The 72,089-nt window shown below is 38.2% G+C and overlaps 1 pseudogene across 1 annotated transcript; it reads right to left on the bottom strand.

Moving 5' to 3' along the window:
• Positions 1–32,449: 32,449 nt before the first annotated feature.
• On the bottom strand, positions 32,450–32,809 carry LOC308337112 (small ribosomal subunit protein uS10-like; annotated as a pseudogene). Its single transcript has one exon. The product of its transcript is annotated as a small ribosomal subunit protein uS10-like (transcript).
• Between the last annotated feature and the right edge of the window lie 39,280 nt (positions 32,810–72,089).

The following is a 72,089-nucleotide window of genomic DNA, read 5'->3' on the forward strand; positions in this document are numbered from 1 at the left end:
TGTAAATTAGTTTAGTGTTTCTAAACCTCCTAGAAGCATTCGTGTTTTAAAGTTGGTCAGTCATGTTTTATTGACATATAAATTTTCTCTCTTAATCCACAAATCTATAAATTAATTAACTTTTTAAGACAAAACTAACCTGGTAATCATGCAAAAAAAAATAAAAAAAAACCAGCTTGTACAGAATCCTCTTTAGAAGTGTTTGAGTCTGGTGCCTTCTACGCAAAAAAGATTTTTAATTAATAATTTGGTGTTTTCAATGATTTTGGATCTATTTGAGTTTTCTGCTTCTTCTTGAATCAGTTTTCATACAGGAAATTGTTTAGTTTATTTCAATATTTAAATGTATTGACATAAAGTTTTCCTTAGAATTATCTTGGGAGATTAAAGAATTCATCAGTGTATATATTTTTCCTAATAGTGTTTATTCCTTCTCTTGTATTTAATTTTGACAGAAGTTTGTCAATCTTATTAGTCTTTTTATAGAACCTTTTACTTTATTGATCCTTCCTACTGTATTTTTATTTTTTATTTCATTTTTTTGTGTGCTTATCCTTATTTTTTGTCCCCCTCAACTTTATTTGGGTTTAATCTATTTTTGTTTTTCTGATTTCTTAAATTGGATACTTTGTTCACAAATAGTCAACATTTCTTTATCTAAACTGAGCCAAGTTTATATCTAAATACCTGTTTACCTCTGTATCTCACAAGTTTGGATATGTAATACAGTATTTTAATTTTTATTCCTTTATAGTTATTTTCTAATTTCCATTTTAAGGGGTTTTTGAAATCTAAATTATTTAGAAATATATTTTAAATTTTCAAATGGAGAGAATTTTTAAAATTTATTTTTATATTGATTTCTAGATTAATTGCATATAACAAAAGACATGATCTGTTTAGCATAAATTCTGAGTCAGTTGAGTCATACCTTTGGGCCAAGTACATTGTCAATTTTGTAGTGTTCAACGTGTGCTTGCAAAAAAATGGGCACTCAACAAATGGAGAATGCACATTTTATATAAGCACACATTGAACATTTATGAAATATATGTGTGTGTATGTATACTCTGTACCTCAAAAAATAGACGATGGACATTTTTACAAGCACACATTGAATATTTATGAAAAATGATGTGTACTTGGAAATATACAGTCTAGATAGACAGATATAGATACAGGAAGATAAAATCTCAATACATTAGATCAAAATTGAAAATGAGCTCTTTAAATCTGTTTCATTAATTTTTGGTCTCCTTAATCTTCTGCATACAAAGAGAGATACAGTAAAATCTCCCACTGTAATGATGGATTTTTTCTTTATGATTTTGTTTATTCTGTTTTGCATATTTTTAGGCTATGTCATTAGATGTATGCAAGTTTAGAATTGGGATTTTTTTCCTGGTACAATGTATCTTTTCTATCCCCCCCAACTCCAACTATCCCCCCCACCAGGTTCAATGTATCTTTAATCACTTGACTCTCTTCATTCATAATAGTTTTTTTCTTTTTGCTTAAAGTAACTTATCTACTATATCTGCTTTTTGAAGTTAATTTCATAATGTAACTTTTTCTGTCCTTTTACTTTTAACTTTTTTGCATTCATATTTTATTTATGTCTCTTGTCAACAGCATATAGCTAGATTGTATATTGCCATCCAATCTTACAAACTCTTTTTTTTTAAGATTTTATTTATTTGAGATAGAGTGAGTGAGAGAGAGAGAGCACAAGTGGGGGTGGGGGAGGGGCAGAGGGAGAGGGAGAAGCAGACTCCCCACTGAGCAGGGAGCCAGCCAGACCTGGGGCTTGATCCTAGGCCCCTGGGATCATGACCTGAGCCAAAGGCAGACACAACCAACTGAGCCACCCAGGTGCCCCTAATCTTACAAACTCTTAACTGGAAAGTTTGGCCAATTTACATTTATTATGATTCTTATTGTATTTGTATATATTTCTACTACCATTTTGTGCTATTTTACCTGATTTTTCTATGTTTTTTTTTCTTTCCTCTTTTCTGCTTATTTGGGGGGGGGGGATTTACTGAGGTCATTGTTTTTGTTCTCCATAATTCTTTTTCTAATTTTGAAACTACATATTCTATTTCTAATCTGTATGTGGTTACTTTTAAAAAGTCTTAACTTACACTCTTAACTTCACAAATTCTAAGTTAATCAGCATCTTTAGCATCTTCCTGAAAATTGAGGACTTCAGACTTCTTTAAATTTGATCACCTGTCCCTTCTTCCATTTTATTTTTGCCCAGAATTTTACTTTAGTCATTTTATCTTAGCTTCCATCCCAAATTAATCATTATTATTTTAACTATTTAATCACTATTTCTTATGTATCCACATACTTACCACTTTCTTTGTTTTCCATTCTCTTACATCTTGGTGTTTGTCTCTAGGTTTAGTTTCCTTCTTTCTGTAATACATCTTTGCAAACTTCCATCAGTTGGAGACAGTCGGTGACAAACTCTCTCCATTTCGATTTTCTGAAAATGTGCCTTTTTGCTTTACCCTTGAATGATAATTTCTATATGGATAGTTATTTTTCCCCATACCTATAGAGTTATTGTCCAGCTGTCATCTGCCTTCTGCTAGTACAACTGGGAATTCTCCTTTTGTTCCATTGAAGATAATCTACTTTTTCTCTTTATATACTTTAAAAATCTCTGTTTTTGGTGTTATACAGTTTTGCCAGAATGTGTTTATGTGTAGATGTCTTACATTTCTCTTGCTTGGAAATCTTTATCTTCCTGAATCCAAAGATCCATGTCTTTTATCCACTCTGGAAAATTCTCAGCCATCATCTCTCTACAGTCCCCTCCCCCCCAACACTTGTATTTCTTTACTTTTCTGCTGCACTTCGGTTATATGCACATTGGACCTCACAGTCTATCCTCCATGTGTCTGGACCTCTGTGTTTCTTTCTTTGTGTTTCTCTGCTGCCCTCTCTGCTTCTTTCTTCAGCTGATAGCAGTGTGCTATTTAGTCACTGCATTGCGTTTTATTTTTAATGATTATATTCTGAATTGCTCAAAGTTCTAATTGTTTCATATTCAAATTTCTTGGTCTTTTTTGAGTTTCCTATTATTGCTGGTATTTTTTTTATTTTATCTTTTGTTCTTTAAACTTTAAGACACTTATTTTACATTCTGTATTTTATCATTTCTGTGTCTGAAGTGCTTGAAAACCTAACTGTGCTTCTGTTGGTTGCTTTCATTTCTTGTTATTCTCATGATATCTTCCTTCTTTCATGTGTTTAAATTTTTACGTTATTGCTTGTTGTGTCTTTATAACAGGCATACTCTGTGCGGTGGGTGAAGGATATGTCCCGTGTTAAGGATCTGTGTTTACTTTTACCCATCAGTCTCTAGCGCTACAAACTTAAGACCACTTGGTGTCAATTTCCTGGCTTGTGGTTCCTTAGCCCTGAAATTCTCAATGCTATGAACTCTCAGGGGAGAGTTTTTTCCTTGTTTACTTTTTCTAAATCAGAGCCCAAGCTAAGATGGACACATTTTTTTGTGGTGTCCCTTTGCCAACAGGTGGATTGTTTTCTAAACTTTTCTTTTACTACAGAAATAGCTCTTAAAGGACCCAGCTTACTGCTGGGGTTTCGTTTTGCATTTCTATTTTACTGGGGCCAAAGCCTTGTCTCCTATTCTTTCACAGAAATTAAAACTTAAGCATTTTAGTTACAAAGGTCTCCGATAATCCTAGGGCACCCGTAGAGCCATTGTCAGCTTACCATTATAGTTTTCAGATCTCTCTCTTTCTTTTTTACCTTGGGCATATTTTATACTTGTGAAATCAGCCACACATTTCAAAAGAATGTTTGTTACATTTTACCAAGCCATATATATATATATATATATATATATACATATGTGTGTATACATATATGTGTGTGTGTATATATATATTTATTGACTAGTTACATTATATTTATTTATTTTAATTTTAACTGGGTATGTTTGCAATGTTTGTCATTTATAAGTGACTTGTTTTTGTCCAGGGGTCTAGAAATTTTGTACCTCCTACTCTACCATAACCCACTCCTCATTTTTGCTATAAATTCAGATTCAGTTAGCAATTTATTGAGTATTTACTACATGTCTGACTCATTTACATATGTGTTCACAGCTAAAGCTTTTTAAGACCCTGTGAAAAATACACTGCTAAACTCAGGGTGGATTCCCTCTAGTTCCAAGAATAGATTGAGCAGAAAATGGAGGCTCAGAGAAGTTACAGCTTCTCCCAAAGTCACAAAATGTGCCTAGGGTCACACCTACAACACATGGAATTATTAAATGTATCCTTTTGCTCTATGCATTTCCCCTCAGAAATAAAAGAATGATAATGGCAGTGTTTCCATTAAATTGACACTGACTAATGTCACTTTTCTTTGTTTGGTGGGTGTGAGGATCTTAATTAATGACTTAACCTACTATGAATAGAAATGTTGAATCTCTGAAAAGAAAGACACCTGACAGATAGCCAAAAAATAACAAACAAAGCCTCACATTCTCCATAAGGCTCACACACTGACATGCAGCCGAGTACATTTAAACTCCTTTATAGAGATTTTTATGCTTCACAGATGCTGAAAGGATATATTAAATCTAAGCTTCCAAGACACATTTTCTCCCCAAACCATAAAAAAAAAAAGATTTTAAAGCTTTTTATTGTAATTATTTCAGTTAGAATGAAGGTTTATCTGGTTGGTTTTTCAGTGTTGTTAATTTTATTCTTAGTTTACTAAGACTCCTATTTTATCTAACTTAGGACATTTGTAACTACCAGGTTATTTTGTTGTTGTTGTTTATTTTTGTTTTTTGGGGTTTTTTTGGAAGGGGTCCTCTGTATCTCCTGAAAACTTGGAAGTGATTAATGACAGATGTACTAATTTAATAAAAGAGGCAATATTAACAATCTTCTTGAAAAAAATAGAACTACACTGCTGTTATTTATTTAATATAATCAACTGTGAATGTATTTCCAATTATTTGAACAATTGTATTTTCGAGGACCGTGGGATGGTGATGCAGAAATCAAGATGTGATTTAGAGCTATAATCTTTCAGTATTCTGTTTTCACAATTTGATGGAATGCAAGCATTATATAGATATCTGGGATCCCTTTTTAACATTTACATAAATTGAAGTCTACACTTTTAGTATCTTATTTTTTTAATTGCAACTCTTTGAGAAAAGATGGTTGTACATATGGTTTTACAAAATGCCTGCAGTAACTTCACGCCTCCTGAGGAATCTGGTGTTCATGGTCTGGGCCCCTGGCCATACTAGAATTCATATATGTTTCATGCGATGCATCTGAGCTCGCTCCTCGGTATTGCCAACAGAAGACTGTTCAGCCATTTGGTAGCGAGTCTGGGTCATGAATTGTTAAGCGGAAGGAAAAATAATAATAGGTAACATTTATTCGGTGTTTATTGTGTGCTGGGTATTTTACCTGTATTCACCCACTTAATCCTCATGACAACACTCAGGGAGAAGTACTCTTTCTCATCCCCATTATTTTTTTTTCAGATATGGGAACTGAGGCACAAAGAAATTAAGGAACTGTCACCTAGCTAGTAAGTGCGAAAAGTTGAGATTAGAACTCCGGCAATCTGGCTCATCTCTTCATCGCTATCCAATACTGCCTCTCAGAAGCATGGGTGGTCAGATGCCAGAGGCCAGGGAAAAGACAGAGTTCCATTTAAGCCCCTTCAAATCCATTTTTGAAGTGGGGCAATAGATAAGAGTCCAGGAACCCCAGGGAGTGTCAGAGACATCGGCAAAGCGGTACTAGGAACTAAAGTTGAAGAAAGAATGCAGGACAGCATGTAGTCAAACGTGACTGTAGCCATCCAAAACGATGGCGAACAATTGTTCATCGTTGTTCTAATGTTTGGGGGAGTGATTCTGATGTCTTCAAAACTCAAGTGCTCACAATATGCTTTACTCTTCACATTCTTTTCTTAATCCTCACAACTGCCCTAGGAGGTTGGTGATTTTTTTTAAGTTTTTTTTTTTTAAGATTTTATTTCTTTGACAGAGAGAGAGCACAAGCAGGAGGAGCGGCAGGCAGAGGGAGAGGGGGAAGCAGACTCCCCGCTGAGCAGGGAGCCCAATGCGGGGCTTGATCCCAGGGCCCCGGGATCATGACCTGAGCTGAAGGCAGATGTTTAATGGACTGAGCCACCCAGGTGTCCCAGGCCAGTGATATTTACCTATCTTACAGATGACAAAACTGAGACCATAAGGAATAACTAACTTGTTCGAGATTATGAACCTAAGGAAGTCACATAACTGGGTTTTCAGCCTAGATTTTTTAGACTTCAGAACCTATGCAATGCCATCTCATGCTGCCTTTTAGGCAGAAATGTTTCAGATCTACCTCCTTAGTGCTTGTGTATTTGAAGGACCCTTACTAGGTTTTGACCAGGTTTGCTCTCTTTCAGGGGTCTCTTACTGCCGTACATTCTCAAAAAGATTGCAGGGATCCAAAGCCAATGTTAATTCTCTAGCGATGTGGATAACAAGACCCCAAGCCTAACCGTTGTTATTCTGTGGGAATAAGAACCTGGGTACTTATATGTTTAACATCTGGTCTTTTATTGTGCTGGAATAGATCATGCCCCCCCCAAATCATCTTGATTTTCTTTAATATCTCACTAACCCAAAACACATTCTGATTCTATGCACTCATCTACTTTCAGCCTATACCACCTTTATAAGCTGTTACTTCCAAATGTTTCCTCCCTATTGTGTGATAACGATAATAACTCATTGATTTGGCAATACTGGGGGCAAAGTCTGTCCTTGATCTGCTGAAAACAAGCCCTTTCCTATCTGCATTCATTTTAGTGAGGTCGGGTTTGTTTTTGCTTTTCGAACTCCAAATTTCATAAAACTCTAATATCTGATTTCAAAAAAGTCAAGTAAAGGTCCAGTAGTATTTTAAAATTCAGAGAACCTTTGTATAAGGCCATTATTCTTCATCCTGGTCTGACTATAATCAGGCTCTTAATCAAAAGGCTTGGCGTTTTTAAATGTCTACGCTCCATCTGCTGATAATATGAGCAGTAAAATAGACTTTTGATGCTTGTTACTGTAGGTTGCCTCGTGCTCCAGTAAATATGAGCTTAATGAAATATATAACCAAATTTCTGAATCCAATCCAAACTGCTAATAATTTGCCAAACTAGCATTATGCCCATTAAGGAAATTAGAAGATTCAATCTGTACTTTAACTTGGAAGTAAACATTGCAAAGCCACTCTCCAATTTCCTGGTACTTTCTTTTAACCAGTCTACAGGTGACATACGGGGTCAGATGTCCTTCCTGGTGAGATGAGAGACTAGGTTAAATAATCGACCTTTGGTAGAAAATCTCTTATTCCCTTCCCTTCTTTGAAGTTTAGGGATCTTACTTTTTGGGTTTGTGCATCCTTTCATAAGTCGACCATGATCAGGCCTTTCTATAACCTGCTGAAACTTTCCAAGGCAGAGGCAGTAAAAGTGAATGCAGTGATAGAGTGAAGGCAGGGACCTAAGCAGAAAAGGGGATGGTTCAGTTCTTTGTATCCCCTCGTTGGGCACTGCTTCGAAGACCGAACCAGACAGACATCCATCACTGGTAGGCAAAACAGCCTACTTGCAAAGAACCTGGGCTGTGGCATTGAATGCTGAAATCGCAGCTCTCTCGTTTCCCAGGTTTGCTATCTGTAGTGCACAACGGAATCCCTTTCAAAGCCATAGTTTCATAATTTGTAAAATGGAAAAATAATAGTACATAGGGTTGTTTTGAGGATTGAATAAAATAACCCATGTAACCGACTTACCCACAATGTCTTGACATATAGTATGTGACCAATAAATTCTAATTACTATTATAAATATTAAACGTATTTTCAATGAAGGAGGAAGACAACTGGAAAGGGGTATTAAACCAAATGTACCATCTTCCCGCCCTTTCATTTCATATTTTCCCCCTACGGAGAGGAGGGGCAGAGTTTGCTGTCTCAGAGCAGCATAGCAAAAACGGTGGTGAATGGCAAAAGTGGGCATTCTTGACAATGTATGACCGTGTACCAAGGTCGTCCAAAATTGTGTCTAAAATAACAGTATGTAGGCACTGGTACACACACACACACACACACACACACACACACATACTCACACACACTCATATTCACAAGCTGTGTGTAGTAAGAGTTCTCTCTATAAAGAGCAAACCTGACCCCTATTTAAAACCATTACTCTAGGGGCGCCTGGGTGGCTCAGTGGGTTAAAGCGTCTGCGTTCAGCTCAGGTCATGATCTCAGGGTCCTGGGATCGAGCCCCGCATCGGGCTCCCTGCTCGGCGGAAAGCCTGCTTCCCCCCTCTCTCTGCCTGCCTCTCTGCCTACTTGTGATCTCTGTCTGTCAAATAAATAAATAAAATCTTAAAAAAAATATTACTTCCCGTTATCCTTAGGATCGCGGTGAAACCCATTCATGAGACTCATAAGGTCATCTGTCTTCTGTTTACCTCTTCCACCTCATATCATTCTGGTCATTCTTTGCCCAGCTGCTTTTTACTTCTTTTAATTTATTTCACTGAATGTGCCATATTTTGTAACCTCTGTACAAGCTGTGGCCGCTTTAACTACTCCGCCCCTGCTCTTGGCCAAGCTATGACCCATGCCTTAAGCTCCACTTCCTTGACTTCTTCAGGGAAAGCTTTCCTGATCCCGTAGACTAAGAGATCACATTCATAGATATGCCGTGATAGTCTAATGTACACCTCTGTCTTTTGTAACATGTATCAAAACTTGTTACGTACTGAATTGTGTCCTCCCAGAACTCCTCTGTTGGAGCTCTGACCTGCAATGTAACTGTGTTTGGAGATAAGGCCTTGAAGAAGGTCATTAAGGTTAAATAAGGTCATAAAGGGGAGGCCATATTCTGATATTCTCTCTGTGTCTCTCTTTCTCTCTCCACCTGCACATTTAAAAAGGCCATGTGAGGACACAGCAAGAAGGCAGCTGAATTAGAAGCCAAGGAGTGAGCTCTCTCCAAAAACCAATGCTGCCAGAATCTTGATCATGGCCTTCTAGTCTGTGGAATGGTGAGAAAAGAAATTTCTGAGGTTGAAGCCACCTAATCGGTGGTGTTTTCTTATGACAGCCCAGGCTGACTAAGACAACACTATAGTATTCTAATGGCTTAATTATTTAATGTCTTTTTTCCCTGATGGCTTTTAAGTACCTTATGAGCCAGGGATAATGTCCACTTTGTTTATTTTTTCTTATATGTCCAGGGCCCTATCAGAGTTCTTGACACATAGTGGGTTTTTCAATAGTCATTCAGTGAATGAGATGCTAGTCCCTTTTTTTTTTTTTTTCCTTTAAAAATGATGGGGTCATTGGAGAACATGTCTTTCTTGTTCACTGCTCTATGTCAAGTATACCTAACAAAGGAAAATCCATTCATTTCCACATTTGTCAAATACCTATTAAGTGGAAAGTGCAAACCTGTGATAACCAGAGAAGAAAGCCAGAGATTCGGGTCTGGCTCAAAACCTTTGGCTATGCTTCTTTTCTGACAAAACCCAAACAACAGTGCCAAAGAAAAAGACATTTTTGTTATTCCTTCACCTGACGATCACGTAGATTCCCAGAAGGTAAATACTGTGGAAATATTATAGGCCCAAATTGCCAGTGTTCATTTTAATCTTGAAAAGCTTTTAATATGGGTGAATGATATTTCCTTATAGATGTATTTAATAGGCCAGGATTTAGATTTAAATTTCGATAGTTTGGCTGGAGAATCAGTTGCTTATTATTTGATGTTTTCCCATGGATTATTACACAAATAATATAATGGCTTTCTTCAAAACAACGAATGGGTACTTGATAATGATGCTCTTCCCCACCCCCCTCCTTCTCATGCTAGCTCTTGTCACCACCAGGAAGAAAATAAATAACCTGATTAAGAGTAATGTTATCCTCAACAGCTTCCCAGTTCTGGTTAGTAATGAGAAGATGCTTTGTCTATCAGAGAATAAAACGCAACCTGTGCATTTGTGACTACCCACTGCATTTTACATGATTTAGTGATGCGTTTAATGAGTATTTTCCTTATGGTGTCTTCCAGACCTCCCTGTGTATATTTTTCAGATTTAAAAACAAATTGACTTTTGGGTCATTTCAGCATGTTCAAATTTTTCCATACTATTTATCAGGAAAGATGGGATGTTTATGCCATCATTTTTTCTAGACGACTTGGTACCCTTTTTGTCTCTTTCATGTAATACATATTTGGAAGATAAGGAGCATCCAAAGGCCAAGTGTTGACTCAAAATAGCTAGACCTCTATTCATCCAATGATAGATTTTGTTGTTAGAAATTTTGCTAGCAGAGGTAACAATATTTAAGAGACCCCGGTCAGAGAATTTTAGCTCCATATTGGCATAATGGTGCTGTTTTCCATCTCTTGGAGCTCACTGATCTACCCCGGGACTCCTGTCTCTGTTGGAATAATATGCCAACCCCTGTTGATACACAATCACTCTTCTTCTCACTCTGGCCTCAGGAATATAGTCTTCTGTTCTGCTGGGTTCCAGTCATGCCCTTCAGAGAGAGTTTACTCCTTCCTTACTATCACCTCTCTTTACTGGAGAGACTGGAATTCATCCTGGTTCTTCTGCTCTTAGGCATATATATATATATATATATATATATATATATATATATTTTTTTTTTTTTTTACAGTGAAATTTGACCTCTGATGATTCATGGCTAGATCTATAAATTTGGAAAACACTATCAGACATTGTCTTTCCTTAAAGGATGTTCCATTAGAAACATTCTGTTTCATTATTTGCACAGTTTCGTATAGGAAGCTGCAGAATCAAAATGGCAGATCACAGAGGATTTCCTATCGTGACAGTTTTAATCTATAAAGACAGAGAAACAAATGTCAAAAAGTTCCTAGGTGTCTAACACAAAAAGAGCACGTCCTATCAGTCATTTTGAAAATCAAGCCAATCTGTCTTGGTTGCTAATCCCATAATGTTACCACTGATGGTTTGTGTGTGGTGATAGTCATGCAAACGGAGCCATGATCTATGACCCTTGCATAATAGGGAATTTCTTAATTGAAGAAATAATTGCTGAGTGTGTCTTCACCTAGTAGTAAACCACAGCCAACATGAAAACTATAGGGTGACAATGTAGGGGAAGAAATAGGGGCATGAATATGGGTTCTGGAGTCAGACAGAACTGAGACTGAACTGTAACTCTTCCTCTTACTAGTTGTGCGATCTTTGACAAAATACTTAATTTCTCCAAACCTCAGTTTCCTGAGGGATTATTTGCTTTCCCCCCACTTCCAAAGGCTCTTTATCCTGGGATAAACGTCCTCTACCATCCTTGGCTTCATGCCCCACACCTATTATTTTTCATGGAAATGCAGTGAATTTCCTAATTGGTTTGTGTGGAAGAAGAGCAAGGTATTTATAGCCCAATTTATTCTCTTGCCCTTTATCTGGGGAAATAGGTTGGCTACGGGTACCATGCTAACAAGCGGCAGGAAAAGCCTGTGGCGAACCAGTGACGCCTAAGACTGGTTGCTCTTTTCATACGCCCCATTTGGGTGTTGAGCCTGTTCAGTGCTGTTGTTCAGTATTATGAATCCCATTTGGCCACAGTTATAAGCCACATTTTCTTTTTTTTAAGACTTTTTATTTATTTATTTTTGTGAGAGAGAGTGAGCATAAGTGGGGGGTGGGGAGCTAGGGCAGAGGGAGAAGCAGATCCCCACTGAGCAGAGAGCCTGATGTGGACTTGATCCCCGGACCCTAAGAGCAAGACCTGAGGCAAACAAAGGCAGACACTTAAATGACTGAGCCACCCAGGTGCCCTATAAGCCACATTTTCTAATTTATTCCTAATTGTTTCATCAGTAAGGGTAAAAGTTTGTTCTCTGTATGTTGATCTCTATGGTCTTAGTTCTCAATTAGATCACAAATAAGGCAGGGGAAAGAGATGTTATTTCCAGGCTGCCTTTATGTGTCCAAACAGGTACATGAGAATTAAATTATGTAAATAAAATGCTGGTAAAGTGCCCCCCCATATAGTAAGTAACCAATAAATGGTATTTCTGAATCATTCAAGTAATTATGAGTAGGCAGTATTCTTTCATTGAACTTAATGTAAATGTTGCCACATTCCCTTGGATCAAGCATCATGGAAAATAGAATGTGTTATTCTATTAATCTTGGCTCTTTTTGAGTCTATAAAGGCTTTGAGAAAACATTGGAAAAGGATTTGAGGGGAAACTAGGATATGTTAGGAAGACTTGATCTTTATATCTTAATGCCTTGAAATCATAATTTGATTTCATCCAGAGAAAGCTTATTAGACCAGAGAATCATCTGGTCTAATACCTCATTTTATGGAAGCAGAAACTGAGGCCAACATAATTTAAGAGATTTCCTTAAAGTCCTATAGATACTAGCAGAAGGGAATTATAATTCAGATTCTTTCCATTGTACTATGCAGGTAAGAAAGTGACCATAAATGACTTTTTGTTTAAAGTTAGGTTACTGGGGGGCACCTGGGTGGCTCAGTGGGTTAAAACCTCTGCCTTCGGCTCAGGTCATGATCTCCGGGTCCTGGGATCGAGCCCTGTGTTGGGCTCTCTGCTCAGCAGGGAGCCTACTTCCCTTCCTCTCTCTCTTGCCCGCCTCTCTGCCTGCTTGTGATCTCTGCCTGTCAAATAAATAAATAAAATCTTTTAAAATAAATAAATAAAGTTAGGTTACTAGAAAATGTTTTAAACATTCCAGCACTAGTGGCCTTAGAACAAGTTTGAGAATACTGATATAAATGACCACTTATTTCTGAGATGAGGTCTACCATCCTTCTGGATCAGGATATCTATAGAAGTAAATATCATTTGGACACAGCCTGATAATGGTGATCATCCATATTTATAGTGTTAGCATCTGAATAGCCTAAGTGTTGACCCATCATCTCCTTTAACACACAGAAACATTTGTAGTTACTAAAAAGTCACACTGGTGAGAATTGTGTCTTCCAGTTTTCCACCGGGATCCTGGCCCAGGCTTTCTTCCTGGCTTAACTGACTCCAGCCCCATGATCTGCAATCATGTGTATAAAAACCTTAGAAAACACCCATTCTGCTCAACTAAGCTAATTATCAGCTAAAAACAAAAGCCAAAAGAACAAAACAACTCTCTACTTCCTGTGACTATCAGTGTTACTGGACAAAAATATTTGACAGCCAGGGAGATGATGTTAAAGATTACCACTGCGAACTCAAATCTCAGATCACTCAAGAGACAAAGCAAAATGAGAATGAAAGGTGGTAAACCTGACATTTCAAAACTCTCTGATATTTTTGAAAACTGCTCTCTTGCCATTTACTTCTCAGCAGACAGAAGCACAGAGCCATCATTGTGTCCTTAAACACATATTTGAGGGAACATAGCTCCTGCTTATATTTAGTTTGTTTTTTCTGCAAATTGGAGACCGGAGATGTTTTTCTTTCCAAATTGATTATTTGTGGTACAAATGGATCTAAATCTGTAAGCATTAATACCCACCATTCATTACGAATCACACCATCTCACTGAGCAGGAGAAGACAATGTTAACACTGTATTCTTTGTCCATCATGGCTGACTACCAGAAATGGTGGACTGCTGAGCTATGGAACTTGGCAAAATTTGCTGTATGTCAGAAACAAAATGCCTAAATATTTAAACATTTCCAGACTGACAAGACTTTAGACATGAAGAAAAATTCATTCCTTCTGAAGCCAAGTCAAGCCACAAGTAGCGTAGCCTTATTCCTGGAGGAGAGCAGTAAGAAAAATTAAAATATTAAATGTCATGCTTATTACTTGTGTGTAATTGTTACATCCTGTCTTTAGCAGAAAGCAAAGGGATGGGATCCTATTTCAATGACCCTCATGCTAACATCCAGTTCTATACTGTAAGGCTATTTCTCCATTCAGGCGGCTAGCCCGGAGCGATACTGCTTTGCTGAATTAGAAACAAAGAATTCTATTTGAACAAGAAATTCTCTATAAAAGATACATTCACAAGCCTCTTCTTTTAGTAAGACATCTATGCTTACAGACTCATAAAACCCTAAAACTGAAAAGGATCTGAGAAAACATCCAGTCCACCCTGCTCGTATTTCTAGGTTAGGAAGCCAAAGCCCAAATAGGAGAAGGAGTTGCCCATGGTTACATGGCTACCCAGGGGCAGGACTGGGATTAAAATCAAGGTCTTTTGATTCTTAGTCCCAGAGTCTTTTCACTAAATGTGTGTTGTCTCTTTTCCCTTACAAAGGAAATACCCCATGGTTGTGAGGAATATTGGCTTGAGAGTTCAAATACATGAATTGGATGCCTAATTTTGTCCCCTTGTGGATGTGTCATTTAGGACAAATTACTTAAACTTTGATTTTCATTTTTCTCATTGTAAAATGTGGATAATAATAATAGTGCTTATATATAGGATTATTCTTAGGATTAAGTGCCTCAAATAATGTAAAGCACTTCTATTGTTAGGATTAAGTGCCTCAAATAATGTAAAGCACTTAAGAAAGTGCCTGGCCCATAGTAAGCTGTCAAAAATGTTTGATAGTGTTTTCTTATTATGCTATTAAGGTAATTGGTTTAATCAAGACAAACTTTTTTGATAAGATATTTGAGAATACTACATGATATTTGGGGACAGCTGGGAAGGAAATAATCAATGGAAACATCAACAGAAGAGATTAAAAAAGAAAAAAAAGCCCAGTGTATTGGCCAAACTCCACTATGTAAAGTCCAAAATCTTCATGGCTATATCTAGTCTCTCAAGACATACCTGATGTCAGAAAAGGAGCACTACTGCTTCTACACAGTTCTTAAACTAATTATGCTTGGTTTCTATTTCTCATACATTATAAGTTAATGCATGCGTATTGCCACAGATTATATATATATCCATATATATGGATATATATGATCTACATAAAGGAATGCATACACACACATATACACACACGGATATATGTACACACATTATATATATATATATATATATATATATATATATATATATATATATACACATTTGCAACAAGGCTTTCTTGATGTTGGAAGGGGTGCATTGAATCACATTCTGACATAACACTCCAACCCTCCAGACAGACCAGGGGTGCATTGAATCACATTCTGACATAACACTCCAACCCTCCAGACAGACCAGTAAAGAGTTCATAGAACAGCGCTTACCTGTTGACGAGCACTGACCCTCAGATCACATTTTAATTAGCACTGACCTAGACCATGACTTTAGGATGCTCTAGCAACACGCTCCTTCTTTAATTTTATTGGCTCTATCTTAAAGGACATGGCACCCACCTAGCCATCCTTCTATTTACTTGGAAGTAAATAATATATTCTAATACAGAAAAGTTGGTGACTTGTCTGATAGGTCCATACCTATCAGATGTCCTATGAGGACATCACCCATATAATTCAATCTTCCTGGAAAATTCCACTGGCTTGCTTTCTCTAATAATGGCCAAATAGCTCTTATAACAGAAAAGAATCTATAACATTTTTATTTATAACTGTATTAAAGTGGTATTAATCACTACCATTTGTATTTCAGTATCTGCCCAATATTTTTTTATTGTGTAGTTGACACACAATATTGCATTACTGTCAGGTATACAACATAGTGATTTGACAACACTGTACATTATATTATGCTCACCACAAGTGTAGCTACCCTCTATCACCATACAGTGCTGTTACAATACCATTGACTATATTCCTTATGCTGTACCTTTCTTCCCCATGACTTATTCATTCCTAAACTGGAAGCCTGTACCTCCCATTCCCCTTCATCCATTTTGCCCATTTCCCTATTTCCCTCCCCTCTGGCAACCTCCAGTTTGTTTTCTGTATTGATGAATCTGTTTCTACTTATTGTTTGTTCATTTGCTTTGGTTTTTAGATTTCACATATAAGTGAAATCACATGGTATTTATCTTTCTCTGTCTGACTTATTTCACTTAGCATAATACCCTCTAGGTCCATCCATGTTGCCACAAATGACAAGATCCCATTCTTTTTTATGGCTGAATAATGTTTAGATAGCTAGCTAGCTAGATAGAGATATAGATAGAAATATATGGATAGATACCACAATTTCTTTATCCATTCACCTACTGTTGGATACATGGGTTCTTCCATATCTTGACTATTGTAAATGATGTTGCAATAAATACGGGAGTGCGTATACCTTTGGGTAAATACCCAGTAGTGGAATTAATGGATCATGTGGTATTTCTATTTTTCATCTTTTCAGGAATCCTCATGCTATTTCCCACGGTAGCTGAACCAATCTACATTCCCATCAACAGTGCACAAGGGGTTCTTTTTCTCCACATCCTCACCAACCCTTGTTATTTCTTGTCTTTTTGATACCAGCCATTCTGACAGGTGTGAGATGATACCTCATTGTGGTTTTAACTTGCATTTCCCTGATGATGAGTGATGATGATGATGATGAGTGATGATGAGCATCTTTTCAAGTCCCTGTTGGCCACCTGTGTGTTATGATCTGCTCAAAATTAAAGTAAAGCAGCAGCGAATGCAAGTGAAATGGAGAGCATGTGACAAGGAGAAAAACAGTGGCTTTGCTTCTAATGCTGCATAGGTATGTACATCACCTAGTTTTAGCTTCTGCCTTTTCCCTAAGGAACTGTGGCTGATGCTTCCCTTAATACTGAATTTCTGAATCATTACTTCATAGAGATGTTTCAAACACCTAGAAGAGCACTTATAGTTTTACCAGCACCAAATTAATGAGGGTTATCTGCCCTTCTTCCTTATTTCCTGCTTTCTCCGTGAGGAGCATACATCTAGGCTTAAAACTCTGGTTTCACAGTCTTCCTTAGGAAGAGTCAAGATCCAAAACAGCCTACAAATGGATGAGTAGTTTGGTTAAAACTGCCTCTTCCTTTTGCCTCAGAGGATCTCCTCACCATTGTTTCAAACCTTTGCCTCCCAGTTCCTTAATATTGGGTAAAACTGACCTGTCGCATTAATCTAATAGACTCTACTCCTGGGTTTCACCCCTCACACTACAGTTTTGTGGACAGAAATCCGTTCTAGCTCAGAACATTTCCAAGTCCAGTGGCAGAGAGTAGTACCAACCTTCAACACCACCTACCCCTGTCCTTCCCAACTTCTAATAGCAGTTCCCCAAGCCATTTATTTATCATTGTTTCATAAATACTTTTCATTTTGTTAGTGATATTTATTGCTAAGGTTGAACCCAGTGAAAATATAAGGACCAAGCAGCATTAACCCTTGAGGAGCTAAGACTCTAGAACCTGAAAAAAAAAATCCCATGTGGTAATCATTAATGATGTTTGTGAAATAGAGCAATTCTCTTCTTTTTCTGAAAGAAGGCTCCGTCAGGACCCTTTCGGCTAGGCAGGGCTGTGTGACCAGCTCTGGCTAATAAATTGCAAGTAGTAGAGACATGTGTCATTTCTGGCTAAGCACGTAATGAATGTATCAATTAGAACTCTCTTTCTCTCTCCCGTGACAATAAGCAATGCTCCAGAGTGCCTGTTCCCTCATCCTGGGTCCTAAGAAAAGATAACACGGAACAGACCCTCAGACTGACCCTTGAGGAACATGTAGCATGAGGAAGAATGAAACCTTAATTGTTTCAAGCCACTGAAATTTGGGTTTTTTTTTTATTATTGCTCCATAACTTAAACCATCCCGATTGATACAAATTCTATCATGCAGCCCTTCTAGAAGCAACCCTACGACCTACCTTTGCTTGCAAATTTAAGTGGAACTAAACATCTATTTTCTATAAACAATATAGCATGGGCAAAAGGTATTTTTTGAAAATTGGGGATCTGATTTTTTGAAAGTTGGATGTGATGCAAAAACTTCATTATGCTCTGTAGCTTGTTAAATGACATTCTACCTACACAGCTTTCACTGAGAAATACATCTAGTAAGTCAAGGTTGTATATTGCAAGCTTAGGAGCAACTGACACATACACAAAAAATGAAAATGATGGTAGACTTAAAACCAACCACATCAATAATTAATTTAAATATAAATTTAACTAAGCATTCCACATAAAAGGCTGAGATTTGTCCAATTGGATTAAAGAAATAAGCCCCAACTAGATGCTATCTACAAGAGCTGTGCTTTAAGTTTAAAGACACAGATAAGCTGAAAGTGGAAGGATGGAAAAAGATATAACATACAAAAAATAAGCTTTACAAATGTGTTTGGGGAGGAACCAGAAATTTACCCTGGCAAATATTCTAATTTGTTTAATGAGAGGGAGAGAGAGAGAAAAAAATTTGTTCAAGCAAAGCATAGGCTTTATGCCTTTTCAAACAGTAAACATTGTCTTATATATTCGTTATTTAAATGCAGGTGTTTTGCATCTTAAAAGAAGAAAATATCTGGAGCCTTAGAGAAAAAACGATCATACAGAAGAACCTCATAAAACAATAATATTTAGAGCTCAAAGAGGACTTGAAAATCATCTAGTCCAAGGTTTCCAAATGAAATAGACCTACCACCTCTGATACAGGAATGCCTTTGGATGGTACTTGACGTTTTAATAATTACTAATGTAGGGGCGCCTGGGTGGCTCAGTGGGTTAAGCCTCTGCCTTCGGCTCAGGTCATGATCCCAGGGTTCTGGGATCGAGCCCGCATCGAGCTCCCTGCTCAGAAGGGAGCCTGCTTCCCACTCTCCATCTGCCTGTCTCTCTGCCTACTTGTGATCTCTGTCTGTCAAATAAATAAATTTTAAAAATCTAAAAAAAAATAATAATAATAATTACTAATGTAATAATTTCCATTAAGAAATGCTGTAACTAGTACATCGTACTCATGACTTCACCAATGTTATTTCCTGCCAAAAACAAAGTTTACACAAGAGTCATGTTTTAAAGAAAGTTGTCACGTGGGACGCCTGGGTGGCTCGGTTGGTTAAGCGGCTGCCTTCAGCTCAGGTCATGATCCCAGCGTCCTGGGATCGAGTCCCACATCGGGCTCCTTGCTGGGCAGGGAGCCTGCTTCTCCCTCTGCCTCTGCCTGCCACTCTGTCTGCCTGTGCTCGATCTCTCTCTCTCTCTGACAAATAAATAAATTCTTTAAAAAAAAAAACATTTAAAGAAAGTTGTCACGTAAATGAGAACAGAGATGGTATACAAATATGGCAGAAATCTTGGAGCTGATATGAAAATGACTGAAGTTGTGAAAACACTGATTGAACCCAATTCTCTTATGGAAGGAACTGAAGCCTGGGAAGGGGGGGCATAATTTATATAAGGTCACATAGTAAGTGAATGGAAAACCTGAGTCTAGGACCTACTTCTTCCAATGTTCATTGCAATGCTCCCCCCCCCCCCACTTTGCTATTTAACAAATAGCATCCATCACCTGGAGAGTTTAGAACATCTCGCATTCAACGACACATAGTTAAGCCAACACATTAGCGTATTAACTCTGAAGCTCTGAAGTCCTGAATCATCAAAGAGCAATTCTTTGGGTTTTCACCAGCAAACATTTTTGTATCTTATTTTCTTCTACTTCCGTTAGGATATAAGCTAACTGCAGCAGGGACTGGGTCCATTTTGTCCACTGCTGTATACTCAGCACACAAAATGTTGCCTTGCCTACAGTGATGGCCAATGAAATATTTGTTGACTGAATGAACTTGAAAGATCAAGAGGCGGGGTGCCTGGGTGGCTCAGTCAGTTAAGTGTCTGCCTTTGGCTCATGTTATGATCTCAGGGTCCTGGGATCGGGCCCCACATCCGGCTCCCAGGTCAGCAGGGTGTCTGCTTCTGCCTCTCCCTCTGCCTGTTCCTTCCCCTGCTTGTGCTCTCTCTGTTTCTCCCTCTGTTTCTTTCAAATGAATAAATTTTAAAAATCCTTAGTAAAGAAAGGAAGAAAGAAAGAAAGAAAGAATCAAGAGGCTACTGCAACCCCAGAAATAAAAGTTATCTATCTTGGCATATACTTATATGTCATTAATTCAACAGAACTAATCACTCATTCATTCATTCATTCATTCAATCACTTAAAACCATTTGTGCAGAATCTACCATATGGCAGACACCACCTTGGCATGAAAGATACAGTGAATGAAACAAATACGGTATCTCCCCTCACAGAACTCCTATTCTATGGGGAACAAATACAGACTGGCAAATATGATCAAATGTGTTAAGTGCTGCATTAGGTATAAGTATTAAGATGCTATGGGAGGCATATAGAGAGAACACTTTACCCAGACTTGAACCCGAAGGACTGGAACCTGAAAGATGAATGGCAGTTAATTAGTGGAAAACAGCTTAGGCTTTTTAAAAATGTATTTATTTTATTTATTTATTTGACAAAGAGAAAAAAGAGAACAAAAGCAAGGGGAGTGGCAGGCAGAGGGAGAGGGAGAAGCAGGCTTCCGGCTGAGCAGAGAGCCCCATATGGGGCTCCATTCTGGACCCTGGGACAGTGACCTGAGCAGAAGGCAGATACTTCATGGACTGAGCCAGGCTTCCCAAAACAGCTTATGCATAATCACTACTGTAATAAAGTCCCAGAATCAGTCCTAGATAAAATGATGATATAAATAAATTGCCTTCCCTATACCCACCTTTTTCCTAGAGTCTCTGGCAGGTTTCAATCTTGCATTCTATTTCCAAAGGACCTTGCTCTCGACTCAGCCCCACTATGATTGTAGTCGATAAAAGCTCAGGGCATTTCTTTTTTCGAAGGTATTGTAAACAAGCCTACAATTGCCCAGTCTTTGTATCCTTCTCTCAACCATAAGGAGGAACTTAACATGTTTTAATAATAACATGCTGACCTTGTTATTTAGAGAAGAAGCTGGCAAACTACAACCTGCTGACCAGCCTCATATTGTTATGAATAAGTTTCTATTGGCAAACAGCCAGGTTCATTCATTTCTATGTTGTTTATGGCTGCTTTGGCTCTACAAGGACAGAGATAAGTAGTTGCGAGAGAAATCATATGACTCTTAAACCTAAATTATTTTTTATCTGGCCTTCACTGGAAAAGTTCACCAATGCCTCATTTAGAACTGTGGTTTTACCCTTAAAAATAATTATTCCTTGTGGGTGCCTCGGTGGCTCAGTAGGTTAAGCCTCTGCCTTCGGCTCAGGTCATGATCTCAGGGTCCTGGGATCGAGTCCCACATCAGGCTCTCTGCTCAGTGGGGAGCCTGCTTCCCCCACGGTCTCTGCCTGCCTCTCTGTCTACTTGTGATCTCTATCCATCAAATAAATAAATAAAATTTTTAAAAACGTATTCCTTGGGCACCTGGGTGGCTCAGTTGTTGAAGCATCTGCCTTCGGTTCAGATCATGATCCCAGGGTCCTAGGATCGAGCCCCACATCGAGCTTCCTGCTCAGCAGGGAACCTACTTCTCCCTCTCCCTCTGCCTGCCACTCCCCCTGCTTGTGCTCTCTCTCTCTCTGCCAAATAAATAAATAAAATATTTTTTTTAAATAATAATTATTATTCCTTTTGATGCTGGAAAATTAAATTTGCTGATGCATTTAATTAATTTCTATACTTACCACTGTTTTCAGAAATAACTCCTTACCTCTATGTTTACTTTCCTTCTTTCCAAAACATATATTTCAATAATTCCTTTCTTAGTCATTACATATCTGAAAATGCCTTTGTTTTGTCCTTGTTTATACATGATAAATTAATTGAGTATAAAATTTCAGGATTGCAGTATCCTCCCACTCTCTGTACTTTGAAGGTATATATTTCATTGTCTGTGGACTCTTTTTTTCTTTTTCTTTTTCTTTTTTTTTTTTTTTTTACCCAAGAAATCAGCTCAGTGTTTTGGTATATCATTGGTCGTTTATTTGTGGTATCTTTTAAAATTCTCTCTTTAACCTTGATGTTCTGAAGTCTTACAAGCTGTGCCTAGATATAAATTTATGTTTATTTAGCCTATTTGGTACTCGGAGTGTGCTTTCAATTTGAGGAAATATGTCTTCAGTTCTGGAACATTTTCAGCCATTTTATCCTCAAATAGTTTTGTCTGCCATTCCTTCCATTCCCCTTTCCTAGACTTTGATGAGACAAATATTAGAAACTCTTGTTTTATCTGTATCCCTTGAATTTATCCTTCATATATTTTGAAATCTCTGTCCCTTAGTGCCATGTCCTGGGTTGATTTTCTCAGAAATATTTTCAAATTCCTTAATTCTTTATTCAACTCCTTCAAGCTGAGAGCAGCTTTTATTTCAGCAAATAATAAAAGGGACGAGATCCCCCGAAGCCCCTAGGCTCAAGTCTGGATGTGGCTGCACGTCTTTCAAGAAGTACTTTTAGTTTCTTTTCCTTATAGCAGCTGGACTTCCAGCTCTCTCTGCCTGGAAGTGGCTTCAGGCGCACACATTATTCCGTGCTTTAATCTATTTCTGGTCCTCAGTGATAGCCATATTATTTTTTATTCCTGCTATGTCTTTTTGGTTTTTCTCTTTTTCTATTTTATAAATCATAACTTGGTGTTTGGAGCAGAGAGGTAATTAAAACATGACCTGACTATACCATCCCAACCAGAGGTCTCTTTCCAGAAGTTTTTGTACTTAATAGAGATTATTTAAGGATAAAATGCCTTCCAGAATATAAAGGAATAAGTTCATAACAGTGGCTCTTCAAGCAGTATGGCTCGTGGTTAGGGATTTAGGGGAAAGGTCTCTATGGGATTCCTTATACCATATCACATAAACAACCACCTCCTTCAAAGGTGGACACTGACATATGTAGCCCCCTATTGACTAGATTCTTCTAGCCAAGTTCAGGTGAATATTGAACCCCATCCCAGGCCGTATGGAACTTCAAATACCTTCTAAAGATTTCTATGAATTTTATGTACTATGTAGTCTCATGGTTACCTTTACTTCAGGACTCTTATTCCTATGTGTGCTGTCTATCTTCTATACTGTTCTGACTCAGACCAGGAAAAAAATATATTTTGCTTTATTTACTCCAACAGAAAACAAAAAACTATTAACATAAAAAACCTGTGGAGACTTGGTAAGAAGGTTTACATTGAATTGATGAAACTATTTTCTAAATGAATATCAGATACCCTGTTTTTAAAAGTCTTTCACATGCACACAGATGAATACAAGTAAAACTGGGGAATCTGATTAAGATCAATGTCAATATCTTGGTTGTGATACTGTACTATAGCTTTGCAGACTTTATCATTAGGGAAAATTGGGCAAAGTACACAAGGGATCTCTCTGTATTACTTTTCACAATTGCCCATGAGCTTATAATTATCTGAATTTTTTTGAAAAGTCAGGGAAAAAATGGGGTGCCTGGGTGGCTCAGTCAGCTGAGCATCCGACCTTTGATTTTGGCTCAGGTCATGATTTCAGGGTCATGAGATCAAGCCCTGTGTCTGGCTCTGTGCATAGCAGGGAGTCTGCTTGAGATTCTCTCTCTCTCTCTCTCTCTCTCTCTCTCTCTCACGCTCTCTCTCTCTGGCCCTCCACCCTCTCAAAAATAAATAAATCTTTTTTTTTAAATAAAAAAAAAAAGTCAGACAACTTTGCCACTTAGAATGGATGTTCTTTTTTTTAAATTATGTTATGTAAGTCACCATACAGTACATCATTAGTTTCTGATGTAGTGTTCCATGATTCATTGTTTGCATATAAGACCCAGTGCTCCATGCAATGTGTGCCCTCCTTAACACCCATCAACACCCCCATAGAACCCAGTATTCCAACATTTTGATGACACCTCACTTTTTCCTTCTTTTCCCTTCTCTTTCTTTCCTTTTCAGAATAAAAAAGTAAGAAACCACAACAAAAACCACTTATTTCTTTGTAACGTAGAGAAAAATACTGGTCATTATCTTTCATTGTCTTGGCTCTGTAACTTACCTTCCATTCTTTTTTTTTTAAGATGTTTTATTTAGTTAGTTGACAGAGAGAGAGAGAGAAATCACAAGCAGGCAGAGCAGCAGGCAGAGGGAGAGAGAGAAGTGTACTCCTTGATGAGCAGAGAGCCCGACCTAGGGCTTAATCCCAGGACCCTAGGATCATGACCTGAGCCAAAGGCAGACACTTAACCAACTGAGCCACCCAGGTGACCCCTTGCCTTCCATTCTTAAGACCTTGAAAGTTATTTTTACTAAGTTTTATTCCCAAGAATTCTGATGGCAGATGGTGATATAATAAAGGTTTTACCTCCCAGAATGAAAACATTTACTGCTTCCCTAAAAGGTCTTGATGAAGAACTTGAATTCTAAGCAGGAAATTAACTGGGTTGCAGTCAATTGATTCTGTGCTTCTGATCTCCTGCTGAGCGGTAATATTAGCGTTTCTATCTTCATGGTGATTACATGATTGGGAAAAAGTGTGGCGTCATGTAGGAATGTTCAAATGATTCCTTGGCACTTTATCTGATTATGGGTATACTTAGAGACACATGGAGTTGGATAGAAAGAATGAAGCAAGGATTGGGACATAAAGGGAGAAGGGTGTTCTTTGGAACCAGAGGCAAGAGTGATATACAGTTTATATGAAGATGCTAACTGCAGATTCATTTGCCTGTAGCAGATAGTTCAAGCAGTCCTAGAATGGAGAGGAAGAAATGTTTCTTTGGGAGACATGGGCTCTGGATAATAATGACTAACATCTCCATGATGTTTACTGTGTGCCAGACAATCTACAACTTATACATATCTCAACTAATTTAATCTTAATAACAATCCCATGAGGGATTACTACCATTATCCCAATATTCATATTAGGAAAGAGAAGCACACAGAAGTTAGTTAGGCAACTTAACTAAGGTTACGCAGCCAGTAAATCTTAGGTAATTGGCCTCTAGATCATATATCCTTAATACTATCTTCTTCTTCTGGATTTTGGTCCTGGATCTGCTACTTAATAGTTATGAGTCTTAAAAAAATTAGTTATGAGTATTTAGACAGGCTGCTTAACTTCTTTGAATCAGAGTTTCTTCAATAGTAAGGTATATTGTTACAAGGATTAAATAAGATGCTACAGGCAAAGTACTTAAAGTCAGACACAAAGCTAGCACTCTGTATGCTAGCCACTATTGTTATTACTAGTGGAGGTGTTTATGTTGACATTATCATTTTTGTCTTTCCCATTCCTGTCCTTCCCATCCCTGATAGATGAAAATAGATTATTAGATGTGATCCATAACTTACCTCCAAGAGAGTAGCCAGAAGTCCTTTAAAATGAAGGCTGTCTGCATGGAGCACTGGGTGTGGTGCATGAACAATGAATTCTGGAACACTGAAAAGAAATAAAATAAAATATAATGAAAAAAAAAAAAGAAGCCTGTCTGAAAATTGGGAGGAAGGACTTCAACCCCAAACTAGGGACGTACCAAGGTGAGTCACAGAAATGCTCTTATCAGTCTACTCAGTGGCTCCATATTAAATTAAGCTTAGAATAAATTGATGAAAGCTAAGAATCCTGTGTTATATTTAGTTTTATTTGAAACTTGCCTTTGCTGATGCTTTAAAAATCTTTCAAAATATATATTTTTCGGGGCACCTGGGTGGCTCAGTGGGTTAAGCCTCTGCCTTCGGCTCAGGTCATGATCTCAGGGTCCTGGGATCAGGCCCCACGTCAGGCTCTCTGGGGAGCCTGCTTTCCTCTCTCTCTGCCTGCCTCTCTGCCTACTTGTGATCTCTGTCTGTCAAATGAATAAATAAAATATTTAAAAAAAAAATTATAAAAAAATATATATATATATTTTTCAAGAACAGTAGGAATATAAAATGGGTCCATTTTACTCATTAGTTAACAAATGCAAAATAAAGCAATAACCAGCTACCATTTTTCCCTATCAGATTGAAGCTGATGGAAACAGTGGCAATTTCCAGTTATGAGCACACTCATATGCTCTGCAACCTCTTTGATGAACAATTTAACAGTATCTATCAATGTTTTTAATGCACGTCCCCTTTAACCCAGCTCTTCCATGCCTAGAAATATATCTTACAGCAATGCTCACCCAATTGACCGAAGATGCACGTGCAAGGCTGTTTGCAGCATAGTCTGTATTTGTTTAAAAAAAAATAGAAATAGCTTAAATGTCCATCAAGCCCTCAATACTGCTATGAATATGTGCAGTGCTCTCCTAACAGGCATCCCTACAGCTAAATTTCTCTGCTTTAGTAACTAAAAAAAAAATGCTTTCTATCCAATGGACTTGTGTATTGCTTTTCGAATAAATCGCTGAGTAATTTCAGTGGTTCTATTATTGTTTTCATAAACCCGAGAAGAGTTACCAGAGGTGTTATGATACCATATAAATGTCAAGAGGTGATTGAAAGGAACCAGTTTTAGTGTTTAATCATTGTTCACTCTCATTTCGAGGCTATTTTTCCTACCCTAAGGGTTTAGCAGAATCATGTCTTATTTTCCAAATAGATTTTTCTCTCTAAAGTTCCTCGTGGTTTCTCTAAACTCTGACTGTCCTTCATCTCCTACCTGAAGGGCTTAGTCATTGTCAAATTCCTCCAGTATTAAAAAAAGAAGAAGCAAAAAAAAAAAAAAAAAAAAAAAAACCAAAAAAAAAAAAAAAAACCACAACCCTGGGTGGCTTTGGAGAAATGGTGTCTCACATCTCTGTGAAAATAGTGACACCTCACCCAACACTACCCAGGCAAAACCATATAAGAAGAAGAGATGATCAAAGAAAGAGTGGATGATGTTTTGAATCAAAAAATCCAGCATGGTCCTCTAGGGAAGAAATAAAAAGAAGCGTTTTATATAGCCCTCTAAATGCTCAATTAAGTTTATTTAGCAACTTTTCCTAATGATGGCACAACCGTTCAGAGTAGACATAACATTGCTTTATCCCGGATATTTACAATTGTATCTCAGAGCCCATTTGTCCTTGAGAGACTAGCAATCAGCAAAGCAGATGATGAAGCTATAAATCTATGGAATCGCTTTGCCGAATATCAGTGTCTCAACGTTATGGTGGTGAAATGAGTTCTTTTACAGAACACTATTGAATACGTCTCACGTCGCCATTTTTCAGTGGCTTAATCTACACTGTGAGTTGACTTGAAATTTTTTTCCCCCGAAGCGTTGGCTATAAATAACACATCACAAAAGGACAAAGCTGAAGAATGAAAAAGGTTGGAACAGATTTTATTTTAAATCTTTCAATTTGTGTATTTCTAAAGTGAGCTTACGTATTTGCAATCTTCTCTAGCCACTATTTGTGCCTCTGTGCTCGAGAGACAGAAAAAAGATTGTGGCCATATTTAACTCAGAAAAGCAATACAAATCAGCTCTTTGTTCTACCGTCAACTCTTTCTTTCGGGCATTAGAACATAAATATGTCTTGTATTCTACCACTCTGAAGAATAGGATCCCAACAATTTACTTAAGAATTTCAATGGAGGGGCGCCTGGGTGGCTCAGTCATTAAGCATTTGCCTTTGGCTCAGGTCATGATCCCAGGGTCCTAGGTTCGAGCCCCACATCGGGCTCCCTGCTCAACGGGAAGCCTGCCTCTACCTCTCGCACTCTCCCTGCTTGTATTCCCTCTCTCACTGTGTGTCTCTCTGTCAAGTAAATAAATAAAATTTTTTTTTTTAAAAAGTACTTCAATGGAGATAGTAACTTATTATACCCAAGAACGTGTTGGATAAGATGGGATACAAATTGTAAATGCCTTTAAAACTAGGCGCTTTCCTTCTATTTAATCAGAATGATGCAATCCTCTCCCCCATCACCAAATACACACATCTGTTAAAAGATAAAGTGAGGCATATTCACATTTTTTAAAGAGTTTATTTGAGCAAAAATCCATTCAAAGTGGACTGTGTCAAACCAGCAGTGGTTAGGAGGGTAACTGAACCAAAGAGTTTGTCCACTAGGGGCACCTGGGTGGCTCAGTGGGTTAAGCCTCTGCCTTCAGCTCAGGTCATGATCTCAGGGTTCTGGGATCAAGCCCCACGTTGGGCTCTCTGCTCAGCGGGGAGCCTGCTTCCCCCTCTTCTGCCTGCCTCTCTGCCTACTTGTGATCTCTCTCCCTCTGTCAAATAAATAAATAAAATCTTGAAAAAAAAAAGAGAGAGAGTTCGTCCACTGGATTCACAGAAAGCCAATAAAAACAGCCACTGAGCTTTTGCAGTGAAGAAAGAAAGGCTATTTCTTGGTGTGTGTGGCACCCCCCAGGAGAATGGGGAGCTAATGATCAAAAGTCCCAAACTCCCCAGTGGCTTGCAAGTGAGGGCTTTTAAGGGCAGAATTTGGGGCAGTTGTCTCTTGAGGAGATGGATATTGTTGATTAGAGGCCCATGAGGTCCCGCCAGCAGGAATTTCCCGAGAAGATGGACACCGTTGATTGGAGACCCATGAGGTCACATTAGCAGGTTCTCTGGTGCCACCTTCTCCGGTCCCCAGAAGGTCTCTGCCATCTCAGGAGACATGGATTCTGAAAAATATCTTTACTTATAAGCCAGTGGAGTTGCATATCTACAGGGTTCTCTGGCTAGTCCAGCTGTTCCTGGGGACAATATGACCTCTAGTGTTCCTTCTTTCATTTGAACTGACACTCACCAACAGGAGCCAGGGGAAAGACTTATATAGGGAAAGTGATGAAGCAAAACTGGAAATCGCTTGATTGGCTAAGCTTAAAGCCTAGTTAGCTCTTTGTGATTGGTTGTCCTTAGCATGTTGACTTTTTAGCACTGAGGCATTAGATTTTGGTTTGCTTAAGTAGGCTGCCCTGGCATTAAAACCACCTCAGTCTAACGGACTCCTTGTTTAATTAATTTAGCACACCTTTGATTTAAGCTTTACCATTCCAGACCTTTTCCATTAAATAAAACCCATGCTACTGTAGCCAAACATTCTTTTTCTTTTTTTTTAAAGATTTTATTTATTCACTTGACAGACAAAGATCACAAGTAGGCAGAGAGGCAGGCAGAGAGAGAAGGGAAGCAGGCTCCCTGCCGAGCAGAGAGACCGATGCTGGGCTCAATCCCAGGACCCTGGGATCATGACCTGAGCCGAAGGCAGAGGCTTTAACCCACTGAGCCACCAGGTGCCCCGTAGCCAAACATTCTTAATTGCTTGAAACTATGACAACATTCACCCTTTTATCCAGATAACCAACTCTCCTGCATGTTGCTGAAAGTCACAAAAGTTTGAGGTAGCAAGTTTCGAATTGGTAGAAATTTGGAATTTATAGAGTCATTAGACATCACATCTCATTTCCTTACTAAATAGACATGGAAGAAGCAAATTTTGTCTGTTTATCAGATGTGCGTTTTATTATTGGCCTTACCCAGCACAGGAACATCCAGAGCAGAAAACGGGCACTTAATCACATTTAATAAGAAGAGATTGAAGTTCTGGAAATTCCTGTTTGTATACTTATCTGGATACCATGTAAATCCTATAAAATGATTCATTTTGAGCTTGGAAAATAAAATTTCATTTTCATATTCTAATGCCATGAACACTTCTTAATTCCATTAACAATAATAATGCTGGAATTAAATTGCTTTTTTGTCTATCATGGCTCATTATAAGTTACACTCTTAATTTGAAAAAAAATGGATCCATACTTGCAGACGTTGATCCACAACACCAAAGCACTTTTTTTTTTTTTTTTTAACGCAAAAACTGAATAAGCAATTGAAGGAACTATAAGGTCAGGATAAGGCTAAGTAAATGTAATTTGACTTGGATACTATATTCACTTTTGGAAAATACTATTTTGTCTTAATCAGGGACACATAAGGAAAGATTGCCAAAGCATTTTTTCCCCTTATCATCTTAGTGCCCACGCAAATCAGTAGCTTTCAGTACCTGGGGGACAGGAAAGTTCAGCTTCAAAGAGTTATTTTCAAAGACCTAAAAATCACAGAGAAAAATGAATTTATTACTTTGGTAATCCACCTGAAAACTTCAATGCATAGTAATACTACTTTTGAAAACGTTCTTTTGCAAATAGGAATTGATGACAGTTTAGCTGTGTTTTACGTTAACAGTCTTTGTGCACATATACATGTATACATGGAGGGGGAGTGACTTCAGGGACAGATGGTTTGCAAATACTTCACCATTAACACAGTAATATCAGATCAGTATTCAACTGACAGAACTAGGGCCTGAAGGGGAGCAGAATTTGCTACCAAAAATATGCTTCTTTGACATAGGATTATTTTAGGTTATTTTTTTTTTAAGATTTTATTTATTTATTTGACAGAGAGAGAGATCACAAGTAGGCAGGGAGGCAGGCAGAGAGAGAGGAGGAAGCAGGCTCTTCTCGGAGCAGAGAGCCCGATGTGGGGCTCGATCCCAGGACCCTGGGATCATGACCTGAGCCGAAGGCAGCGGCCTTAACCCACTGAGCCACCCAGGTGCCCCTATTTTAGGTTATTTTTAAGAAACAACAGACGTAGGAGAAGCTGTGAAAACCTGGTAGGAGTTACCCTTTTATAAGAGAAATTTATGTATTTTTTTTTATTTTTATATTTTACAATTTCAGGGTTTTTTTCAATTTTATCATCTTAACCAATTTTTTTACTAATTTTTTTTTATCATGGTAAATATGCTTTTTAATCCCCATTCCCCTATTTCCCCCACCCCCTGACCCACCTCCCCTCTGGTAACCATCAGTTTGTTCTCTATAGCTAAGAGTCTGCCAGCCTTTTTTTTTTTTTTTAAGTTTTTTTTGTTTGATATTTTATTTATTCATTTGAGAGAGAGAGAGACAGAGACAGAGCACAGCAGGGGGAGAGGCAGAGGAAGAGGGAGAAGCAGACTCTCCACTGAGCTGGGATCCCTACATGGGACTCGATCCCAGGACCTTGAGATCATGACCTGAGCCGAAGGTGTCAGCTAAGATTCTGTTTCTTGATTTCTCTCTCTCTCTCTCTCTCTTTTTCTATTTGCTCATTTTTTGTTGTTTTTTTCTTAAATTCCACATAAGAGTAAAATTATATGGTTTTTGTCATTCTCTGACTGACTTATTTCACTTAGCATTATACTTTCTAGCCCTATCCACGTTGCTGCAAATAGCAAGATTTAATTCTTTTTTATGTCTTAATAATATTTATATTTATATTTATATATATATATATATATATATATATATATCTACCACATCTTCTTAATCCATTCGTCTATTGATGGACTCTTGGGCTGCTTCCATACTTTTGTTATTATAAAAAATGTGGCAATAAACACAGGGATGCATGTATCCCTTTCAGTTAGTGTGTTTGTATTTTGGTGGTAAACACCCAGTAGTGCCATCACTGGATCATAGGGTAGTTCTATTTTTAAATTTTAAGGAACCTCCATACTGTTTTCCACAGTAGCTGCAGCAACACTCTGCATGAGGGTTCCTTTTTCTCCACATCTTTGACAACACTTATTGATTCCTGTGTTTTTTATTTTAACCATTCTGACAGTGGTGAGGTGGTATCTCATTGTAGTTTTGATTTGCAAATATTTTCTCCCACTCAGTAGGTTGCCTTTTAGTTTTGTTGAATGTTTCCTTAATCGTTGAGAAACTTTTCATTTTGATGTAGTCCCAATAGTTTATTTTTGTTTTTATTTTCCTTGCCTCAGTTTATCTAGAAAAATGTTGCCATGGCCAATGTCACAGAGATTATTGCCTGTGCTCTCTTCTAGGATTTTTATAGTTTCAGGACTCACATTTAGGTCTTTAATCCATTTTAAGTTTATTTTTGTGTATGGTGAAACAAAGCGGTCCAGTTTTATTCTTTTGCCTGTGGTTGTCTTGTTTTCCTAATACCATTTGTCAAAGAGACTGCTTTTGCCCATTCTTACTTTGTCTAAGATCTACTGACTGTATAAATTGGATTTATTTCTAGGTTTTCTGTTCTATTCCATTGATCTATGTGTCTGTTTTTATGCCAGTACCATACTGTTTTAATTATTACCACTTTGCAATAGAACTTGAAATCTGGAACTCTGGTGCCTTCAGTTTGGTTTTTCTTTTTCAAGATTGCTTTGGCTATTTGAGGTCTTTCGTGATTCCATACAAATTTTAGGATTGTTTGTTCTAGTTCTGTGAAAAATACTGTTAGTATTTTGATAGGGGTTACATTAAATATGCAGATCTCTTTGGGTAGTACAGACCTTTTAATAATATTTTTTCTTCCAATCCATGAGCATGGTGTGTTTTTCCATTTCTTCATGATTTCTTGAATTTCTTTCATTGGTGTTTTATAGTTTTTAGGGTACAGGTCTTTCACCTCTTTGGTCAAGTTTATTCTTGAATATTTTATTGTGTTTTTTAACAACTGATAATCAATTTATTAAAAAGGATAATTTAAGCATCTGCAATGGTGACTTCAATCTCATCTCCTGGCTCAATAAGGATGGATGTAATCTGCTTAACAATCTCAGAAGGAATGTGCAAGTCAAGGAGTCACCTGTAGATCCTCATCTGAAAACAATCCCAAATCTTAGAACCTTCACCACAAAGAGCTTTTTTTGTAGCAATTCTCAGATTCTTGGTAGGCATCCAAACTGGTCCTCTCACTTTGAGATTCTTTTACTTTGCACCTCTACTCAAGTCAGCACATACCTCCTCCAAAGCTTTTCTGTTGTAGCTGGTTAAAGTAATTCTAATTCTGTGAATCACCATCTCTGGTTCCTTGGGTGTCTTCCCAGTGTCTTTAAAAGCCATGGCTGTGGCATAGCTTCCAGCCAACTTGTTCCTCGGTGAGCACAGACAGCAGTAAGTTAAGAGCAAGAGTGGGGTGCCCAGAGCTCTGCTATAGCCGGGACCATGTCTTCCTCAAAGAGCTGAATATTTTATTGTTTTTGGTGCAGTTGTAAATGAAATTGTTTTCTTAATTCCAATTTCTGCTGCTTCGTTATTAGTGTGTAGGAATGCAACAGATTTCTGTACATCGATTTTGCATCCTGTGACTCTACTGAATTCATTTATCAGTTCTAATAGTTTTTTGGTGGAATCTTTGGGGTTTTCTATATGTAGTATCACATCATCTGCAAATAGTGAGAGTTTTACTTCTTCTTTACCAATTTGGATGCCTTTTCTTTCTTTATGTTGTCTAATGGCTGTAGCTAGGACTTCCAGTGCTGTTTTGAATGAAACTGGGGAGAGTGGTAAGAGAGTTTTTGACTTCTTTGATTTCTTGGTTGGACTGAGAAATTTATGTTTATAAAGGAAATCTGCATTTGTCAGGGTGTCTCCCTCTCTGTACCAGGAAAAGAATGACTACATGTCTAGAAAAGTTTATCAATGGAGAAGGCAACAAACTAAATCTGCGTACCAACCATAGCCTCCTTTGCTGTGCTTTTCCTGGTAACTTCCCATAACTGGCTCCTCACCCTTATCATATTCCTTGGTCTTTAGCTGGAGGTGGTTCTAAGGTGGTGGCTTGGACCATCTTAGGAAGTTACTCGATTTTCCTGGTATCTCCCATGTATACAAGAGGCATACATGTTGTTAATCTTCTGTTTGCTTTTCTCCTATTAATCTGTCTCTTATTTGGGGGAGGAGAGGTCCTCAGCCCAGAACCTAAAAGAGTAGAAGGAAAATTATTCTTCCTCCCTCATAGCCATGAACCCAAATCATGAAATAAGGAGGTGATTCAGGAGTAATGAAATTCAGGACTACTGTAGTCAAAATAACAAATTCCTTTATTGATGCTCTAGTAAGAAGGGATTATATATTCTAGTTAAAACCTGTAAGGAAATTTTTAAAATCCTGCCGGCAATAGACCCCTCTGTATGAAGAGAGAAAGGAGAAATTTAACACAATATCACATAAGCATGATCACATTCAATGTGTATAAGGTAACACAATAGTTACCTTTAACACAATAGTCTGGACAGACTTACAAAGTCTGGACAGAATTTCACATAAATGTATACCTTAAAATAGAACAAAGAACAATGAAAACTCTTTTCTCCTTGAGAGACATGTAGATGTACTGTGGTGTAGCTTGTATATCTCCTGAGAGACTTAATTTCAAAAATGTCTGCTTATATTTCCAAGGGGCAAAAGATATGTGAATTGAATTACAAAATCAAAAGGGTTAGACTCCTCTTCAGCCATTTCAACTTTCAAGAGATATCCTAAGGAGAGAAGGATCCTCAAAGAGAATTTCATCATTTTATCCTTCTGATCTACATTTGTAATTTATGATTCTTTTTATTGTTTAAGTATATTCATATGTGTTTACTATTTATAAAATTTATCTGCTAAAGTATATGTGGTTCTGCTGAGGGTTTAGTTCTTCTCAACTAATATTTGTTCACATTACTAGGGAGATCTAATTCCTGTGTTCTCTTTTCAGGCATTCACTCACAAGTGTAGGCATTTGGTTCAGAATGAGTTGCCCCAAGATGTGTCACTTTGGCCCTCAGATTATTTCAAACTGAAAACAATTAAGGCCCAAATAACTCAGGAGAAACTTTGATCTCCCCCCACCAACTGCCTAAAAGAATTTAGAGGTAAGACTTGCTCCAGAAAGACAGCAATCACCATAGAAAACTACATTATAATATAAACTAGGGATGGCAGACAGGTATTTAGCAAAGTCTGTTTGTTAAAAATCCTCTCTGTGTTTCATTGTTTTCATGTGGCCTAGCAATCATTTGTCTACCAAGCATTTATTATTTTTCATCTTCCTGTAAATTGCTTTTCTTTCCTTTGAAGTCCCAGACTCCTAACCCTTCTTCTTAGTTCAGGATGACACACCTCATTTTTCCTATTTTTGGAACCATTCATATTTATGTGGATTTCCCGTAGTTAAGTAATTAAATTTGATTTTTTTTTCTGTTGCTCTATCTCATGTCAATTTCATTCTTAGACTAGCCAAAAGAACCTTGAACAATAGAGATATTTTTCTTCCCAACACAAGCATATAACAAGGGGGTAAGAATGGAGGCAGGAAGGGCACCTGGCTGGTTCAGTCGGAAGAGCCTGTGACTCTTGATCTCAGGGTTGTGAATTTGAGCCCCATGTTGGACATAGAGTTTACTTTTAAAAAATGGAGGCAGGAAAGTTTATGGAAATGTTTGGTTGAAAGAAAACATTTTCTTAAAACATCAACACAGTCTACTATGTCATAAACTTCTAGCTCAATAAGAAAATATAAGAAAAGATAAAGGCAGCCCATTTTGCTAGAATCACTCAAGACAAATACCAGAAACTAGCAAAACCTAGACAAATGTATGGTATTGGTTGTAAAAGTCACATACTCACTGTTAGACTGAATCAGCCCTGGAGAGAAAACAGGCTAACCTAGTAGGTTTTTCTGAGTGACAGATATTCTAGGTAGTTTATGAATTGGCCCTTATCAGTAATATTAGTTTGGCCCACATAATTCTAAATCCCAGTTCCTTTTTCTTGAAAGAGAAAGAAAAAGGAGGAGAGAGACCTGTCTAGTGCTCTTTTCTTCCCATTTAGAGTTATAAAAGATACTGAGTCTCTTTAAAATAATAGTTATTGGGGTATCTGGGTGGTTTGGTCAGTTAAGCATCTGCCTTTGGCAGGATGGGGGGGTGGGATTTTAGATCACATTAATAGAAGTCTATCAAGTGGGAGGATTAATAGTCTACTGTGGCATTTGTGCTGGTCGAAATACATGTAGAGCAACACATTCAGCTCTGTATATGCATGTTGCTGTGTTTTACACAGATTCAAAACTTCATTCTTACATTATCTCTTTTTAAAGTAAATAGACCTATCTCTAAATACTTGAAGAACTGTCATATTAAAGTGGAATTATATGTATGTATATCTGTAACAAGGAAAAACTTTATATTGCCTCTATTTCCCTTGCTGCTGTGACCTATAGATTAGAAACTTCTGCTTAGCCCTGCAGGTAGGGATATTAATCATTGAAGGAATTTTGCTTATAGCTAAGATTTATAAAAACTGTTCTTTACCCAAAATCTACCTTACCTGAGGAGATAAGGAAGTAGCCAGCACAGTCATCATCCCAGTTCCTCAAGATTGAAGAAAGATCGTAACTCAGGGGAGAATTGAAACTGTGTCCCATAGAGTTAATGAGGCAGAAACTAGCAGAAAATTTAAAGCTTGATTTTCACAGAACTATTTCTTCCAATAAGCTATTATGTCTTTTTCTTTTTCAAAGATTTAATTATTTGAGAGAGAGAGAGAGAGGGAGAGAGCAGGGGAAGGAGCAGAGGGAGAGAGAGAATCCTCAAGCAGCCTCCCTGCTGAGTGTGGAGCCTAACATGGGGCTCTATCCCAGGACCCTGAGATCATGACCTGAACCAAAATCAAGAGTTGGCTGCTTACCAACTAAGCCACCCAGGTGCCCCAGCTATTTCGTCTTTTCAGACCTCACTAACAAACTCACTAGCTATCTCTGTAGAAGCCTGGACTCAAGGTCAACTGATAGGGTTCCAGCCTATGAACAAGCAAGGTCTTGCATTCCTTACTCGAGATAACAAACCATCCAGTTTATAACGGCTCTCAGAATATGCCCATAGCCCTTTCCCCTTGTCTTAAAATAACCTCCTAAAGTCAGGGGATGAATTTTTCCTCATTCTGATGTTAAGTCTTCACCCCAAACTGGACATGGGATATATGTTACATATATGTTTGCTCAAGGTGCATGCTCCATTTTTCCTCATGAATAATCATACATTTTCCCACCCTTTTCATCAATGGGTATGTAATCTCAACCCCTATGATTATAACAAGCTTGTTCTCTCCCCCTTCAGGGAAGCGTATTTGAGGCTTGTCCTCCTATCCTCTCCTTTGGCTGCCTCTCAAATAAACCCTTTTCTTGCTGCATACTTGATGTCTCAGTGATTGGCTTTGCTGCACATTGGGCAGATGGACTTGGGTTCAATTACATCTCTTTTATAGTTTCTGTGGGTGGAAGTAAAGTCAATACATAGGAGTTATGGAAGGCAAATTTCTGCTCAACGAAAGGAAGACTATTACATTTTCCTTCTCCAAAGCACTTTCAGTTACTCAAAGTATTCAAGCAGTACATGAATGCTCACCCAGCCCAGATGTTGTAGAAGGGGTTCTTCCTTGGATGAGAAGTCTGGTCAAATTTCTTAGCTCCCTTTCCAATTCTGTGATCCTGGGACTCTCCTAATTGACAATCTAATTATGATTCATCTTTCTTTGAGAGATTTTGTCTCTTCAACTTTTAGAAGGAGTTCTCCTCAGAAATACTAAGTGCTTACGACAGGACAGTATTAGCTTTGGGAAGGTGCATGTCACCCTAGGTAATAAATGATCAAAGGACAGGGATGTTAGAGACTGTCTTCTAGTCTCCAGAGCCTGCCTCTCTACATTTTAGGTCCTCTGGTCCTCCGGGGCTTATAAAAACTGTGCTGTTCCTTTGTCACCCTTGATTTCTTTCTTCTCAGCCTGATTGAAACATCTGTGTTTATTTCCGTAGTCAATAGCCCCTATTGTTGATCATTAGCATACACACATTCACACACAGGCTAAAACTGGGCTATAAACACTTTTTTTCTGATTAAAATATTTTATCTTCTATGCAAGGTGGAGGGTGCTTACCTGGGCTTCACATAATCAAAGGTAATAATCTTTGCGTAGGTGGCATTTTCTTCTAAGAATCTTAGAGAAACACAGAGACAATTAGTACCTGGTAACACTTCTGTGTATGTTGTGAGGGAGGAAAAAAATAATTTTTCTGGTACTTTTCTAAATTCTTAAATGGGGATCCTATAACACAAGGCAGAACAACTAGAGAAAAAAGTTTATTAACACATGTATCTCATATAAACATGGGAGACAGCCAGGAAAAAGAGATGGCTTAAAATTTGGTCTTAAATATCATCTTCACTGGAAAACATAAAAAGAATTTCAACAAAGCAATACAGGTATGAACAACTGAAAAGAAAAGTGAGCAAAGAATGCAAACAAACAAGTCACAGAAAATAAATGAGGAAAAAAAGAGTAAAAAGGGGGGAAAATTTAAAAAAGAAAATAAATAGAAATAGCCAATAAACAAATTAAGATACGTACAGGTTCATTAACAAGTTAAGAACCCAACAGGCCTCAGTAGTTGAAGGAAAATGACATAGTCAAGAGCACAGGTGGACTAGCTGGTTCTGCATTTGACTTTATATCAAAAAAATTCAGCGGGGTGTCTGGGTGGCTCAGTCGATTGAGCATCTGCCTTTGGCTCAGGTCATGATCCCAGGGTCCTCAGATCAAGCCCCACATCAGACTGCCTGCTTAGTGGGGAGCCTGCTTCTCTCTCTCGCTCTGCCTGCCTCTCCCCCTGCTTGTATGCTCTCTCTCCACCAAATAAATAAATAAAATCTTTTAAAAAGTCAGCTACCCCCTTGGAGGAATTATTATCCTCAGTTCCACTGCCTTCATGAAGCAATACTGTTAGCTCAATGGGGTTCTTGATTCACAAATGTTCTTCTAAATTTCTAGGTTTGATTTCTTGAGGGCTCAATTAATTAAAGCATTATGGCATCCATCAAGCCACTACTGATGGTCAGTCTTAGTTCCAGCTACTTATAAACAAAAGTGGATGTGGTTACTCTACTCAGTGGACAGGACTCAAAGTAATCTTAATAGCTTTGGCAAATATGTCCCTTTATGAATCTTTTTTACATTTTGGGGTGCTGCCAATGTCCCAGGTATTTGGTCTACCGCTTAGAAGACTACAGACTGGTAGATGAAAATAAACCCCTCTTTGGAGCCATGAACTATGGAAACAAATTTCAACTGACAATCAGACAGAGTCACTAATGTAAATGTCTAAAGTAAGGGCCTATTCTTAATGAGACCAAAAGGAATCAAACTGCTGATCAAGCCTACTCAGATGGCCATCATCACTAGCTAAATTTGTCATTGTACTGAATATGGAAATATATCCACTTTTGTAGACTGGGCATAAATTAAAGCACTGTGTGTTTCTAGAGCAGAAGTTAGCACTTCATGCCAAACTTGGGACTTGCCTAAAGCTGACCCATTTGACTCATAACAGGAGGACATGTTGCAAGAGTCATTGTTCCTTCCTTCTGGCAAATCAACTAAATGGAATCTTGATTCCTTTTTTAAGGCTATCTGTGGTACTTCATTACTGTCAACACTTTTTCTGGTCATGGTTTTGCTGTTTGAGTCCAATCAGATAATTTTGGCCCCCCATTTATGACCCTTAAAACAAAACTGTACCATGTTCCACTTTCCAAAACATCTATAGTCTGACAATAGTTTGCTTTTTGTCATAAAAGTCACCCCCAAATGGGCTGGTGATCATGGTATTTGATGGACATTCATATCCCTAGCATCCTTGGGCTGTTGGCATCACTGCAAAGTAGAATGTATTTTTTTTTAAGATTTTATTTATTTATTTGACAGGCAGAGATCACAAGTAGGCAGAGAGGCAGGCAGAGAGAGAGGGAGAAGCAGGCTCCCCGCTGAGCAGAGAGCCCAATGTGGGGCTCGATCCCAAGACCCTGAGATCATGACCTGAGCTGAAGGCAGAGGCTTAACCCACTGAGCCACCCAGGTGCCACAGGATGTATTTTTAAAAAATCATCTAAAAATTATTTCTGACTTGACCTATCTTATCTCTTCCTGGTCCATACCTTTTAATAAGACAATTTGGTTGCAGAATGTGGTGTAGGGGCAGAATATTTCTCTTCCTCTATTCTAGGTTCTTTGGTCTAGTAGTTATACTGATATAAATCAGATTAGGGGCACCTGGGTGGCTCAGTGGGTTAAATCAGATTAACAGGAGAAAAGCAAACTTAATTTCACACATATGGTAGACCCATAAAAATATGAGACCATAAGGCAGTCAGGCAATTGAGGCTTCTATAACACCCTGAGCTAAGGAAACAAGTAGAGGTATGGGGACACAAAGGGGAGGAAGGCCATTCACAAGAAGGTGAGAAGAGATGTTTGGGGAGCAAAGGCTGCCCTGCTATGCAGGTAAGTTTCTCATGTAAACAGGTATCTCTAGTAATATCTCTCTTCCTGGCACAGCCCCCCAACATTTCCATTGTAAATTTAGGCAACTGGGGAGAGGTAAATGTTAGGTTCATGATCAAAGGAGTGAGACTGATACAAAGCAAAGGTCAAGCAAAGCTTTATTTCTCGCCAAGCATCGAGAATCAAACCAACCATTCGGGGCCGCCTCTTACAGAGAGGGCGACCCCTCCCTGCCTTACAGACTAACTTTTATAGAGCAAAGGCCATGTGGTTGAGCCTGGCTACACACAGGTGCCCAGTGAGATTGTAACACACAGAGAAAGCTGCACAGTCATGCTAGGTCACACATGGGTGGCCAATTGAATGACAATTTACCCCATAGTAGCTATTTGAACTAGCCTATCACCTCGGTCAGAATTGGCACCCAAAAGGCGCCCAAAAGGCGGGGCCCACACTCCTTGGTAGCTAGGGAGACAGTATGTGTGCTTTACTGATTGGATGTCTCCACCTGGCCTGACTCATCCCTGCATTGGGGCTGTTATCTCCACCTGACCTGACCCGCCCTTGTATTTGGGCTCTGTTATCAGGGACTGGTCGACCATATTTTACTGGTTTCCCGGACTTGCTTTTAAGTAAGTTCCCCTGGAGGTTGGGGGGGGGGGGCAGGGTCAGTTTAAGTTTTACTGCATAAACAACAAAATCACAGTTTAACTGGACGGAATTGCTCTGGCTAAATAGGCCCTTACAGTAAAAAGCTTTTCCTGAATCTGGTGGATTTTGATTGGCTTTAGTTCAAAATAATCCCCATGCCAAAGTGACATATTTTAGAGTGGTAAATTCTGCTCTCCTTCAGTGGCCATTCCAGAATGGGTTGATCTGTTGGCTTCTGCCTGGGTTATAATCAGAGAAAAGGGGAGAGAAAATATATAAAACTATTTGGAAAATTCAGGATTCTTTCCTGACTATTTCTGGCATTATGTGTCTTTTTCTCCTACTAGTAACCTCAGGTAGGCCTGACTGGTACACCCTCTGGTTGGTAGCTTACCCAAAACGAATGCTAGGGGATTCAAAGATAATTCTGGTTCAGCCCCCTGGATTCTAGCAACATGGATGCCTGTATGCACATTCATAGGGGACCTCTACATCACCCCTAAAGAACATAAGAGTAAGGGAATGAGGCCTCTATTGATGAAATAAAGAAATAAGGTAATTTGCCTCTGAAAAAACCCATCTTCAGCTAAAACAGAAGAAGGATGTGGGGAAGGCTGGTTAGGGGAAGGTGAGCCAGAAAAGCTAGAGAAACAGGGGTAAGGTTTGTTAGGCAGAGTTAAGTAGGGCCTTCTCCATTGATAAGATTCTCTTGTGATTTACAGTCATTCTTCTCTTCCTGGTACGGAGAGAGACACCCTTACAAATGGAGATTTCCTTTATAAATGTAAATTTCCCTGACAAAAGGGTAAATTCTACTCTATTTTCAGAGCTTCTCTCATATCTGCTGGTTCTCAAAATAAGCAGCTAAAAATAATCCTTGTACCAAAGAGGCATAATCAGGGTAGCATATTCTGGTCTCCTGCAGTCATATTTTGGGGTGGCATATTCTGGTCTTCTATAATATAAATACCCATAGTCATCCCTAAGTGATTTTTATATACATGAGGAGATTAGACTCAGTGATAGTTAAAAGAATTGAAAACAGTGTTTAGAAAAGTGGTGGACTCACCTTCAGTTGCTAGATTTAATTACTGGGAGACATTGCAAAAACTAATCTCTACTGCTTAGAATTCCAGGTTTGGGTTAATTGACCCCTGAGGCTGTTCCAGTGCTAATTCTTTAGTGTTATATTGCACATACCGAGGGAGTAAATCACTTTTATATGGATATGAATGGATCATAAAGCAATAAAAATGCTAATGCTCTGGAGACAAATCCAGAGCTTTCTAGTGCCCGGGTTGCTTTTGGACCTCAGTGGGAGCTGCTCACCCATGGTGCAAGCATCAAACATTTCCAATGGCCAGTTGCCTGATTCCACAGTAACCCTGACTTCCGGGGGAACATTTAATTTACTTATTTTAGAACCAGTTATATTCATGGCCAGGAAGGACCTTTCTTGAGACACTTTCTTTATTGTAATTTTATTCACCACTATTTCATACATAGGGAGTTTTGCTATTAAAAAAAAAAAAGTATCCCAGGAAGATTTTTAGTATAGCTGCAATACTTAGGAATTTTTTTCCTCACAACAAGTCTTAACTCCTTATGCTGCAGTTTAAAGCCTTTTTATCTTGTTCCCTTCTCAATAGAAGTTGGAGGGCTAAATCATGGAATCTGATCAAAGCTAAACTGAGGCGTATTCAAATTTTAAGAATTAATTTGAGCCAACATCAGTTTGAATCAGGCAGTACCAAACAAGAAGTGGTTAGAAGTGCTCCATGAAGGCAGCTGGAGACATTTTTTTATAAGAGCAAAGGCAGAAACAACGTAAAGAAGTTATTGATTGGCTGTAGCTTAAAACCACATTGTCTCTTTGTGTCTGGTTCTCTTCAGATTTCCATTTTTATAACTGCGAGACATTTACAGGCTTAGATTTTTGTTTTGGTTATGTAGGTGTCTTTAGAGCTGCCTCAGTCTACTGTCCTCGTTGTATCATTAATGTAACAAATCCACTGTCTGCTGGTTTATTACGTTCACATCCAGCTGTTTTATGACAAAAATGAGATCGTTTGCAAGAGAAAAGTTTTGCTCTAAAAACGAGGTAAATCGTGTCTGGATGTCACCAGCTTATCTGTTCTCACTGATAAGAACTCAGTAGTTCAGCTGCTGAGGGGCCCCACTGGGGACTCATCAATAAAAACATATGAAAATGAATAATTAATTAATTAACTAATTAATACATCAATAAATAAATCAGGAGCAGCAACTAGGCAAGGCGACATTGTGACTCTACATACCCAGAGTTTGTAAGACTAGTTGAGAGCCTTTGGTCTGGGAAAGGCTAGACTTTGTTGATCTGAACTAGCTCTCTGAGGACCTTGGAGCGATTAGCTCCCGCACAGTGGTGAAAACTGCACAGGGGTCCGTCGAAGAGTATCCTCTCACCCATCAACACCCGTACCAGAGGTCCCTAGCAATATGCTCTAGCCACAGGAGATTTTACTTTTGGGCTTGGAGCTGGACATCAACTCTTGGGTGGCTGAGCCATCTCTCCCAAGTACCAGCCTGTATTAAGATGTATGCAGAGGACATTCTTAGGCAACGGGCTTGGGCCATGGAATGTGGAAAGGGCCCATGGGGAACCCCTAGCTGAATCTAGACATCCCATCCAGCAACCCACCTCAAGATATCCATAGGCCCTGACCAATGGGCTACTTACAGCAAGGCAGAGTTACCAAAAAAGGGAAAATTCCATTCGTGGCTATACCTCCTCATCTTCCCCCTTTAAAAACAGCCCCCACCCACTGCCTCCTGACAGACAGCCTCTCCTCCACTGTTCTGCTCCCCGCTCCCCTGCAGTGTAGTCAATAAACTTCTATCTCCTTTGTTCTGCCTCTGGTGAATTCTTTCCCCGCCTGCACCACCATCCTCCACCCAATCATCACCCCACATTTGGAGGCTCCCATCCCATCAGGAGAGATACCACATTTATTTATTTTTTAATTTTAAATATTTTATTTATTTATTTGACACAGAGAGAGTGAGCACAAACAGGGGAGCAGCAGAAGCAGAGGGTGAGGGAGAAGCAGACTCTCCACTGAGCAGAGAGCTCCATCCCAGGACTCCGAGACCATGACCCAAGTTGAAGGCCAACACTTAACTGACTGAGCCACCCAGCCACCACAGTTTACCTCAACTAACTTTGGGCTTTATTCCTCTCATCTCCACTTCCCTGGAACAGTAGTGTAGCTAGGGCACAGGGGAGCAGGAGCATCTCACTCCAGAGGTCCCAAACAGACAAGGTTCAGCCACTGGCCACTGACAAAATCCAAAGGCAGAGAAATGGGCGGTGGTGAAATAAGAAAGGATTTATTTCAGTGAGGCCAACACGGGGAAGACAGCAGACTAGCGTCTCAAAAGATGGTCTCCAAAGTGCCAAAAATGCTTCCAGGTTTATAAGGACATTGTGGGACAAATGTGGGTGGGTATATGCAGGTAGGCAGTGAAGGTCAAATCAAACCTTGTTTTGGTGTGGTGTCTTGCTGGCTCAGGGGTTCGTTTGAGGGGGCAGCCTCTGGTCCTATCAGGGGATAATTTGCCCTCAGGAGCTTATGCCTGAGCCAAGAGACAGCTGGAAAGAAGAACCCAACTAGAAAATTTGAGGTCAAAATGGAGGCAGCCAAAGTCCTCTTTCAATAGTGAGATTAATCTATCATTGGTTTGGAGTATGTTACTTCTTTATTGGCTTATAAAGAAACATTATCCTGTATGCTACTGGCCTGTGAAATTCCCACAGTGAGCCTGTGTTAAATAAATTGCTGGCAAAGACAAATTCAGTCTCTGAGCATAATTTTGCCTTCCAACACACAGCAAAATCCATTTTGTTACACAAATAAGGAAGCCGAGGTCCAGGGGAATTAACTCAAGGCATTAATCTAGGTACCCCAGTTAACAGAACTGAAAAGGCTGAAGTTAGAATCTTTAGCTCTTTGCTTTTGCTCCTGCCTCGAGCTGTTACTGTAGAATCCCGATAGGTCTCGTGGCTTTTGCCCTTCAGTGTACTGTGTCCACATCCGCATATGATCCTATACAAATCTGGTCTTTTCATCTGAGATTTTGCCTATTCTATCTTCAATCAATTAACTTAAATAGATGAAAATACAAATATCTCATGGAGTACTTAAGAGGATGATTCAAGTGAACTTGGATGTGGGGCACCTGACACTTGATGAAAACGTGGAATGGCAGCAGGAAAACAAACAAACAAACAAACAACAAAAAAAAAACCCTCCTTGAGTTAACTTATTTTCTTCTTTGTGTTTTTTTAGAGATAACCCTGTTTGATCTCTCACATTTATAAAAGAAGTCTTAGATAAAATAGAAAGGTCTCTGTCAAAAAGTCCTTGACTTTAGCTCTTCCCTTTGTTAGCTATATGGAACCTTGGGAGGCTTGGAAATGGAGGAGCTCTGATGTTATGGAACCTGGACTGGGTCATGACGGGAGAACCAAGTGGCAGTGGGAAACTTTGGAGGATTGGAGGTTTATTTAACACCAGTGGGCTCAGAGGAGAGGGATCTCCAAAGGTCTGAGCCCTGAGCACAACCAGGGAGGGTAATTTATACCCTTCTACTTCCACATACTTGGTACTTTTGGTTTGAGCGGGAAATGGGGTAGGGAAGAAGAACCCGAAAAGGCTTTGAGACAGGGACTGGAATTCCCTTGCTGGTTTGGTCAGCGATCTTAGAGTACGGTTTTCCCCTTATCACTGATAAAGACTAAAGTTTTTTTTGGTAATCTGAGTCAGAGAAAATTAAAAAAAAAACAACAAAAAACATCACTGTCTGTTAGAATCTTCTTCATCAGAGGATGATGATGATTGGAGGAACGCTGCTGTTAATTGCACCCTTCTGAAATGGACAGCCCTGGACTACAACTGCTGAGAGCGGTTTCCATCCCTGGAGAGATGCTAATGGAGAGACATGGTAGATTCTAGAGGAAGAAGACTTGTAGATCCCCTTCCTCCATAAAATCATATCTGTACCTTCACCCTCTCATTTCACAGGAAGAAGTATCATTTCTCCTGGCCCAAATTTACACTTTACTTAGATTTTTTTTATGTCAGTGCTTCTCTCCTGTTCTGGAGGCTTTCTTCATCAATACCTCTGTTCTGTGGCACATTTAATGTCCTCTTCTTGAATTTTTTTTTTTTCCTCTCAGCTTGCAAACTTTTTACATTTGTCTGTGTAATAATAGCAAAGGGGAGAAGAATATGCCACTTTGACTTTAAGATTATCTTGAGCTGATTATTTTCACGAAACAGTAGACACAGGAGAAGCTCTGAAAACCCAAGAGAAGTTACCCTTTCGTAAGAGAAATTTATATTTATAAAGGAAATTTTCATTAGTAAGGATTGTCTCCCTCCCTGTACCAGGAAGAGAAGGATGACTGGGGTCTCTAGAAACTCACCAGTGGAGGACCCAGTGACTCGAATCTGCGTAACAATCATATCCTCCTTTGTCTTGGTTTTCCTGATAACCTCCCAGAGAATTGGCTCCCCATGTGAGTCATTGTCTTTTGTCTTTAGCTAGAGATGGATTTAAGGTGGTGGTGTGGGCCATTTCAGGGAGTTACTCTGTTGTCTTGGGTATCTGCCATGTACACAGGAGGCATATATGTTATCAACCTTCTGTTCAGTTTTCTCCTGCCAATCTGTATTTTTGGGGGGTATCTCAGCCAAGGACCTCAGAAGGGTAGAGGTACCATTATTTTCCTGTCTCCTTCTTTTAAGGAAAGAAAGTCTCCTTAATCCTGATATCCCCTGTAAGGACAGATACAAATTAAAAACAAGAGGTGTAATTCTTCCTGTTAAAAATAAAGGAAGAGATTTCCTCCCTGCCCTTTTGTTTCAGAATTTCTTGCTCTACCCTTCTCAAATGTATACAAATCTTAATATTGACTAAATTAACTGCTCTCCAGTCTTACAACCCAGGAATATTTCCTCAAGGACCTGGGAGCCAATTTTTTGAGATGTAACATAAAGGGAGATAGCACCCCATTACCATGTGAGGGTAAGACCCCAACTGCAGTGGACACTTTGCTCCAATTTGCAAAACTTCCACCTGGCGCTAAGACATGAGAAATTTATTTTCCTACTGGATAAAGCTGTTCAACTAAGATAGATGGTCTTCCCAATTTCCATGACAAAGTTAGGATGAATTATGTGTGACAGAAGGTGCTGTCCAATGTTCTTACTTAAGGACTGTATTGTTTATTTTGAAACATAGCCATACTGGATTTTATTTGTTTAGCTATATGAAAAGGTGAAATTTCTTTCTGTGTCTGTGAGTTCACATCCTGGTTTCATGGTTATTTGATGATGAAACTGTTTTCTGTCTTTACTATCTCTGTGGAAAGGATGTCTAGGTTGGGAGATATTGTTTCTTTTAATCATATTTCTTCAACACTCCTAACTTGTCTAGCATAATTCCCTTCTTTTTAGCAGCAAAACTGCTTGAAGGCATAATCTACAGTGCTTTCTGCTTCCTCTTGGCCCACTTACTCATTAGCCCAGTGGTTCCCAGTCTTAGCTGCACACTGGAATCACCTGGGGAATGTTCAAAAACAACTAATACCAGACAACCTGATTTCTTTGATGTGGGCATTATGACTTGCACATCAAAACTTTTAAAAGACTTCCAGTTGTTTCTAATGTGCAGCCAAGTTTGGGAACCACTGGCTTGGGCTTACACTGACTGAAACTCTTTATCCTGAGGTTAAAAAGTACATGAATCTAGGGCCAAATAGAACTGAGATTAAACTTCTGCTCTACTATTTCCCTTCAGCAAGAAAGTTAACAACTGAGCCTGACAAAAACTCTCTCTTTGATCAAATGTGAGACAGGCTCCTCTGAACCCTCGTTTTGATTAGGCCTTGTTTGGCACTTGGCTTTGACCTGCCTAGTCCATTTGTAGCAAGAATCCTGCTTGGTCCATTTAGCAAGAATCCCCCACTCTTTTTTTTTTTTTTTTTAAGATTTCATTTATCCATCTGTCAGAGAGTTTGAGAGAACACAAGCAGGGGGAGCTGCAGGTAGAGGGAGAAGCAGGCTCCCTGATGAACAAGGAGTGCCTTGTGGGACTTGATCCTAGGACCCCAGGATCATGACCTGAGCCAGGGGCAGAAGCTTAACCAGCTGAGCAACTCAGGCATCCCAAGAATCCCCAACTCTTGGTATCTGATTAATCTTGATATCTGGTCATACCTTGACCGCCCTTCAGCAGTAATTTACCTAAGTTGATTTAGCAAGAATCCTCCTACCCTTAATGTTTCCTTTATTCACTCACCACACACCCCCAGCTATAAAGCTTCACTGTCCTTGCTATATTCAGCATTGAGTCCAGTCCATTATTAATGTCTCTTTTCCCCTTTTGCAATAGTTCCCAAATAAAACCTGTTTTACCCCTTTAACTACTGCTAAACTCTGGTTTTCATCAATAAGCCTCAGTTTCCTCAATCTGTAAAACAAAAATAAGAAAACCTCTTCTTACGAAAGTGTGGTGAGGATAAAGCAATAACATTCATGTGAAGCATTTCGTGTTCAATAAATATTAACAATTATTATTACAAGTTATATTTCCAACGTATCTCCAGTATTCCTCTTTTTCCCAGTTTCTTCAAGCTCTCTAAGCCCTTCCTTGCTGCTTAACAGCCCTGCTTTGCCATTCTTTCCTCTGACTTCTGTTTAACTGTATTCTGCTTCTTCTTTTTTTTTTTAGATTTATTTATTTATTTATTTGACAGACAGAGATCATAAGTAGGCAGAGAGGCAGGCAGAGAGAGAGAGGGAAGCAGGCTCCCCGCTGAGCAGAGAGCCCGATGCGGGACTCAATCCCAGGACCCTGAGATCATGACCTGAGCTGAAGGCAGAGGCTTAACCCACTGAGCCACCCAGGTGCCCCTGTATTCTGCTTCTTCTGTTATTTCTTTGATTCTCCATTCTCCCACTTCCCTTTTCCCATATCCTAAGCATAAGAGTGACAGTAGCATGTGGCTTTGGCTCTTCACCTTTCTTCACACCTACCCTTTATAGTCATATCCAGTGTTTAAGGATTGCAAGTCCACTTTCTGGGCACATGCACCCCGCAGTAGAGAACAGAATCTGGCACCCAATAGCGAGTCAGTAAACTTTTGTGAAAGGTATGAATTATGTAATTTTGACCCTTACCTCTCCCCAATTTCACAAAGGCCTGCAAAGTTAGATATCTCTATCTGGATGTTTTGTTCTATCTCCACACCTTCAGGGGTTTTTTTTCCTCCCTCTGTTTCCTATTTCTTTTAATAGCACAAACACTTCTCAGTTGCACAGATTTACAAATTGAAATCATCTTTGACCCCTCATACCTTCTTGCCTACATAGCCAAACATCCATAGGATGGGTCAAACTCTAACTCCAGGTAATTTGTAGGAAATGACCTAGTAACTAATCTAGCAGCATTTAGTTTCCTGGAAACCAACTATTAAAGGAATTATCCCTCTCATCTTGTCTTTTAAACCAATACTTGTAAGGGTATTTCAAAAACCAGAAAAAATAGTTTTTAATTTGCCATGGCTGTCAATTTGTACTGTAGGCATAGATACAGGCAAGAGGAGGATTTAGCCAACCTAATTTTAATATATAAATTACATTTTTGCTGTGAAACACTGGAGGTTTCAGTAAATCTGGAGGAGAAATGTTAAGAGGCAAAATTTAGTTTATTTAGCAATTGGACAAAGATATAAAAGACAGATACAGCGATATCTACCAAGGACAAAAAGATGTACTACTTTTTATTGAAACATTTTGAAACATTTTTATTGAAACACCATGGTAACTCCTGCCTCTGAATAGAGTTATTCAGTTTCAAGGAGAAGAGGTCAAAGTCAAATCATTGTTAGGTTACTGGTATACAATTCTGTTGTTGAACACATTTGTAGTTATTTGGTTTTTTTTTAAATATTGTTCAGAGTAAGGCCACTGTGTAGCATCTCTTCAATGAGCACTTTTCTCATTGAACACTTTGGTGCTCCCAGGAGTTGTAGAATGTGATGGCAACCCTGAATGAGAAGACTGTATAGATCTCAACTCAATAGCTTTTTTTAAGAAACTAGAAAAAAGAGAGGAAAATATAACACAAACAGAAAGAAGGAAATAATAAACATAAGTGTAAATCAATGGGAATGATCACAGAAACACAATGGAAACACTTAATTCTCAAAAAAAAAAAAAAAGCAGGTCCTTCAATTAAAAAACAATAAAATTGGCAAACCTCTAGCAATACTGACAAGAAAAATGGGGGGGGAACCCCACGGGTTGCTAACATTAGGGATGAACAGAAGATTTAACTACAAACCCTCCAGGAGCTAAAAGGGTGTATGTAATCACTACAAAAAAACTCTATACATAGACATTCGATTAGAAAAAATGGACCAATCCTCTAAAAAAATATAAATGACTCTAGCTCACTGAATATGAGCAGGATAATTTGAAGTCCTATAGCTATTAAAGGAGTTGATTTTGTAATTTAAAAACTGCCAAAATGATATCAGTAATCCCAGATGATTTGACTGGAGAATTCTATCAAAGGAGAAATTAACACCAGTGGTGAAAAATATCTTCCAGGAAATAGAAAACGAAGGACTACTTTCCAACTCATTTCATGAGGACTGTATTTACATAGTGCCAACCTGAAAAAAACAGGCCAAAAAAGGGAAACTACAAGCCAAGTCCTTTATGAATATAGATGTAAGAGTCCTTAATAATATTAGCAAAAATAAATCAACTATATACAAAAAGAATTTTATAACATGACCAAATATTGTTTATTCTGGGGATGAAAGGCTATATCAATATTAAAAAATATTCAGTGTAATACACTATATTAACAGGCTAAAGAACAGTCACATGATCAAGCCAGTCAATGAAGAAAAAGCATTAAAAACATTCATTTTGGCTCAGTTGGTTAAGCATCTGACTCTTGGTTTGGCTCAGGTCATGGTCTCGTGGTTGTAACCACATCATGGATGGCACATGGCAGGAACTAGATTCCCATGGTTGGAGTAAGAGTTTACAGACAAGCAAGCAAGGGAAGAAGGCTAGAATGATTTATAGTATACTGCAGTAGAGTCCATATTTATATAACTAAGTGATTTAATTAACAAGTAAATGGAGGAAAAGAGAGAAATCCCCATGAAGAATTCCAAGTAATTTATGTAGATATTTTACCTGCAAGAAGATAGAGTAACTTCCCACTTCATAAGTGTGCATTATGCATCGTGACTTTCTACCAATATGAGAAAGGCAGGGGGAACAGAGTAACTTTATAGTGGAAAAACTAACACCACCTCAAGCTAGGTGATCAAAGTTGGTATCGATGGTGATGTCATGTTGATACTGTAGACCCTTGACATGGTGTGATGAAAACAGCATATTGCTTCCGTAGTCTTCCTCGCCAAAACCCATATCAGTCCAATCTAGAGAAAAACATCAGACAAATCACAATTATTGGGCATTCTGCAAAATACCTGACCAGTACTTCTCAAAACTGTCAAGGGCCTAAAAAGGAAAAATCTGAGAAAACATAATAGCTAAGGAGACATGACAGTTGAGTGTCATCCTGTATGGAAAATCTGGAACAGAAGAAGAACGTTAGATAAAAATGAAGGAAATCGAAAGTATGGACTTAGGTAATAATAATGTATTGATATTGCTTCAGTAATTATAGCAAATATACCAATCTGATATAAGATGTAAATAATAGGAGAAATTGGACGTAAGATATTGGAACTCTCTGTTCTCCCTTCACGACTATTTTGTAAATCTAATATTATGCCAAACTTCATTTTAAAAGTGTTGAAGAGTAAGTTTAGAGCTAGAGCTTAATTGCGTGGTTTGTGGTGAAAAGACAATTTCTAAACAAGAGCTATTTCATTTCGAAATGCACTCACTAATGTTTCCACTAAAGAATGGCAGTTTCTTCTCAAAGTGTGATTGTTCTGAGCCACAGAGACTAAAACAGACAAAGGGAATTGAGGCTATTATGATGGGAGGAGAGCCTAAAGACTGCTTTGCTTCAGCTTAGGCATTTAGAATGCCCAGGAAGCAGTGCAGAACGTTTTTTGTAGTGGTTTTTTTTTTTTTTTTTTTTCTGTTTATCTCGGAAAATGTTAGAAGTTGTTCCTTGGAGAGACATTATAGATAGTGTATCAAAAATATAATTCTGGGGTATTATTTCAGTACACATAGTCAACCGTTCCCAGGGCTCTAAATGATGAGATAGGAGGCAAAAATATACCTCAGGTAGGGGTATGTTGGGCAGAAAGTACTCCAGGACTCATGAAATGGTAATCAGAAGCCATTTTGGCTTCCGAAGGTGTATGGTGACCCTTTGAAAGGTGCGAAGTCCATTTGGAAAAGTATCTAAAATTTCAGAGGTGGACACGTCAGATATGATGTACAGGTTTCTGGTGAACTAAATGTGCAAAGACCTCCTGAACCTGCTGGCTGTTCACATAGCCTGGGATCTGTGATCTGGTTTGAGGGTGAACTAACCTTCTTAACAGCTGGATTCCTTAAGCTACAGGCCATCAAAAGGTGGTATATGTTGACTGCTTTCTTGTATGAGAGTGTTGATGAGAATGTGTTGGGGAAAGAGAAGCAGGATTACAAAGGGAAATTTTCTGGAATCATTTCAAGACCTCCTTGTCTTCCTGGAGCAATTGGGCCTGCTTCTAAGAAACTGATGTTCACATCCAAGAGAGTTTTTAAAAAAAGATCGCCACATGACTCCATGCCCACTATAGGGACGGTTCATTCTGTATATTTAACCCTTCAGCTGAGATTTCCAAATCTGTAAAGACTACAAGTTGTTTGAGATTTTTTTTTTTCATTTCTGTAAATTCTGTGGATGTGTTCATAAATTCCTGTTTGTTTATTTCTAGGAAGTGTGGGTGGGGGATTGCGAGGAAGGTCCTTATCTCCAACTGTTCCCTTTAGTCTGGATGAAGTAATTTCATTTTGTCCACTGTTCTGCTTACAATGTTTTCATTCCTACATCCGTTCTATGTAATTAAAAATTATTCCTTACAAATCTGTCTAATGAGTAATGACTTTACCATCAAATTCCCAGAGTCCCACAGAGTTAAATTATAGAAAGGGAGTTAAATTTGCTTGAAAAACAATGGAAATAACTTTTGAAATCAAAGAAATGAGAAAGAAATCGAATCCAGCATGGTCTCTTAGGCTCGTAGGATTTGCATGTGTGTGTCCACAAGTGCACACATACCATGCAAGACAGGACCCTTGGTTGTCTATATTAACTGACTCTGATTTATGTTAGAGGATTGTATTCTCCTTAATTGTGAAATGATCCTGTTTACCTTGAAAGTCCTATGTCTCCTAACTAGTTGATTTTATATAAGCATCCCATTTTTTTTTAAATGCTGTATGTTTCTAAAAGCATTGGTTTCTAAAAACACTTCTTTAAATTGATAATACCATTTGAAGTATACTTAAGGGAACTTGGTATACCATACCACTATTTTTCTTTTCCAAAAAGGGTTAGCAAAGATATACTCCTTTTTTAAAATTGAGATATAATTTCCATATGACATCGTGTAAGTTTGAGGTGTAAGTGTTGCTTTGATACATTTTACATATTGCAGTAGGATTATACCAACACTTTAGCTAACACCTCTATCATATCATGTACTTAGAATTTCTTTTTTTCTGGTGAGAACATTTAACGTTCAGTCTCTTAACAATTTTGATGTATGTGATACAATATTGTTGACTGCAATCATTACACTGTGCTATAGATATCTAGAACTTATTTATCATCCAGTTGTAACTTTGTACACTTTAACAACAGCTCCTCAATTTTCCCACCTGCTAGCCCCTGAAAACCACCATTCTACTCTGTTTCTAGGAGTTTGGTTTGTTTAGATTCCACTTATAAGTGATATCATAGACTTTTAAAAATTTTTTATTGTTTTTATAGACTTTTTTCTAAACTAGCATCTTGAGCAGTTTTTTTGAAGATTTTATTTTTATTTTCATTTTTATTAATCAAGCTCTATAGCTCTATGCCCAACATGGGGCTTGAACTCAACCCCAGGATCAAGAGTCACGTGCTCCAAGTGAGACTTAGTGAGCCAACATGCCCCAATATCATGCAGTATTTATCTTCTCTGTCTACTTATCTCACTAGGCATAATGACCTCAAGGTCCAACCATGTTGTCATAAATAGTAGGATGTCCTTATTTCTCATAGTTGAATAATATTCCAGTGTGTGTGCTTGTGTGTGTTTGTGTGTGTGTGTATCACATTTTCTTTAGTCATTTATCCATCAATGGACACTAAGGTTGTTCCCATAACTTGGTATTTATCTGCACTTCCATGTTTGCTACAGCATTATTCACAATAATATATACCCAAAGGTGTAATTGCTGGATCATATGGTAGTTGTATTTCTAATGATGATTAGTCATTTTAACCATCTTTTCATGTACCTGTTAGCCATTTGGATGTCTTCTTTGGAAAAATGTCTGTTGAGGTCCTCTGCCCATTTTCAAATTGGATTGTTGGGGGGTTTTGTTGTTGTTGTTAATTGAGTATGAATTCCTTAAATACTCTGTATATTAATTCTTTATCCAATACATGGTTTTCAAATTTTTTTCCCATTCCATAGGTTGCCTTTTCATTTGTTGATTATTTGTTTTGCTGTACAGAAGCTTTTAGTTTGATTGAGTTCCACTGTTCTTTTTGATTTTGTGTCATGTCTGCGTTTGGGGTCATATCCAAAAAGTCATTACCAAAACTAATGTCAAGGAGCTTCATCCCTCTCTTTACTTCTAGCAGTTTTATATATCAGGTTTTTATGTTTAAGCTTTTAATGTATTTCAAGTAATTTTTTGTGTGTGGTAGAAGATAAGGGTCCAATTCTATTTTTCGGCCTATGGTTATCCAGTATTCCCATCACCATTTGTTGAAGAGACTCTCCTTTCTCTACTGAGTGTTCTTGGCTCCATGTCAAATGTTAAACAATCATATACGGAGTGGTTTATATCTGGGCCCTCTATTCTGTTTCATGAGTTTATGGGTCTATTTTTATGCCAGTATTATATCAGTTGAATTACTATAGCTTTGTAATACAGTTTGAAATCAGGAAACATGAAGCCACCAGCTTTGTTATTCTTTCTCAGGATTGTGTTGGCTATTTGGGATCTTTTGTGGTTACATTTAAAATTTTAGAATTGTTCTTTTTACTTCTATGAAAAATGCCATTGAGAGTTTAATAGAGATTGCACTGAATCTCTAGATGGCTTTTGGTAATATGGACATTTTCACAGTATTAATTCTTTCTATGCATTAACACAGCACATCTTTCCACTTGTTTATGTCTGCTTTAATTTCTTTCATCAAAGTCTTATAGTTATCATTGTACAGATATTTCACTTCCTTGGTTAAATTTATTCCTAGGTATTTTATTGTTTTGATGCTATTGTGAATGGGATAGCATTTTTTGTTTCTTTTTCAGAGATTTCATTGTTAGTGGACAGAAAGGCAACTGACTTCTGTATGTTGACTTTTCCTCCTACAACTTTACTGAATTCACTGATTATTTCCAATAGTTTTTTGGTTGAATCTTTAGGATTTTCTACATATAAGATCATATCATCTATAAATAATGACAGTTTTACTTCTTCATTTCAAATTTGGATGCCTTTTATGTCTTTGTGTTACCTAATTGCTCTAACTAGCACTTAAGTACTATGGAATAAGAGTAGTAAGAGTGGGTACCCTTATTTTGTTCCTGATCTTACAAGAAAAGCTTTCAGTCTTTCACTATTGGGTATGATGTTCACTATGGATTTGCCATATATGGCTTTTCATGTTGAGGTATATTCCTCCTACACCCAATTTGTTGAGAGTTTTTAATCATTAAAGGGTGTTATATATTTTCAGTTTTTTTTCTGTATCTATTGAGATGATCATATGATTTTTATATTTATTGATGTGATTTACCGCATTTATTGGTTTGCGTACATTGAACCATCCTTGTACCCCAGGGATAATCCCACTTGATCATGGTGTATGATCCTTTTAATATGTTTTTAAATTCCATTTGCTAATGGTTTGTTGAGAATATTTGCACCTGTATTCATAAGGGCTACTGCTCTATAGTTTTCTTTAGTGTCCTTATCTGACTTTGGTATCAGGGTAATGTTGGCTTTCTAAAATGAGTTTGGAAGTATTCTCTCCTCTTCAATTTTTTTGAAGAACTTGAGAAAGATTAGTATTAATTCTCTAAATGTTGGGTGGAATTCATCATTACAGCCTTCTGGTTCTGAGATTTTCTGTGTTAGGAAAATTCGATTACTTATGCACTCTTCTTACTCATTATTGGTCTGTTAAAATTTTCTATTTCTTCATGATTCAGTCTCAGTAGGTTGTAGCTCTAGGAATTTATCTATCTCTTCTAGGTTATTCAAGTTGTTGAGATATAATTGTTCATCTTACAGATCTTATGTATTTTTGTAGTATCCCCAGCTGTAATGTGTCCTCTTTCATTTCTGATTTTATTTGAGTATCCTTTTTTTTCCCTTAGTCTAGCTAAAGATCAGTTAATTTTGTCTCTCTTTTTGAAAAACCAGCTCTTGGGATGCTGGGCATTCATCCACTGCTCTCCCTTTTCCCCAGCAAAGGAGGTCACTGCTGGCTAGTTCAGGGGTAACTCCTGCCTCCTCCTCTGTTGCCTTGAGGGAGGGGTGCTGCTGGCAAATTTCCTCCTACTCTCTCCAGTGAAGCCAAATTCCCATGCTTCCCCCTCCCCTCCAGTGGATTGCTGGAATCTATCCTCAAGAAGGCTAGACTTCCACAAAGGCTATTTCAACCACTGGGTGTCTCCTCAAGTTAGCACTCTCACTTTCCCTGACTGTGGCTAAGAGGAACTGTGGCCATTTTGCAGATTTCTGCTCATTCCACAGCCCATGCAGAGGTCTGTCTATTACTCAATGCACCGATGGATGCGGCCTTCCCAGGTCCCTTGACATATCGTACTGGATCCCACAACTCCCACAGTGGTACTTTTGTTTGTGAATGGATGTCAAATTAATTGTTAAAAAGAGGGGACAGAAAGGAAGAATTCTAATGCCACCATGATGCTGACATCACTCTCACTGCTTGTTCTTTACATTGCTCAGTAGTACTCTATGATGTGTATATATATACATATATATGTATATCATATATATATACACATCTGTTTATATATATATATGATTTTTTTTAACCATTTACTCATTGAAGGACATCTCAGTTGTTTCCAGTTTAGGGCTATTACAAACAAATCTTCTGTAAACCTTTATGTATGAGATTTTATGTAAAAATAAGTTTTCACTTTTATGTCATCACTGTCAAGGAGTGCAATTTGCTTCTCTGTATGGTAGTTGCATTTTAGTTTTTAAAGAATGACCAAATGTTTCCCAGACTGGTTATTTTACCTCCCACCAGGAACATATGATTAACAGCTTTGCCACATCCTCTCCAATATTTGGTATTTTTACTATTTTGTATTTTTGCCATTCTGATGTGTGTAGTAATATTTCCTTGTAGCTTTAATTTGCATTTTTCTGATGGTATTGATGTTGAATGTCTTTTCATGTGCTTCTTTGCCATTTATATATCCTCTTTGGTGAAATATTTATTCATGTACTTTCCCCATTTATTAAGTGCATTATTTGCTTTCTTACTGTCAAGTATTGAAATTTCCTTATATGTTCCTGATACTAATCATTTGCTAGATATGTGTTTTGCAAATATTTTCTGCCAATCTGTAGCTTGTTTTTTCATCCTCTCTACAGTGTTTTAAGCAAAGCAAAACTTTTCAATTTTGATGAAATTCAAATATTGATTTTTCTTTTTACGAATCATAGTATTAGTATCAAGTCTAAGAACTTGTTGTCTAGCCCTATAATCTAAATATTTTCTCCTGTTTTTTTCTAAAATGTTATAGTTTTACAATTTACATTTAACGTCAGTGATCCACTTTGAGTTTTTTTTTTTGTATGATGTGTGAGACTTGACTCAAGGTTAAGGAACGAAACTTGTGTAATCTCTTTAATTTTTCATATTTTTCTGTTTATATTCCCTATCTTTTTTTTTTAAGATTTTATTTATTTATTTGTCAGAGAGAGAGAGAGCGAGAGCAAGCACTGGCAGATAGAGACAGAGGGAGAAGCGAGCTTCCTGCCGAGCAAGGAGCCCGATGTGGGACTCGATCCCAGGACGCTGGGATCATGACCTGAGCTGAAGGCAGCTGCTTAACCAACTGAGCCACTCAGGCATCCCATATATTCCCTATCTTTTCATTAATGCCAAGTATCTTTTCTGTTAACTCACTGAACATCTTTTGAAGGGTGTTGACATTTTTTTAAAGATTTATTTAGAGAGAGAGAGAGAGTAAGAGAGGGCATAAACAGGGGCAGGGGGAGAGGAAGGGGGGAAAGAGAATCTCAAGCAGATTCCTTGCTGAGCACAGAGTCAGATGTGGGGCTCAATCCCCGGACCATGTGATCATGACCTGAGTTGAAATCAAGAGTTGGATGCTTAACCAACTGAGCCACCCAAGTGCCCCTTAAGAGTATTGACATTTTTAATTTAGTAACTGATTACCTTCTTTAGGCTCAGACTGAAATTTCTGTCTTGCTTATAGTGGACAGAAATTCTAATCCCAGGTCTTTTTTTTAAATGTTAATTACACTGTTTTTAAAGTGTTTTATATATGCTTGATTCACCCATCAGACAGAAATTTAAGCAGTGTTTATATATAGAATTTAGGGTTTCCTCTCATTAGTTCTCTCCTGTCTAGGATTCCCTCCTCACTTCTCAGTAGCTGTTGTTGTTTAGTGGCTATGTTCTCTGGTTCTATAGGACAGAAAATAGGCACTTTTTTAAAAACACAATTTCTGTGACCTCATGTTGTACCTCTATCATGAGTGATACTTAAGCAAAATTTGTAAAAACAATAAATTCATTCATGTTGGTATCTTCTTTCAAATTTCAATTTCTTTTTACTTTTTTTGAAGATTTTATTGATTTATTTGACAGAGAGAGACACAGTGAGAGAGGGAACACAAGCAGGAGGAGTGGGAGAGGGGGAAGCAGGCTTCCCACAGAGCAGGGAGCCCAATGTGGGGCTCGATCCCAGGACCCTGGGATCATAACCTGAGCTGAAGGCAGATGCTTAATGACTGAGTCACACAGGCACCTCTCAGATTTCAATTTCTGTATAAAATCTGCCTTTTTTGGTTCATTTTCCAGAGCCTTTAAGTGGCTGAATTTTATATTTTATCAAGAGCTTATATAACGGCTTTATTGATATGCCAATTTAGCTCATTTACAGTACCCACTTGTTTTATAAAACAATAATCTAGGGGTGCCTGAGTGGTTCAGCTGGTTGGGTGGTCAGCTCAGTTCATGATCCCAGGGTCTTGGGAATCCCTGCTCAGCAGGGAGTCTGCTTCTCCCTCTCCCTCTGCCTGCTGCTTCCCCTGCTTGTGCTTGCTCTCTCTTGCTGTCAAATAAATAAGTAAAATCTTAAAAAAAAATAAGACAATAATCTAGGTATTGGATTGAAGGTATCTTGCAGATACAATTAAAGTATCTAATCAACTGACTTTATATAAGGGCAATTCATCTAGGATAATCTTGGTGGACCTTAGGAATTTGTTGAAAAGGCTTTTTAAAAAGGGCTAAAATTTCCTTGAGAGAAAGAAAAGAAATATTCTCTGTAGACAACAGCTTCAACCCATGTCTATGGAGTTTGAGCCAGTGCATGAACTTTGCTTCCTAAGTATCTGCTCTATGGTTTTGGACTTGGCATCACATCGATTAACTGAGAAAGTCCAAAATCCATAAGGCAGACACTCCAGAAACAATGGCAATAGAGGGGATGGAGGAGAGAGGGAGAATATATATGCCATTGGTTCTACTTCTGTGGCTCAACTCTGATACACTTCTTCATTCCAAAAGTCATTGATATTTTATATTTTGAAAGCAATAATCTCAGGATGTAAAGTCCTTAGATGAAAGCTGAGTTTGATATTTGCTATCTCACCTGACTCATTTCCTTTTTTAAACTATTTCTCATGGTGTACTATTTTAGTTGACATTAATCTCAGGAAATACTGAAGTTCTAAACTGAAGCTTCTCTCTCTCACTCTTTATTTTTTTAATTAAATTCAGTTAGCCAACATATCATTAGTTTTTGGTGCAGTGTTTGATGGTTCATTAGTTGCACATAGCACCCACTGCTCATCAGATCATGTGCCCTCCTTAATGCCCATCACCAAATTCTCTCTTTTATAGGAAATTTTTCTTTTGATTTTTCAAATTTTTTTTTCTTTTTCAAACTTCAAAAATCAAATTTTTGATTTTTCTTTTCTGTAACTAGTCTTAGGAGCACTACTGAATCGGGACCAAGAGGGACTTCAGCCCTCTTCCGCTCTTCAAATTAACTTGGTAGTCACTTAGCCTAACAATTATTTCATAGCTAGGCCAAACTTTGAATTCCAGATAACAGTGTTGAAATGCATTTCTCTCAGGGCAATCTACCCTTCTTACATACTCACTCCTTATAGCTACCATAGGTACCATTTCAGTGCTTATTAAAATGAAATTTTCTCTAATTTTTTAAAGATAATTTTTCACATTTCCTATAATACCAGTAATATAGCCATTTTTTTAAAGAATGATTTTGTTATTTTGTAGTAGGTCAGCTTTTAGTCCACTATATAACCAGAAGTGGAATAAATAAAACTGTAACATAATAGTAAGTTTAGTGTTCTGTAGAGGAAATAGTCCTTACTTTTTCTTTTTTCCTCAAGAATCATCTTTGTTCTTTATGTTTGTTCTGCCATGTGAGTTTTCTAATCACTTTGTACTCAAATCCATTTGGGATTGAAAGTACACTGGATTGCTTAATTTGGGATCATCTCACATTTTTACAGAATTTAATCTTCCCATTTATGATCCTTGTGTTTCTCTATCAAGTCTCCTTTTACCTTTTTTAGTGTCATTTCATAATTCTTTTCTTTATTTTTATCTTATTACTTATTTCTTTATTTATTTATGTGGGGAGGGGCAGAGGGAGAGAGAGAGAGAGAGAATCTTAAGTAGGCTCCACACCTAGCACGGAGCCTGATGTGGGGCTCAATCTCACAACCCTGAGATCATGACGTGACCCAAAATCAAGAGTCAGACAGTTAACTGACTGAGCCACCCAGGTGCCCCATTTTGTAATTTTCTTCTTAAAGGCTATCTATTGCTTTTCTTATTTTAGTCTAAGGTAGCAAAGTAAATTATTAAAATATTTTGAAGGTATTCTGAATAGGATTATTTTTTCATTTATACTTTCTAATTCATTTTGAGTGCTATTTATTCTTATATATAGATAATATGCCCCCAAAACTTCCTGAATTTATTATTTCTAATCATGTATCTTAAGAATTACTTTTTATGAAATTAAGAAAATAATCCCATTTACAATTGCATCAAAAAGAATAAATTATTCATGAATAAACCTAACCAAAGAGGTGAAAGACCTGTACTCTGAAAACTATAAAACACTGCTGAAAGTAATTGAAGACAACACAAAGAAATGGAAACAAATTTCATGCTCATGGATTGTACCAACAAATACTGTTAAAATGACTATACTACCCAAAGAAATCTACAGATTGAATGTAATCCCTATCAAAATACCAACAGCATTTTTCACAGAACTAGAGCAAATAATCCTAAAATTTGTATGGAACCACAAAGGACCTTTAATAGCCAAAGCAACCTTGAAAAAGAAAGATGAAACTGAACTTATCACAATTCCAGGCTTCAAATATATTACAAAGCTGTAGTAATCCAAACAAGATGGTATTCGCACCAAAATAGACTCATAGAGCAATAGAACAGAATGGAAAGCCAGAAATAAACCCACAATTATATAGTCAATTAATCTGCAACAAAGCAGGAAAGAATAGCCAATGGAGGAAAAGAACAATCTCTTCAATAAATGGTATTGAGAAAACTGGTCAGATACATGCAAAAGACTAAAGCTGGACCACTTTCTTAGACCATAAACAAAAATAAACTCAAAATGGATTAAAGACCTAAATGTGAGACCTGAAGCCATAAAAACCCTAGAAGAAAGCACAGGCAGTAATGTGTCTGACATCAGCCATAAAGACATTTTTCTAGATATGTCTCCTGATGAAAGGGAAATAAAAGTCAAAATAAACTATTGGGACTACATCCTTTTATGATTTTTGACATCAAAGTTATAAAAACTAGCTCTTGAGGTACCTGGGTGGCTTAATTGGTTAAACATCTGCCTTGGGCTTAGGTCATGATCTTGGGGTCCTGGGATCAAGCCCTGCATTGGGCTCCCTGCTCGGTGGGGAGCCTATTGTTTCTCCCTCTCCCTCTGTCCCTCCCCCTGACAACTTGTGCTCTCTCACTCTCTCATTCTTGCTCTCTATCTCAAATAAATAAATAAAATCTTTTAAAATAGCTCTTAAGTGCATGTTAGCAGAAATAAAACAATTCGTGAATGAATGGAAGACAAATCTGAGGCAATTGCACTCAAAATCAAACTGGATAAATAGATATAAAGACAGATAATATAAGAAAACTGGAGGATCTCTTTAGGAAGTAAAATATTTGAATAATATAAATTCTGTAATGTGAGAAAAATGTGAAAGGGAGAGGAATTAATTCAAAGAAGTGATTCAAGATGATTTTCATTTCCCAGAACAAAAAGGCATGAATTTCCGATTGAATGGGCCCACTGAGAAAAAATGTGGACAAACATCCACAAAAAGAGGCACACCACAGTGAAATTTCAGAACAATAGGGACAAAGAGATGGTGGTAAGGTCTCCTAAGTAGGAAAAAGTAGGTAACTTACAAAGGATCAAAAATCAAAATGACGTCTGACTTCTCAACAGCAGCACTGAGAGTTATAAGACCATTCCTTCAAAATTCTGAAAGAAAATTATTTTTCACTTAAAATTCCATATTGAATCAAAAAATATCAATCAAGCAAGAGAATAAAATAAACTTGTTTAGATATGTCGAGTCAAAAATTTAACTTCATGCACCTTTTTGGGGAAATCTACTGAAAGATATGTTCTATCAAAACAAAGAATACCAGTAAAAGAGAGCAAACAAGCGAAAAAACAGTTGGCAGAGAGATGGCATCAGCAAGATGGCAGAGTAGGACGTCCTAAACCTTTCTTTTCTCAACAAACGCATTGATTCAGCAATAATTTATAGGCACATTCCATTCTTGAGGAATCAGAAACCAATGGATGCCGGCTTCCCAGCAGAACATGAAACCAGACTCCTCGAAGGGAGATTCAGGACACCTTAACATGGAGATGGTGTCCTCAGTGCATCACCATAATAGTGGGAAGAGAACCCCTAGCTCCTAAGTCACCTAGTGGCCCAACTATTTGGAAGGGGCTCCAAGAGGATTAGCTTCTGTCTTACTAGTTGGAACTCTTGAGACCGGCATGGACAAGCTGCCCAGAAAGATGTTTTCTTTTCATTTCCAAGGCAAATATCTCCCATCTTTCTATTCACTCTTTTTCTGGGAATATACTCCATCATTTATAACCTTCTCCAATCAATTCTAGACTCTTCTTTTCTGGTTTCTTTCCTTCTGTTTACACTTGAAAGCCAATATAACATAATGTCTACAAGCACAGACTCTGGAGACAGAATACTTGGATGTGAACCCCAATTCAAGCCCAATGCCACTACTTAAGTGTTGCGTGAGTTTGAATAAGTCATCCAGCCTTTCTGAGCTTAATTTTCCTATCTATAAATAAACAGGATTATTTCAAAGGATTAAGTGAGATAATCTACATAAAGTGCTTAGCAGAATGCTTGGCATATGGGAAGAACTAAATTGTTAGGTATTATGCTAAAAAGTATGATATCAACCAAAAAAATGGAGCTCAGTTTTCCCCTATCCTAGAAAAACTCTCCCCTCTTCTCTGCTATCTCCCCTTACTTTTAATCACAACTCTGGCTATAAGAATGTGGCTTATTCCCACCAATCCCTCTTTATTTAACCACAGCTTTCTCTTCTCACTGCTTGACTAACACTGCTCTCCTGATGGGGCTGAATCTTTCTAGTACTAGGCCAGTGTTCAGTCACCTATACCGTAATGCCTCGTGTCAAATATGTTGGCTGATTCCACTGGCATGTTTTTCCAATCACACATGATCTATCTGGATCTAAACGATGGATCTTACATTTGTCATTATATAGGTTGTCAGAAAAGACAAGATGGGCCTTCAACAGAAAAAGTGACATTTAATTTCTCAAGTGTCATCTCTTGAAGTACTATAATCCAATGCTTCTGACCTGATTTCAAATCATTCTCAATTCACTCCCACACTCTTGTCAATCTCCTCACCCTTCATCTACTCTATGCTCTCCTAAGAAGTTTTAAAAATAAGATATTTCATGATATTCTACAAAAAGTTGAGGACTCTTGAATCAGTAATCGTTATAGTATGCCTTTTTTTGTGGGGTAGGTCTGTGTTTGAAACCACTGAACTGCATCAAACTTGGGTCACTGTAGTCCCCTTTCTTTGAAAATTGAGCTGTAGCTCCATACACAGCTTTCTTGAAAAAGTGCTGAAATCATTCCACCTTTTCAGAGAAGTAGAAGGCCCTGCTTCAGGCAGTAGAGAAATCTAATTTTAAAGTCTAATAAGGAAATCTGGGCAGATGAATACCAAGGAGAAGGTGATGTTGATCTAGTTGAGTGCACCGCAGAATTAAAGCTTGATGGGAAATCATTGTGCTTCAGGGAATAGGACACCAGCAAAGGCTTAGAGTACGGTGTGAAGATCAATATTGGAAGCATAAAATAATTGAATTAGCAAATCCTCAGGACAAATAGGCTGAAGGGAACAATGGGCAGTACAGCTCCAACTGACTTATGAAAGTTAACAGGAATTAGGAAAGGAAATGGGCCCATTTCTTTTGGCGTTAGGCCTGCTAACACTATGGCTGAATACAGAATGCACCTTGCTCTAGAAGTGAAATTGACACTGCTATTTCATGGTAACCTGAGGCTAATAATTGCAGATCCAAGAGTGGTCAGCAATCCCAATCCAGGCTCTTGTAATGAAAGGACCAATGTGTTCATTTCAATTTCCTTTTTAGCCACTTACTAGCTGTGTGACTTGGGCAAGGTGTTTAAGCTCAGGTCCCCATCTGTAAAATGGCGAGGAAAAGAATTGCTATGCTTTAGGGATATTGTACTGCTAAAATGAGATCAGGTATGTAAATACCTAGCACAGTGCCTGGCACATAGTTGGAGCTCAATAAATGTCCATTTCCTTTATTTTTCTTATTTTCTATTTTTTCCCATTTTCCTATTACCCCCCAATAATTTTGTTTAGTATCACCACTCTCATATTGTAGGGGGAAAGAATTAAAATCCTGAGAGCAATTTTTTTGCTTCCTTGTTGCAAAAATCAAGAGACTTAGTGAAGTCGAAAGCATTGGCTAAAACAAATTTAAGAATTATCAGTGATTCTATTATATATACTTTTATTATTTTATTATTTAAGTGATTACACATTGCACTGTTTTCTAAAATTACTTTTTCTATTCTTTTTAAATTTTTTACTGAATTATAATTGACATACAATATTACATTAGTTTCAAATACACAACATAGGGATTTGATTTTTTTTATATACCACGGAATGATCATCACAATAGGTCTAGTTACCATCTGTCACAGTATAACGTTATTACAGTATTATTGACTATATTTCCTATGCTATACATTACACCCCCATGACTTATTTATTTAATAGCTGGAAATTTGAAGCTCTTAACCCCCTTAACCTATTTTGGCCATCTCTCTATGCCTGACACTGTCTTAAACAGAGGTGGTTGGATGTTGGGTGGTATCCTCTGCTGGAACAGCTCTCATTAAGGGCACATTAAAAAGTGTGATTAAAAATAAAACAAGCCAGAAGTGACTCTTAACAATAGAGAACAAACTGAGGGATGATGGAGGGAGGTGGATGGGGGGATGGGCTAGATTGGGGATGGAAATTAAAGAGGGCACTTGTGGTGATGAGCACTGGGTGTTGTACGTTGGGGATCAATCACTGAATTCTACTCCAGCAACCAATATTGCACTGTATGTTAACTAACAAAATTTAAATTAAAAAAAGAAAGAAAAAGAAAACAATCTACCACCTCAGTTAACTTGGAGACCAGAAGTTAAATACAGTTTGTAATAGTAAAGAGTTCCTTCATAGAGCATCTACTACTGGTCCTAGCTAGGTGCTTTAGAGATCACTATTCTTCACTAAAATTCCTGAATGGCAGATATTATTATCCATATTTTACAGATGAGGAATCCGAGATTCAGAGGCATTATTCAAGCCAATAGCCAACACTCCAACCCAGGTCTCTGTGGCCCCAAATCATATACCTTTTTCACTGTGCTAGTTTGCCAGGCCAACCTAACAGCAATTGGTTGGTTGCTAGCCTCTCTCCAGTTACTGAGTTCAGCTGAGGTCAAACTCACTTAGTCTTTGCTTTTCACTGGTATCACACTTTTTTTTTTTAGATTTTATTTATTTGTTTGACAGAGATCACAAGTAGGCAGAGAGGCAGGCCGGGGGTGGGGGGGGCAGGCTCCCTGCTGAACAGAGAGCCCGATGCGGGGCTCGATCCCAGGACCCTGGGACCATGACCTGAGCCGAAGGCAGAGGCTTAATCCACTGAGCCACCCAGCTATCACACTTTTGAAGGGATAGTGCCAGACCCATTTTTTCAGGCTGAGAGAGGTGTTCCTTATTAGCAAATCTCAACTATTCCACGAAAAAATTTCAGTAAGAAGGCTTTGTAAAAATACAGGGGCGCCTGGGTGCCTCAGTGGTTTAAAGCCTCTGCCTTCGGCTCAGGTCATGATCTCAGGGTCGTGGGATCGAGCCCGGCATCGGGCTCTCTGCTCAGTGGGGAGCCTGCTTCTCCCTCTCTCTCTGCCTGCCTCTCTGCCTACTTGTGATATCTGTCTCTGTCAAATAAATAAATAAAATATTTTAAAAAATCAGTATTTACCGAGGTTGAAGTGAGACATTTTGTACATTGTGGTGTGAATCTTGCCTTTCGTGGGAGGGATTTGTGGTGCAATAAAAGTAGGTATAGTGGTTGAATTTACCAGCCCAGCCTGCAGTCTTAGCCTAACAATCACCAACTTCCATTCAGTCTCAGACTAAGAGGCCAACACAACTTGAATAGTGTCAGACCTATATTTTCTGCATAATAATCACTGCTGTTTATTGGGCTCTTATAAGTACTAGGTATTGTGTTGTATACATTGAGTATGTTATTCATTCCTAGTAACGACCCCGTGAAGTTAACGGATGGGGAACCTGAGGTACAGAGAGGTTCTTTAACTTGCCCCAGACTAGACAGTTTGTAAGTGCAAGAGCTGGGATTCATACCTGGTCTTACTCTAGAGCCCAGAATCTAACCATTCTGTTCTGCAGAAACTTCTAAGAGTTCAGAGACTTGGCCAAAACCAGTTGAATGGTGTCAACCTGTATTTTCTACATAAGTATGTCAAGTTCCAAACCCCATGTTCTTACCCCTATAAAGTGAACAGGTTGCACAAAGCTTCATAAAACAGCTCAAAATGAAAAATTGGCAGACTTTTTACACCCAAATAAAGAGTAATTGTGGCCTTGTGGATAATACTTGACTAGACATTGTTAAGCAGGCTTAATTACACTTGACTATAGACTCTCTTATCCACTAATGCATATTTGTCCTTAGCCAAACAAAGCTATCAACTTTTAATTTTGGTTTTCTTATCCCCATATTTGACATTCTGTCACCTCCCACTCCTGGATTTTACCTTCCTTCATCCTCAATGTCTGTGAGATTGTTCTTCAACATCTCACCCCTACTGTTAGACCTACTCCAAACTCTTCCTGACCATTCCATAGGATGAAATACTCCCCAAAGATTATATCCAGTAAGACCATGGTTATCCATAATGCTTGGTTATTGTATAACATGAATGTTCAGAGTTCAACATTTCAAATTAACTCAAAAATTCTTTTTAAAATTGTAAAAGGTTGTGATTTATTTCAATTCTTTTTTTTTTACTTTAAGTTTTTGATTTCTCAGAGATACAAAAACATATCTGTTCTCCCTATACCTGAATAAAGTCACTGTTTTCGGGTTTTTTTACATTATTTATTGTTTTATTTTATTTTTATTTTTAATTCCAGTGTAGTTAACATACAGTATTATACTAGTTTCAGGTGTACAATATAGTGATTCAACACTTCCATATATTATTCAGTGCTCAATTTGTTTCAATTCTTATTTAAAATCTTTTTTAAAAAGTGTGTAGGGTGAATTTTCAACTTAGTAAAAATAATACACTGAGTAAAATGAATTTTTTTGATGACTGAGGGTCTTTTCACTGATTTAGGATTACCAGAACTCTGATTTCCCTATTTGTAACATATGACTCATGAAAGTATCTATTTCACTAGGTGGTATAAAGATTAAATGAGATAATACATATGAATATAACTTTGCCAACAATGTAGTGATCTGCAAATATACTTTATTATTCTCAATAACTTATGCAGGGCTTTTTTAAAAAATGATTTTATCTTTAAGTGATCTCTACACCCAATGTGGGGCTCAAACTTATAACCCTGAGATCAAGAATCACGCACTCCACCAACTGAGCCAGCCAGGCACCCCACTGGGACTGTTAATCAAATGAAAGAGGTAAGTCTCTTTTGTCTCTTGGACATACCTAACAAATGCTATTGTTCAACTTTTCTATATTTGCTTCTTTTGTCATTGCCTTTTCCTTAATGTAGAATGTGGGGAACACCTGAATATTAAGTAATTTGATTAGTTAATTGAGATTTTATTGTATATAGCTGTGTATAGCTGTTGCTGATTATGAATGGATTCACTTTTTTTTGTTCTTTGTGGTTTGAATAGTTTTCTCAGTATGTTGTTGTGTCTTTGCATCCCCATTGCATATAACAACCTTGTGGGGAAAGTCTTTGTCACTGACTTCCTGATATCTTTCCTTACTGCCTAGTTGGTCTCTCCAAACACAGAGAGCCAAAGCCCTTCCCCAACACAGTCATGTACTGATGCACACATTCATACATATGAAGTGAATCAGAGTGAAGGACATGTCCTGACACTGAGAAAACTGACCATTACAATTCAACATGACCTACTGTGACTGTGTGATTTTTGTTGTTGTTGTTGGTGGTGGTGGTGTGTGTGTATGTGTGTGTGTGTGTGTGTGTGTAAAAGGCATGTTGCTGTTATGTGTTCAGTATGTGGATGTTTTATATGTGTTGTGTGTGTATTGTGTGTTTCCCTATGTGTGTGCTCTGTGCATATATGTGTTGTGTATGCACGGGGTCTGTTGGGTGTAGTGTATGTGTTTCAGTGTCATGTTTAGTGTTTATGTGGTTTTGGTAATGTGTGGTGTCTGTGTGGTGTGTATGTGGTATATGTGAACGGTATTGCTCTAGTTAGTGGTATAATCAGTGTGTGGTGATCTTATGATGTCTAATAAATATATATTTGGGTGGGGGATGGGTGATGGGCATTAAGGAGGGCACTTGTAATGAGCACTGTTATGTGCAAGTGATGAATCACTAAACTCTACCTCTGAAACTAATACTACACTACATGTTAACTAACTTGAATTTAAACAAAATCGTGAAAGACACTGTTATATATAATATATATATATAGTCTTGGCCTTCAATTTTAGCAGTTTCTAAAACCCTTGGGATTAACTAAACGGTGAGAGAGATTAAGGTATTCTTGTTATGTTAATGAGGCAACTTTTGAAAAGCATCTAAATATGGCAGCTGGTTGCCCAGAGAGCAAACTTTGCATTGAGGGGATTGAAACGTTCAGTCCCACTTGTAGACCTTCAGGGAAGGGAGAAGGGCTGGAGGGTGAATGGATCACCAGTGGCCATTGATTTAATCAATGAAGCCTAGGTAATGAAGCTTTCATAAAAGCCCAGGTTTGGAGAGCTTCCAGGCTGGTGAACCTGTGGAGATTTGGGGAGAATGGAGCGCTTGGAGAGCGAATGGAAGCTAATTTGGTAAGCAAAATGTTTCTCTCATTCTGTAAGCAAATTAATGGAACTCTAGCAAATAAATGGAACCCAAAGAGGGGGTCATTGGACCCTCTGATCTGTGGTCGGTCAGTCAGAAACACAGGTAACAACCAACCGGGGCTTGCACATGGCATCTGAAGTGGGTGTGTGGTGGGGAGGGGGCAGTCTTGCAGGACTGAGCCCCTAACCTGTGGGAACTGATGCTATCTCTGGTAAACAATGTCCGAATTGAGCTGAATCGTAAAATGCTAGCTGGTGTCTAGAGCATTGCTTGTTGGAGGTCTGGGGGAAACTGCCCCCAACCTGGTCTGAATAGGAATTGGATGTATAACCTAAAGACACACTTTCACGTGCTTTCCTTTTCTCTCTCCTACTTCAACTCTAAGCTGCCTGGGAACAGGAGTAATAGCTTTCCCTTTCCTGTAACACTCTGCACAGCTCCAGGAATAGGTCAGTTGCTTAATAAATACTGGTCAAGTATTACACTGGCTCTAAATTTCGTTGTGGTGTAGTAATTGTTTTTCTACATTGCACCTGCTTGTTTGAAATATCTCAGAGGGAGAGTTTAAAATTGGTGTTTTAAATATAGGCCCATAGCTTCATACTTTAAGATATAGCCCGACACTGGCCCCATGTCCTACCTTGGGGGGTCAGAGGGTCTGCAAATCATCTCTGAAAGATAGATAGTTCCTGTTTGGTTTATGGACTAATTGTAGTACATGAAAAATCTTGCTGATTTGACATCTGCCAAGAGAGGAAGGGGCGTAATGGGGATGGGGAGCTTGTATGTATGTGTGAGGGGGGTGGTTGAAGGATGGCTTTGGCCAGTAACTAACATCAATGTACAGCTGTTGGTGTGTTTCACCCCTGGTACACAGAACCCACCTTAGCTTCATTCTCAATACAGCTCTAGAGCTTGAGCTAAGAGAAAAACACTACTGGTAGTTAGGCTTGTATGTAGGTCTGCGCCCACTGACAAAATGACTCAATGGTCTGTGGCCTGCAGTCCCAAAGGTAGTAAGTAACCCTACAGAGGAGCCAGAGCTGGAGCCCAAGGGCCCACCCTCAGGTGTGATGTCAAAGATGAATGAGACTATTAGACTTCCAAAGTCTGGCCTTTCATTGCTCCCTGCCTTTGGGAAACTATAGACCAGTGTTTCTTCCTCATATCATCTATCAGATTCGTCTAGGTGAGAGGAAGAAGTTTCCTTTGAATTCAGATTTTGGAGACCCACCCAAGATTCTAAATCAGAATCATTGGAATGGGAACCAGAAATCTGATTTTGTTTTTGTTTTTGTTTGTTTTGTTTTGTTTTTTTGGAAGGTGCTCCAGATGGCTCAAGTTTGAGAACCACTGATAGCTATTGAGAAGACTCCCGTGGCTGAATTCATTGTTATTCTCTGTTGCTTTCATGGATTTGTGCATTCTCTTCTCTATGTTTAGTATTCCCTCCCCCTTTTCCACCATTCTTTAAGGTTTGGTAGAAATGTCATCAGGCTTTTAGGAGGCAGCCTTCTTTGGATAATGATGAAAAAAAGTGAAATAAAACATGCACTGAAATTAGATTCCATTGCAAAGAATTGCAAGTACTTAATCATAATTCATCCCCTCCACCAACCAAGAAGAATGCTAGAGCTGCTTGATTGCATTGCTGGTAAATATTTTACTAGCATTCTCCCTCGCTAGAGTACAGGTTCCTTCATGACAATCCCTAGATTAGTGGTAATCCCATTAATTGCTCAACGCATTTGCTAAATGAGTGATGGACAAGTGATGCGAAAAAGAAATGGAGATTCAGACTCTCCAGCACATAGTGTGTGAACCTGACGGGGAAGGCCACACAGCAGAATGGTAAAGCCCCAGGGGCTTTTGGAGTCAAAAATGCCTGGAATTCAATCCAAGTTTTGTTGCTTATGGTCTGTGTGACCTTTGACAACTGCTTAATCGTTCTGTTTTCTCATCTATAATGTTGGCATAATAATGGTGCCAATCTCCTAGAATTGCTATGAGGATGAAGTGACAAAGCACATATAAAACCCTTCTTTTAATATCTGTCTACATAATACATGTTCAATCAATAGTAACTGTTATTATGTCTATAATTA

This window comes from Martes martes (genome assembly GCF_963455335.1).
Source record: "Martes martes genome assembly, chromosome: X".
Lineage (NCBI taxonomy): Eukaryota > Metazoa > Chordata > Mammalia > Carnivora > Mustelidae > Martes > Martes martes.